At 43.2% G+C, this 72,089-nt stretch overlaps 1 protein-coding gene across 1 annotated transcript; it reads left to right on the forward strand.

The window, feature by feature from the left end:
* Positions 1-1,616: 1,616 nt before the first annotated feature.
* Positions 1,617-54,323, forward strand: LOC139564133 (uncharacterized). The gene is made up of 3 exons (XM_071383352.1): positions 1,617-1,737; positions 5,015-5,382; positions 53,766-54,323. The coding sequence occupies exons 1-3, from the start codon at positions 1,617-1,619 to the stop codon at positions 54,321-54,323; spliced, it is 1,047 nt and encodes a 348-aa protein (XP_071239453.1).
* Positions 54,324-72,089: the final 17,766 nt, after the last annotated feature.

The following is a 72,089-nucleotide window of genomic DNA, read 5'->3' on the forward strand; positions in this document are numbered from 1 at the left end:
TTGAACACAGATTATCCCGTCTTCAATTTTATCGATTATTTACGTTAAAAAAGAATTAAAGTTTTATTACAAAAGTAGTTTGAAATGTTTGGACAAAGCTTACAGGTAACTTTTGAGATATTTGGTAGTCACGTTGTGCAAGTTGGAACCGGTGTTTTTCTGGATCAAACGCGCCAAATAAATGGACATTTTGGATATATATTGACGGAATTAATCGAACAAAAGGACCATTTGTGATGTTTATGGGACATATTGGAGTGCCAACAGAAGAAGCTTGTCAAAGGTAAGGCATGAATTATATCTTTATTTCTGCGTTTTGTGTCGCGCCGGGAGGGTTGAAAAATTATGGTCTGTGATTGTTAGCTGGGGTGCTATCCTCAGATAATAGCATTGTTTGCTTTCGCCGTAAAGCATTTTTTAAATCTGACACGTTGGCTGGATTCACAACAAGTGTAGCTTTAATTTGGTATATTGAATGTGTGATTTCATGAAAGTTACATTTTTATAGTAATTTATTTGAATTTGGCGCTCTGCATTTTCACTGGATGTTGGCCAGGTGGGACGCAACCGTCCCACATATCTCAGAGAGGTTAAGAAGAAACAGAGACAGTCTGTTGCACAGCTTGGCATTCTGTTTATTCAATACAGACGTTATTAGTGTTAAATTACCAAGTATAGGAATAACAGTGTCATTATAGCTGCATTTTCAGAAATGACTAAATACACTTGTTTTGCTTTCAGAGCACATGCACAGGGGTTTGGACTGGATCAGTTTGACATCCAATCTCTCTTGTAGTCTACAAATATATAAAACAATTCCACATCGAATATAAACAATAAGACTCCTGGGGGCGTGGCTTTCAGATAGTAATGTTAAGCTACCCGTGAGAGTAAATGTCATTCCTATTCATCATGTTAAGTTTGTACACTGAAAATTTCTATTTTCCTTTAATGTTTTTGCACATTACACATTTTTATATAAAATTTATAACATTCTTTTAAAAATATTATAAAGCAAAGTGGTAACTATCTCAACATTGGGATATGCATAGGAACTCATACTCTTATATATGCCTCATAAAAGCTACAAAAAAGTACCTTAACATGTGATGACAATAGAGCTGAACAGATTAACCAGAATGACATTTACTCTCACGTGTGGCCCAAAAAAATTATCTGGAAGCCACACCCCCACTAAGCCAAGCCTACAGTCTTCAAAGAAAACAACCCTTTCTAAGTGACCCAACTGGCTGGGTCAAAATAACAGTATGGCTTGTCATACCATTACTTTTGGCATTCACAGTATTACTAATGTACAATAGTGTACACATTCACACTGTTGACTTCACAAGTGTATGAGGGAATGAGATTGATTCAATGTTATATGAATGAAGACATCGTTCAATCTGAATCAGCACAGTCAGCAATGAACTGACTAACATTGTCAGTTCATAGTCTGTTTAGATTCAGCTCAATAGGTTCAGATTCAGTTCAGATTCAGATCAGGGCCAGTTTCCGATTCAGCTCAATAAATTCAGATTCAGTTCAGAGACGGGTCCAATTCAGCTCTTCACAATCATAGACTCACAGCTCTGCCTAAATGTGACGGTTCAGTCATGCAGTCGTGCAAGCAGCCATGTCATCAGTCTGGGGGCGGTCAGTCTGTGTCGGCTGCTGCTGCTGCTGAGGGAAAGACCCCATGCCTTTCCTTCTCCTTCCACTCCTCTGCACTCACACGTTAGTCAAATCAGCCCATTACGTGCTCTGTTGGGCATGTTTAGCTTTTTATATCCATCCCCGGCGTCAACAAATCAATGAATTTGAAAAAATGGGAGGGGAAGGGATGACACACAGACTCCAAGCAGAGGGGTTCTTTTTCACAGTAGATGTGAGAGCATCAGTGTCAGTGTTTGTTTGTTTATTCATGTTTCCCACCATCAGTGTTCTGCCTAAGACAGCTAGGGCTATTACTGTAATTACCCAGTTCACTGTAGAAGCTGTCACAAGACATTGAGAAAGAGGAAGTAAACTTGTAAACTAGAACATGCTAACACTAATCCGCACGCAAACCTCGTCAAAATGGATCGCAAAATGATTTTGACGTGAATCAGAATCACGTTTATTGTTTATTTTAAGAGGAAAATATTGGCAAACATATTCTTACATGGATATACTAATTTTTAGCTAAAACATTATAGCCTGGCTGGCTGCAATTTTATGTATTTTGGGTTTGTGTTCACGTTATGGGGACATCCTGCATTACAGGGACTTACCGGATGTAGGATCTTAATTTGATCACCCTGATGCAGGAGAACTTTCCTGCAATGCAGGAAATTAAAACTTACAGTGTATTTGAGGTTTAAAAAGGCTTCTGAAGTTTGTCATTTCCAAATTTCAGACTTGATTTTCCTTCACGATCAACCCTTACAAAAATGTCCATTAATTATAATTCACGTAAGAATGATAATTTCTTGTTATTTTGCTACTGTAGCAAACTGGTTTTAATTAAGATCCTACATCTGTAGGCAAGCTTTCATACAGCGGCATTACAGCGACATACAAATAACGTCCCAAATGGCGCCATATTCCCTGGCCCTAGTCAAAAGTAGTGGCTATATAGGGTATATGGTGCCATTCTGAACACAACCTGAGTTGAGGAAGCAGGACATGGTTCAGATACAACACACACAGTCACGGATGGCCTGGCTAAGTGGTGCTACTGTTGAGCTGAAGGCTGGATCACCATAGCCATTGCCAGCAGGCTGTGAGGGGAGTGAGTGGTTGAACACTGTAATCAGTGTGAGGCACTCACAGAGAGACGCAGCGAGACACACAGGGAGCCATATAACCAGACACATAGCGAGTCATAGCGGGACACAGTGAGTTAGTCCCAAATGGCACCCTATTCCCTATATGGTACACTATGGTGTATATGGTACACTACTCTTTACCAGGGCCTGTAGGGCGTATAAGCCCCAAGGTAGTGCACTATATAGGGAATAGGGAACCATTTGCAACCCAGCCACAGAGACGTGAGGCGCCAAGATGCACATTAAAGCCAATGACCAGGCAGACAGGCCACAGGGACAAACAAAGAGAGTGTCACTCCTGGATTGGAGCACTAAAATGAGAGGCGGATCTGACAAATGACTATGTAACAATAGATGTGTGACTGTGTGTAAGGCTGGGAGCAAGAGATGGAGAGTTTTTAGATGTGTTTGTATGTGTTGCAATTATGTAGGCTCTTGCGCCTTAGCTGTAGCATAACCCCAGAGCATTTCACATCCTGTCAATCACTCAGACTGGCGCAGAGAGAGAGAGAGAGAGAGAGAGAGAGAGAGAGAGAGAGAGAGAGAGAGAGAGAGAGAGAGAGAGAGAGAGAGAGAGAGAGAGAGAGAGAGAGAGAGAGAGAGAGAGAGAGAGAGAGAGAGAGAGAGAGAGAGAGAGAGAGAGAGAGAGAGAGAGAGAGAGAGAGAGAGAGAGAGAGAGAGAGAGAGAGAAAGAGTGGCTGCTCCCTTGAGTCTGTGGGTAGGGCAGCCCCTCGGGCACAGTTGGCATGCAGCTGGGCACCCTCACTCACTCTCCAGGGCACCCTGTGTGCCAACGCTCTGCCATGCCTCAGAGAGAGGAGAGGTCGACTGGAGAAGGAGAAGTGTGTGCGTGTGTGTGTTTGCTTTGGTTTATTTTGGTTTATTTGGTTTTTTCGGATCCCCATTAGCTTTTGCCGAAGCAGCAGCTATTCTTCCTGGGGCTAACACAAAAACATAAAACATCACAAGTAACAGAACATTGATACACTGATAGACAAGAACAGTTACACAAATTTAAACTACAACGATATACAAACAATTCAACAAAATAATAATGTGTGTGTAGATTGTGTTTTAGAGTGTGTTTGTGTCATTTCACAGTCCCTTTTGTGCAATGAGATGTTTTTTAGAGGTCATTTCTCTGTTTTCTTGAGTAATTGGAGATGTAAGACAGTCCCATGCGATCATGGTTCTGTATAATACTATGCGTTGATGTGAATTTATATTGGACTTGGGGACTGTGAAAAGACCTGGGTTATTAAGGCACCTGAATGTATGGGTGTCTGAGCTGTATGTTATTTGATCATGCAGACAGTCTGGAATTTTCATCACAGAAGCAGTTAATCTCTCATCAACCCTCAACCAGGAAAGACTGGTGTGCTGCTTTGTTTTGAGCCAGCTACAGCTTAGCTAAGTCTTTCTTTGCTGCACTTGAACATATTACCGGACAGTAATCAAGATGTTACAAGACCAGAGCCTGAACAACTAGTACAGTTGATTTTTGTGTAAAAAACACAGAACATATTTTTATAACAGACATACACCTCCCCATATTCACAACAACGGTGTGACTCGTTTCAGGAAACTAGGTGTATGTCACAAGTCAGTACTTCACAGGAGAGCCATTTGAACATGCATTTTTTGGCAGAAATGTCTTCTGGAACATGTGAACTTTCAGGTGCCTTAATAACCAACTTGAATGCCATCTGGAAATACGAATAACATGGTAATAAAAAGTCCAGGCAGCAGAAAATAGACCCTAACATATATTGCTGTAGTTGGTGCTGTATATTAACTAATATACATGGGTTTATGCTCCCCCAAATAAAAACCACAAAGACTGTGGGAAAGCCCCATATGCAAGATTTTAATTTCTATGACTCACATGGTGGAGGAACATACTGCCTGTAGCCTACTGTACATGGTGGAGGAACATATTGTCTGTACCCTACTGTACATGGTGGAGGAACATGTTGCCTGTACCCTACTGTACATGGTGGATGAACAGATTGCCTGTAGCCTACTGTACATGGTGGAGGAACATATTGATCACCACATTCTTTTGGAGAGATTGGAAACCCAAATTGGTCTACACGGACATGTTCTGGCCTGGTTTAGATCTTATCTGTCGGAAAGATATCAGTTTGTCTCTGTGGATGGTTTGTCCTCTGACAAATCAACTGTAAATTTTGGTGTTCCTCAAGGTTCCGTTTTGGGACCACTATTGTTTTCACTATATATTTTACCTTTTGGGGATGTCATCCGGAAACATAATGTTAACTTTCACTGCTATGCGGATGACACACAGCTGTACATTTTGATGAAACATAGTGAAGCCCCAAAATTGCCCTCACTGGAAGCCTGTGTTTCAGACATAAGGAAGTGGATAGCTGCAAATGTTCTACTTTTAAACTCGGAAAAAACAGAGATGCTTGTTCTAGGTCCCAAGAAACAAAGAGATCTTCTGTTGAATCTGACAATTAATCTTGATGGTTGTACAATCGTCTCAAATAAAACGGACCTCGGCGTTACTCTGAACCCTGATCTCTCTTTTGACGAACATATCAAGACTGTTTCAAGGACAGCTTTTCTCCATCTACGTAACATTGCAAAAATCAGAAACTTTCTGTCCAAAAATGATGCAGAAAAATGTATCCATGCTTTTGTCACTTCTAGGTTAGACACTGCAATGCTCTACTTTCCGGCTACCCGGAAAAGGACTACATAAACTTCAGTTAGTGCTAAACACGGCTGCTAGAATCTTGACTAGAACCAAAACATTTGATCATATTATTCCAGTGCTAGCGTCTGCCTACCCATGTGAGAGACGCAGACTCTGTCTCAACCTTTAAGTCTTTATTGAAGACTCATCTCTTCAGTAGGTCCTATGATTGAGTGTAGTCTGGCCCAGGAGTGTGAAGGTGAACGGAAAAGCACTGGAGCAACGAACCGCCCTTGCTCTCTCTGCCTGGCCGGTTCCCCTCTCTCCACTGGGATTCTCTGCCTCTAACCCTATTACAGGGGCTGAGTCACTGGCTTACTGGTGCTCTTCCATGCTGTCCCTAGGAGGGGTGCGTCACTTGAGTGGGTTGAGTCACTGACGTGATCTTCCTGTCTGGGTTGGCGCCCCCCCTTGGGTTGTGCCGTGGCGGAGATCTTTGTGGCCTATACTCGGCCTTGGTAAGTCTCAGGATGGTAAGTTGGTGGTTGAAGATATCCCTCTAGTGGTATGGGGGCTGTGTTTGGCAAAGTGGGTGGGGTTATATCCTGCCTGTTCGGCCCTGTCCGGGGGTATCGTCGGATGAGGCCACAGTGTCTCCCGACCCCTCCTGTCTCAGCCTCCAGTATTTATGCTGCAGTAGTTTATGTTGTCGGGGGGCTAGGGTCAGTCTGTTATATCTGGAGTATTTCTCCTGTCTTATCCGGTGTCCTGTGTGAATTTAAGTATGCTCTCTCTAATTCTCTCTCTCTTTCTCTCCTTTCTTTCTTTCTTTCTTTCTTTCTTTCTTTCTTTCTTTCTTTCTTTCTCTCTTTCTCTCTCTCTCTCTCTTGGAGGACCTGAGCCCTAGGACCATGCTTCAGGACTACCTGGCCTGATGTCTCCCTGCTGTCCCCAGTCCACCTGGCCGTGCTGCTGCTCCAGTTTCAACTGTTCTGCCTGCGGCTATGGAACCCTGACCTGCTCACCGGACGTGCTACCTGTCCCAGACCTGCTGTTTTCAACTCTCTAGAGACAGCAGGTGCGATAGAGATACTCTGAATGATCGGGGTGCTGACCTGTTGCACCCTCGACAATCACTGTGATTATTATTATTTGACCCTGCTGGTCATCTATGAACATTTGAATATCTTGGCCATGTTCTGTTATAATCTCCACCTGGCACAGCCAAAATAGGACTGGCCACCCCTCATAGCCTGGTTCCTCTCTAGGTTTCTTCCTAGTTTTTCCTAGCCACCGTGCTTCTACACCTGCATTGCTTGCTGTTTGGGGTTTTAGGATGGGTTTCTGTACAACACTTTGAGATATCACTTGATGTAAGAAGGGCTTTATAAATCAATTTGATTTTTGATATTTGATATTGATATTGTCTGTAGCCTATTGTACATGGTGGAGGAATATATTGCCTGTAGCCTACTGTACATGGTGGACAAACATACTGCCTGTAGCCTACTGTACATGGTGGAGGAACATACTACCTGTAGCCTACTGTACATAGTGGAGGAACATATTGCCTGTAGCCTATTCATAGTAAGCTGTAAGTGGCACTTCACTTTTCATATGGAAAACGTCTGCGAGAATTTTTCTACAATATTCACAACATATTGACACAATTACAATCTTTATAGAATAAAAATCTAATTTCATCAATTACATGTGGAAGTACGTATTTGAGTGAATATTAGCAAGCCAGCAGATGAAACAGAAAGTGAATTCTCTCCTCCCTCTCTCCCCGGTTTTAGCTTGCCATCTAGCTGGCTAGGTTTAGGATATTTTCTAACCCACATCAACGACAAACTTAACTATGTTATCGACATATGGAAGTACACAAACAAAATCGAGCTCACTGATTTTTCTACCAAATTCATTCAGAAAAAGAGGTAGAGGATAGCTAGCTATGGCAAGCTAACGCTGGCAGATGCCTCTTCAACAAGAAGCAACTGTAACAACATTGATCCTAAGATTAAAAATAAAAAGAATCCCATTGAGCTAAATCCGAATGCACCCCTCCAAAAGAAAGCATGGCTCTGGGCTTTTCCGAATTGCCCCCAGATCCAGGATCGGATCCATGGGCGAAATGAGGTTTATCCTGCACTCTGCAGGCTGTGTAGAAAACTCCCCCGGAGCCACAGAATGGTTGAATTCGTTACCGCAAATAGTTAGCAATTTGGGAATGTTTTCTTGGGGTCCTCTAAGTTACTATTATATGCATTTCTGTCATTGAGAAATAAGTGGAACACTCCCTTTACGTTTGTGTGTGTGTATGTGTGTGTGTGTCTATGTGTGCCATCATGCTTGTGTACGTGTGTGTATGCTTGCTTATGTACATCTTTGTGGATGCTTGTGTGTGTGTGTTTGTGTGTGTGTGTAGTGCCGCTTCATCAAAAACAACAACCCTGCTGTACATATCTGTGTCCATGGAATCATTTCAACAGTGCCATTGTTGCTCAGCGGGACCGTTTACAGCTCACTGCTTGCATAATGATACCAATAGGGTGACTGGGAGGAGGAGGATTGTGTACCATCTCCGTCTCTCCCTTCTTTCGGGCACGCTCACCTTCTCTCTCGGTCCCACCCACCCACACTCACGCACTTTACCCACAATCACCACCTTTACACCCCTCCATCCCTTCCTGTGCCCCTTATGCCAGGCAAACTCACATCTGCCCTGGCATGACTCTGTGGGCACACTGCAGAGCCTGAGAGGAGCCCTGAGAGGAGCCCCCAGCTCCCTCCACGGCTGAGTGGTGCTGATTACACCCCTACCTCCACTCTCGCCCCATCCTCCCCCAACCCCTCAGTAGTTCAGCTCCACACATGGCACACACACACGCACGGCGCAGGCCAGGCAGCAGTGGGCACGCTCTTTTCTCCTTTTTTACAGGCCTCGGTTCATTTTACGCTTGGGCTTTTTTATTCAACCACAGGGCCGTTTGTGTCTGCCATGCTGGCTTTTACAGGGGAGAGAGACACCCTGGTCCTAGCGGTGCGGTCTGGAGGCGCAGGAAACTTGCCATACCCATAATGTGCATCCTCAATGACACCCTATTACCTATATACAGTAGTACGCTACTTTTGACCAGGACAGATAGTGCTATGGTGAAAAGTAGTGCACTACAAAATAAAAATAGGGTGCTATTTGTGATGTAGCCATACACACACATTGGTAGAGGACTGGCTAGCTAGTGAATAGGGAGGGTAATATTTGGGTAAGGCACGCACGCGATGCCTTCATTCAGTACATAGACACAGTACCAGACCTGGGTTCAAAAACGATTTGAAATCTTTCTAATACTTTTAGAGCCGGTTTCCCGGACACAGATTAGGCCTAATCCAGGCCTAACCTGAGGTTCTCCATTGAGCATGCTTTTTATTCAAACACTACATGTTTGTGTAAGTTGTGTGTTTGAAGCCGAGTGTGTGAGGATCCCTGCTGTGCAACATACCTACAGTCTCTCAAAATACATTCTTGCCATACCCAGGCAATAAAAAACCCTTACCTCCAAATCCCCTCGGCAGAGAACAGAGAAACAACAAACTATGAGTAAAGCAACACTATTAAAGAGGCAATTTGTGATTGGTACATCTATTTTTTTTAAATTCATGATATATATCCATTGATTCTTGAAGAATATCATTTATAAACGCCTCATGAGCTTAGTTCAACTGTCGTACCCCATCAGAACGCAAAATATACGCTTGTTTTACTCCCTTGTTTGTAAAAAGAAAAAATGTATGATGGTCATGGATGGTCAGTCTTTGCATCCATAGACAAAGTCTGTCTATGAATTTGAGTGGTTATATTTCTTCAGCCCTATCCCTCAGCTGTTCAATCCCAGATTGTCCCATTAAAGACAAATGAACTGTGTTACTCAATCACAACCCAAAATATAAGATTGTTTTACTCCATAATTTGTGAACAATGTAATTGTAAACAAACTTTAAAGTTTTAAAACATTGTTAAAGCTATCATATTGATCATATTGGTTAGTCCTTGCAATCATTACACTGTCTATACATTTGAAAGCGGTTCCATTTCTCCAGCCCCATCGCTCCGTTGTTAACCAAAAAGAAGTGGTGGGATGTTTTCTTGTTTTTTGTTTGAATCCTAGATTGCCCCTTTAAAGGGGCTTGCTTGTGTGCCAGATTCTTAATCGGTACACATGTAAGCCATTAAAACAACACTTTCAATTCTGCTGGATAAGCTGGAGACAGAGGGGGATAGGCAGCGAGACAGAGCAATTCAGAGACAGACCGAAACTTGAATTGAATTGAATTGAGAGAGAGAGAGAGGCAGGCCAAGTGTTTCTCTTCTGTGAGTCTATATAAACCTCAAAGTGTCATCAGAGAGGCTGGGGTGTTGTCTGGGAAGATCAGCACTCTCACACAGTATTTGAAAGCATGCGTGTGTGTGTTTGTGTGCACAGAGCACTGTCCCAACAGTGACAGTCCCCCACTGTTGGCCAGGCACTCCTCTACTTCCTCATTCTGTTTTTACATGGCTAGAAGTGCCGACTGGGTACAACTCCCAAACTACAACAGTCCTGTATGAGCTTCTGTCTTCCTCCGCCTCTATATCAATGTTTCTCTATCTGTGTTATTCTCTCACTCCCCTATCTTTCTTTCTCTCTGTCTTTGCATCTCTGGACCTCTAATTGATGTAGTTCTGTTCTGGAGCTGTTCTTGTCTATTAATGTTCTCTATTATGTCATGTTTCATGTTTTGTGTGGACCCCAGGAAGAGTAGCTGCTGCTTTAGCTAATGGGGATCCTAATCAAATACTAAAAATACTCTCTCTCTTTATCTCATCCTTTTCTTTCCCTCTGTGTCTCTCATCCTATCTCTCTTTTCATCTCATCTCTCCCTCTCTATTTATCTCTCTCTCGCTCGCTCTCTCCCTCTCTCTTTAGCTCTGTCCTCTTGAAGGGCCTGTGAACTTCTTACAGGCCTCATATCAGTGGGACGGGGGATTTGAAGTGGCAGCATGAAGGGGCCGACACTGCTCAGGGGGGAGCGGAAAGTCATTCAGACCTTCTCTGGACGCGCGCCAAAATATTCACCCTCTCCTCTTCCTCTCTGCTGCTGCTCCTTTTGATGCTACTGATGAGGGTTAAGATGTTGTACGCTTGTGTTTATTTATCCCTCCGTCAATCACTTTATGGCACACACACATACACACACACAAACAGTAAATCCTTTGAAAACCTTTTTTTCTCTCTCTTTATATATTGTCTCTGTGTGTTTGTGTGTCTTTGTGTCTGCCTGTCTGTTTGTCTGCTGTCCATCTCTTCTGCTCTCTCTCACACCTTCTCCTCCTTCTCTCTGTCCAGTGTTGGTCAGCATCTCCCACCCTCCCACTGTGCTAGTCAGTGTGGACCCAGCCAGTGTGCTGTGTGTGTGGTGCTGGGGGGGTAACAGAGCAGGGTCATCGGAGAGGCAGCAGGGTCCACTGAATAATACATTGACATGCTTCACAGATGTCCTTATTCACACTGACATTAAAGGGCTGACAGTCTCTCCCCTGCCACACTTTGTGACCCTCAACAGCACAAAACCAAAGGGACAGAGAAGCTGAGGGCTGACCGCGGTACTGCAGGCATTGTTAGCAGAAAACAGGATAGTAAATGGAAACAAGACGATCTTCATGGTCAATCTTATGTGTAAATACATATTTTTTAAGACAATCATTACACCAATAATTGCTTCTATTAACCCAGATGTATGTCCTTGAATCGATTTTTAGTTATTTATCGCACACAGAAGTTGTAAGGATAATTTAGTTGCTGACAGAAGCCTGTAGTACCCCTGTCGGCCTTCAACTTGAGGTACTTAATTTTTTTAATGTTTTATTTTTATTTCACCTTTATTTAACAAGGTAGGCCAGTTGAGAACAAGTTCTCATTTACAACTGCGAGCTGGCCAAGATAAAGCAAAGCAGTGCGACAAAAACAACAACACAGAGGTACACATGGGTTAAACAAACGTACAGCCAATAACACAATAGAAAAAGTCTATGTACAGTGTGTGCAAATGTAGTAAGATTAGGGAGGTAGGCAATAAATAGGCCATAGAGGCGAAATAATTACAATGTAGCATTAACACTGGAGTGATAGATGTGCAGATTATGATGTGCAAGTAGAGATACTGTCGTGCAAAAGAGCAAAAAAACAATATGGGGATGAGGTAGTTGGGTGTGCTATTTACAGATGGGCTGTGTACAGGTACAGTGATCGGTAAGCTGCTCTGACAGCTGATGCTTAAAGTCAATGATTTTTGCAATTCGTTCCAGTCATTGGCAGCAGAGAACTGGAAGGAAAGGCGGCCAAAGGAGGTGTTGGCTTTGGGGATCACCAGTGAAATATACCTGCTGGAGCGCGTGCTATGGGTGGGTGTTGCTATAGTGAACAGTGAGCTGAGATAAGGCAGATTTTTACCTAGCAAAGACTTAGATGACCTGGAGCCAGTGTGTTCTGCGACGAATATGTAGCGAGGGCCAGCCAACGAGAGCATACAGGTTGCAGTGGTGGGTAGTATATGGGGCTTTGGTGACAAAACGGATGGCACTGTGATAGACTTCATCCAATTTGCTGAGTAGAATGTTGGAGGCTAATTTGTAATAGCTTTGACATCGCCGAAGTCAAGGATTGGTAGGATATTCAGTTTTACGAGGGTATGTTTGGCAGCATGAGTGAAAGATGCTTTGTAGGAAGACGATTCTAGATTTAATTTTGGATTGGAGATGCTTAATGTGAGTCTGGAAGGAGAGTTTACAGTCTAACCAGACACCTAGGTATTTGTAGTTGTCCACATATTCAGAACCGTCCAGAGTAGTGATGCTAGTCGGACGGGCGGGTGGGGGCAGCAATCGGTTGAAGAGTATGCATTTAGTTTTACAAGCATTTAAAAGCAGTTGGTGACCACGGAAGGAGTGTTGTATGACATTGAAGCTCGTCTGGAGGTTTGTTAACACAGTGTCCAAAGAAGGGCCAGATGTATACAGAATGGTGTTGTCTGCGTAGAGGTGTATCAGAGAATCACCAGCAGCAAGAGCGACATCATTGATATATAGAGAGAAAAGAGTCGGCCCGAGAATTGAACCCTGTGGTGATTGACAGAGTCGAAAGCCTTAGCCAAGTCGATGAAGACGGCTGCACAGTACTGTATTTTATTGATGGCGGTTATGATATCGTTTAGGACCTTGAGCGTGGCTGAGGTGCACCCATGACCAGCTCGGCATCCAGGTTGCATAGTGGAGAAGGTAAGGTGGGATTCGAAATGGTCGGTGATCTGTTTGTTAACTTGGCTTTCGAAGATTTTAGAAAGGCAGGGCAGGATGGATATAGGTCTATAACAGTTTGGGTCTAGAGTGTCTCCCCCTTTGAAGAGGGGAATGACCGCGGCAGCTTTCCAATCTTTGGGGATCTCAGACGATACGAAAGAGAGGTTGAACAGGCTAGTAATAGGGTTGCAATAATTTTGGCGGATAATTTTAGAAAGAGAGGGTCCAGATTGTCTAGCCCGGCTGATTTGTAGGGATCAAGATTTTGCAGCTCTTTCAGAACACCAGCTGTCTGGATTTGGGTGAAGGAGAAGCGGGGGGGGGCTTGGGCAAGTTTCTGCGGGGGGTGCAGAGCTGTTGGACGGAGTAGGGGTAGCCAGGTGGAAAGCATGGCCATCCGTAGATAAATGCTTAATGAAATGATCGATTATCGTAGATTTATCTGTGGTGACAGTGTTTCCTAGCCTCAGTGCAGTAGGCAGCTGGGAGGAGGTGCTCCTATTCTCCATGGACTTTACAGTGTCCCAAAACTTTTTGGAATTAGTGCTACAGGATGCAAATTTCTGTTTGAAAAAGCTAGCCTTAGCTTTCCTAACTGACTGTGTATATTGGTTCCTGACTTCCCTAAAAAGTTACATATCGCGGGGGCTATTCGATGCTAATGGAGTATGTCATATGATGTTTTTGTGCTGGTCAAGGGCAGTCAAGGCTGGGGTGAAGCAAGGGCATATCTATACATTTTTTGAACGGGGCATGCTTATTTAATATGGGGAGGAAAGCACTTTTAAAGAGCAACCAGGCATCCTCTACTGATGGGATGAGATCAATATCCCGCTCCAGGATACCCCGGCCTGGTTGATTCGAAAGGCATGCTCGCTGAAGTGTTTTAGTAAGCGTTTGACAGTGATGAGAGGTGGTCGTTTGACCTGCGGACCTTTTACGCACGCAGGCAATGAGGCAGTGATCGCTGAGATCCTGGTTGAAGACAGCAGGGGTGTACTTAGAGGGCAAGTTGGTCAGGATGATATCTATGAGGGTGCCCATGGTTACAGATTTAGGGTTGTACCTGGTAGGTTCCTTGATAATTTGTGTGAGATTGAGGGCATCAAGCTTAGATTGTAGGACGGCCGGGGTGTTAAGCATATCCCAGTTTAGGTCACCTAACAGTACAAACTCTGAAGATAGATGGGGGGCAATCAATTCACATATGGTGTCCATGTCACGCCCTGACCTTAGAGATCCTTTTTATGTCTCTATTTTGGTTGGTCAGGGCATGAGTTGGGGTGGGCATTCTATGTCTGGTGTTCTATGTTGTCCTTGTTTTGTATTTCTATGTGTTTGGCCTGGTATGGTTCCCAATCAGAGGCAGCTGTCTATCGTTGTCTCTGATTGAGAACCATACTTAGGTAGCCTGTTCCCACCTGTGTTTGTGGGTAGTTGTTTTCTGTTTAGTGTGTGTCGTCACCTTACAGAACTGTTCGTTTGTCGTCTTTTGTTGTTTTGTTCAGTGTTCAGTTCATTTAATAAAATATGAACACTTACAACGCTGCACCTTGGTCCTCTTCTCCTTCTCCCGACGACGTTCGTTACAGTCCAGGGCACAAATGGGAGCTGAGGGGGTCTATAAAAGGTGGCAATGGTGAGAGACTTATTTCTGGAAAGGTTTTTAAAAGTAGAAGCTCGAATTGTTTGGGCACAGACCTGGATAGTATGACAGACTTCTGCAGGCTATCTCTGAAGTAGATTGCAACTCCGCCCCCTTTGGCAGTTCTATCTTGTCGGAAAATGTTGTCGTTGGGGATGGAAATTTCTGAATTTTTGGTGGCCTTCCTAAGCCAGGATTCAGACACGGCTAGGACATCAGGGTTGGCAGAGTGTGCTAAAGCAGTGAATAAAACAAACTTATGGAGGAGGCTTCTGATGTTAACATGCATGAAACCAAGGCTTTTACGGTTACAGAAGTCAACAAATGAGAGCATCTTGCAAATAGGTGTGGTGCTGGGGGCAACAGGGCCTGGGTTAACCTCTACATCACCAGAGGAACAGAGGAGGAGTAGGATAAGGGTAAGGCTAAAGGCTGTAAGAACTGGTCGTCTAGTGCGTTGGGGACAGAGAATAAAAGGAGTAGATTTCTGGGCGTGGTAGAATAGATTCAGGGCATAATGTACAGACAATGGCATGGTAGGATGTGAGTACAGTGGAGGTAAACCTAGGCATTGAGTGACGATGAGAGCGGTTGCGTCTCTGGAGGCACCAGTTAAGCCAGGTGAGGTCTCCGCATGTGTGGAGGGTACGACAAAAGAGCTATCTAAGGCATTTAGGGCGGGGCTGGGGGCTCTATAGTGAAATAAAACAATAATAACTAACCTAAACAGCAGTAGACAAGGCATATTGACATTTGGGAGAGGCATGAGTAGCCGAGTGATCAATGAGCAGCAATAGGTGAGTCAGGGGGCCGTTCGGTAGTCGCTACTACGCTAGGCGAGCTGGAGACACAGCAATTCAGAAAGCTAGCAGGCCATGGCCAGCAGATGGATCTTCGGCGACGTCGCCACAGAAAAACTGTTGAAACCACCTCGGACAAATGAGAGAGGCAGCACTGCGGCAGTCTGCAATGTCACTTCCTGGAGTAGCTCAAACTGCACATGTTATGTCGCCATGAGAAGCCATCTTAACCAATTTAATTTGGCTTCGATGCGCTATTGCATCTTCACATTGTAATGAATGGTGTCATGTGATCAATGACAGACAGAAAGAAAGCTAAGCGGGAAACTGGGACCTGTTTTCCAATACCCGACCGACCGACCGACCGACCGACCGACCGACCGACCGACCGACCGACCGACCGACCGACCGACCGACCGACCGACCGACCGACCGACCGACCGACCGACCGACCGACCGACCGACCGACCGACCGACCGACCGACCGACCGACCGACCGACCGACCGACCGACCGACCGACCGACCGACCGACCGACCGACCGACCGACCGACCGACCGACCGACCGACCGACCGACCGACCGACCGACCGACCGACCGACCGACCGACCGACCGACCGACCGACCGACCGACCGACCGACCGACCGACCGACCGACCGACCGACCGACCGACCGACCGACCGACCGACCGACCGACCGACCGACCGACCGACCGACCGACCGACCGACCGACCGACCGACCGACCGACCGACCGACCGACCGACCGACCGACCGACCGACCGACCGACCGACCGACCGACCGACCGACCGACCGACCGACCGACCGACCGACCGACCGACCGACCGACCGACCGACCGACCGACCGACCGACCGACCGACCGACCGACCGAGCCGACCGACCGACCGACCGACCGACCGACCGACCGACCGACCGACCGACCGACCGACCGACCGACCGACCGACCGACCGACCGACCGACCGACCGAAAGAAAGAAAGAAAGAAAGAAAGAAAGAAAGAAAGGCAGACACATCGGAGCCTGACGAACAGCGTCGATTATAGAGGTGTGGACCACAGCGAGACCGTGGTGAGCAACCCAGCAGCCCCACTCATAAATCCTGTCACTGCCTCCTCGCGACCCGCCATTCATCCTCTCCATTCTCTCTCTCTCTCTCTCTCTCTCTCTCTCAAACAAGGTGCAAGAGACTAAAGGTCAACACTGAGACATACAGAGCGAGAGAGAGAGAGAGACATGGAGAGAGAGAGACAGACAGAGAGAGAGAAGGAGAGAAACAGAGGGAGAGAGAGGAAGAGGAAGTGAGAGAGGGATAGGGAGGACGGAGATGAGGGGGTAGAGAGAGGGATAGGAAGGAGGGAGAAAGAGGGAGATGAGGGGGTAGAGACAGAAGACAGACAGAAATGTGAAGTGGAGAAAGAGAGCGAGGAGCAGGGTTGGGGAGTAAATTATGTTATCTGTTATAGTACATGTAAGGTATTACAAAAAATGGTAACTGTAATCCCATTACGTTACCACCCAAAATATTGTAAACAGATTACAGATACTTTTGAAAAACTAGATGACTTCGAGGAATACTTTTTAATTCAGAAAGGATGTTTGGGGAAAAATCTTTGACACTTCTGTTTTCTCAAAGACATTCAAATCAGCATTGAAAAAAGGCGCAAGTTTAAGTTTGTTCCACCTGAGCGAGTCTGACCACAAGTCAGAGACCACTATGATGACACACCAAATGTGTTTGATAGATCGTGAGAAAAGAGCAGGAATGGGCTTTTGTAGGCTACAGTCCAAGCTATGTCTTCCAATGGTGCGACTGCTGTCGGAATCCCAAGATTATCCAACTTGAATAAACGCTTGGAGGTAAGGATGACAGTAGAGGTTTAGTCTACGGCGATACGGATATCACTTATTATTGATATCTACATAGCGCATTGATGTGAATCACACTGCTGCTCTCTCATTTAGCTATTTGCGCCTTACGGATTGTGGTTGTTGTGGATGGCTGTTCACAAATCTAAATGTGTATTTGAACCCAATAGCGGTTGAATTCAAGAAGTTTAAGCTGCCTATCAATCACTGTTTTTAAAACCAGTGGACAGCCAGTGAAAAATGCGCTCTTGCAACAGCTGCACAGTGCGGATCCCAGCCTGTGGAATAAAAGTGGTGCTTATATTGCTCAATCTAATTCATGTTGTTAAAAAAAAAATCCATAGGCCTAATGGACACATGTTCAAACTCGTACACTTTTGAAAGACTTAAAGGGGCAATCTGTAGTTGCTACATCCATTTTTGGATTTATAAATCATATATAAAAATACTGTAAATATCTCCATTGATTCTTGAAGAATATAACTTATAAATGCATCATGAACTTAGTTCAACTGTCACACTCCATGAGAACCCAAAATATAAGCTTGTTTTTTCCCAATGTTTGTAAACAAGGTAAATGGAAACAAACACTGTATAGACTCATAACGTGGTTAAAACAATAATTTGGATATCATGATTGGTCAGTCCTTGCATCCATAGCTCTGTCTAATCTGAGAACGGTTGCATTTCTCCAGGCCCATCTCTCAGCTTTTAACCAAAACAGAGGCGGGGCGACAATTTTGTTATTGTTTCATGTGCGGATTTACCCTTTTTAGATAAAAAAATATGTAACATTTATTTAAGGAAGCAATTCAGTTAAGAACAAATTCTTATTTACAATGAAGGCCTACCAAAAGGCCTCCTGCCTTTGGCTGGGATTTTTTTTAAATTATAAAATAAAAATATAGGACAAAACACACATCACGATAAGAGAGACAACACAACGCTACATAAAGAGAGACCTAAGACAACAACATAACATAGCAACACAACATGACAACAACATGGTAGCAACAGCTGCAGATTGTCAAGATATCAAAGTGTCACCAACAAAAAGGTCAACAATAGGCCTATAGCAAATGCAGCATATGGCATTCATTTTTCACATGTAAATAGCACTTTTCAGTAGTGCTCAAAGCATAACATTTCATGAGCGCCGCATTTATTTTTCAACTCGAATTGAATGAGCCCAATCAGTCCTCCATGACAACAAAATCATAAACAACAGAGTAGGGCTGGCTAATAAGTCCTTAGTTTTGGGGTTATGCTCAGGTAAAACAATTTGGCTAATCTATACTTCCATATTTTCAAATCCTATTATTGAAGATCAAGGGGTATAACAATTATTGTAATGGCTGGAATTCTGATAGACTTTGTTTTTATGTAGAGATATACTGTCATTTTATCGTATTTGTATATGGAGTAGAAAGTGGTGGGTTACAAGAAACCTACATAACCAACCCATAAAGTAACATTTAACATCATATATGTATCAAATATGTAAACTTTAACATAGATTTAGCCTGCAATAGATGTTGTTCAATTGTAATCTAAAGTAATCTAAAAGTAACTGAATGCAATCAGATTACGTTACTGAGTTTGGGTAATCCAAAAGTTACGTTACTGATTACAATTTTGGACAGGTAACTAGTAACTGTAACGGATTACATTTAGAAAGCAACCTACCCAACCCTGGAGAGGAGGTGGTAGAGGAGAGGGGGTAGACATAGGTGACAGAGAGAAAAGAGGAAGAGAGAAAGAGCGGCACATGGAGAAAGACAGACAGAAAGGGGAGAGAGAAAGAAAAATATATAGGAAAAAGACAGAGATTTGAGAGACAGAGGGAAAAGGCTATATTAATATTCACAGACTCCCAGCACATCCTAAATATTTTATTACTTCCAGCTGTTTGATGTTAAGGAGGCTCACCAGAGACGCACCACACACACACAAACACACAAATAGACACGCATGCACCAACACACACACCAATTGAGTATCTTTCTTTCAGGAGTACTGTCTTATTTATTTATTTATCAATTTATTTATTTATTTATTCATTATTTGTTGGGTTGACTTCCTTTTATTCTTGAGCTCATTCCAAGGGGAGAGTGAGCATACATTCATCTCCTGATGAGAGCAGGGATTAATTCAGAACAGGCGCATCCAAACCCCTCCCTCTCTCTGTCTCTTTCTCCCTCTCTTTAGCCCTCTCTCTCTGCCTATCCCCTATTCCTCTCCTTTCCTTGTCTCCCACCTGTGCACCCCACACAACCATTCAGTCACCTCTCCACATTCTTCCCCCCTCCGATATATATATATATTACCCTGTGTTCCCGGCCTGTTAATTAGCAGATTGTTAATGAGGCTCTAAAGACAGATCTTAAGTCCCAAATGGTACTATCTTCCCTATACAGAGCCCTATAGACCCTGGGCAAATGTAATGCACTACATAGGGAGCCATTTGGGATTCAGCCAGAGACACAGAGAGTGTTGCGTGGTGCGCTGCGCTCTCAGGGCGGCAGGGAGAAGGGGAGGGTGACTTTGGACCAAATGTCTGTTTTTCTAAACAGGCTTAGCTAGCCGTCTGTTCCTCTGATGTGTGTGGTTGTGTGTCTCTGATGTAGGGTTCTTAGTGAAACATCCCCTCGGGACCATAGCTATGGTGTTCTCTCTTTTGTAGCTCCTTTTCATGTCTTCTTAAAACTCACGGTGTCCTGTCAGTTCACAAAGTTTGGCACCGATTCACAGCATGCCTAAATAAGGAACATTCATTCGTATTATTGAAATATTGAAAAGGGTCAACTTATTTTTGGGGATGCATTCATAAGAGTTATCGGTTCATTTGAGCAATGTTGTCCTTTCTGGAGAAATGAAGCGAGGTTTTTTTTTAACAGTAAGAGTAACACAGTCAAAGTTAATACCCTTTTCACTGCTGAGTTGACCCAAACCGTACCATGCTGCTTCTGATAATTTATTTTCACTGTTCTATCCAGCCACTGGATCCAGCAACTATGGTGGGTGAATAACCAGGCCACTCCAGCTAGGCTTGGCTCAGTAGTGTTAAAATAGCAAATGTAGTACTTATCTCCTCCTATATATGCTGTTCATTGGCTCTTTGAGTCCTTCCAAGCAGTTTTTCTTATGCATCCCATTTTGAGTAGTTACTACCTGCATGTTAAAGGACTTCCTGATTTGGTTCATTAGGAAATGCTAGCAGCCATGAGTGAATTCAAACATGAGTTGGTTTCAGGCTGTGGTTTGATGTGGGTGTCTTGTGTGTGTGTTCGCAGGTGGGAAGATTCAGCCTAATTATTTAGCGAATTAGCTTTAACAGGCTGGTGTGCAACAGTGACAATATTGGTTTGAATTTGGATAGCCTATCTCCCGGGCTATTTAGGGACCGTCAATAAATTACACAATGTAAATGTAACAATATTTTTATGTTGCACACCTTGTAGTTCACATTAAATGCTTTCATTATTTGTATATGAATTCATAAAATGTATAGTTGGTTTGGGGTTTTTAAGTCATTGAAATTTGGATCTATTGCTGTACCATATACTTTGCGTAATTTACCTATGGTACCCAACTAGCCCCAAAGGGATATCCAAAACTAAATTTACCGTGGCCATGACGATTAGGTTGCGTGCAGCTGCACTCCAAATTGATGATTACTTGTCTGCTGCCAACTGTGGGCATGTGGGCAGGATTGAAACAAACCTAACCTTCATTTACATTTTGATGCAGTCACGACCACAAGTCTCACAAAACTTCGTTTTAGACGAGGCTGACTTTATGACCAAAATTATCCTATTTACACTTTGTAGTCCACTTTGACAGTAGAATAAATGTTTCTTAGTCATATCGATGCCACGTAGGCTGTTTTCTAAATGAGAAGTTGGGTTTTAGGGGCAGCTGCTCTTTAAGCCTGGTAAAGCTATCAGCACTGTTGAAACAAATGCAATTATCAATCTCTTACATTAGCCTACTCCTCAGAACATATCGTGAGAAAACACTACACTACGTGGTCAAAAGTATGTGGACATCCTCATCGTCGAACATCTCATTCCAAAATCATGGGCATTAATATGGAGTTGGTCCCCCCTTTGCTGCTATAACAGCCTCCACCCTTCTGGGAAGGCTTTCCACTAGATGTTGTAACATTGCTGCGGGGACTTTCTTCCGTTCAGCCACAAGAGCATTAGTGAGGTCAGGCACTGACGTGGGCGATTAGGCCTGGCTCGCAGTCGGCATTCCAATTCATCCCAACGGTGTTCGATGGGGTTGAGGTCAGGCCAGTCAAGTTCTTCCACGCCGATCTCGACAAACCATTTCTCTATGGACCTCTTTGCACAGGGGCAGTGTCATGCTGAAACAGGAAAGGGCCTTCCCCAAACTGTTGCCACAAAGTTGGAAGCACAGAATCATCTAGAATGCCATTGTATGCTGTAGTGTTAAGATTTCCCTTCACTGGAATTAAGGGGCCTAGCCCCAGACCATTATTCCTCCACCACCAGACTTTACAGTTGGCACTATGCATTGGTGCAGGTTGCTTCCTCCTGGAATCCGCCAAACCCAGATTAGTCCGTCAGACTGCCAGATGGTGAAACGTGATTCATCACTCCAGAGAACGCTTTTCCACTGCTCCAGAGTCCAATGGCGCAAGCTTTACACCACTTTACACCACAGCTTGTGTAACCTACCACTTTACTGGCGGAGCCGCTGTTGCTCCTAGACTATCCACTTCACAATAACAGCACTTACAGTTGACGGGCAGCTCTAGCAGGGCAGAAATTTGACGAACTGACTAGTTGGAAAGGTGTGATGATGCCATGTTGAAAGTCACGGAGCTCTTCAGTAAGGCCATTCTACTGCCAATGTTTGTCTATGGAGATTGCATGGCTGTGTGCTCGATTTTTATACACCTGTCAGCAACGGGTGTGGCTGAAATAGCCAAATCCACTAATTTGAATGGGTGTCCACATATTTTTGTATATGTAGTGTATGTTGTGAAAATGTCAACTTTGCAACATCGACAAGGCAGCACGCAACATTTCTCCCTCCCCTCCCTTTCCGTTTTTGTTTGGTCTGGGTGGTGTCTTGACCACAAAAATTTTAATAATGAAACAAAACGAGTCAAACAAAGTGGCCTCGGAGGAGCTGCCTCCGATGGGATGCATCCCAAATGGGACACTAAACCATGTATAGTGCACTACTTTTGACCAGGGCCCATCTATTCCTATATTGGGAATAGAGTGCCATTTGGGACGCACCCATGCTGCCCCCAGACACCCAACCCAAACGAGAGCATGAGCTCCCTATCCCCACCCGGAGACCAGCTGCACCGCAGACCAGCTTCACCCCTTTTAACAGCACCATATTTCCCAAAATGTATCAGCCTTAGATCCGCACCCACTCCGAAGCTCCGCTAAAATCTCTGATAAATGGACAGTTTTTCACATTTCTTCACATTTTCTCCTGAGGAATATTATATATATTGGGGAGTGTGGGCTGCTGTCTGTCCACTGAGATCATTTATTGGCGGGAGAGAGACAGGCGGATCTAGCAGGTTGTTAATAATTGTGATAGACTGGACCTCACACTCTCGCTCAATCACCCTGGTCAGCCTCACACTAGGGCTAGTGCGGAGAGAGGGAGAGAGAGTGGAGAGGGACAAAAGCAGAGGGGGAGAGAGAGAGATAGACATAGAGAGGGGGAGAGAGAGAGAGGAAGGAGAGACAGAGAGACGGAGAGAAAGAAAAAATAGAAATGAGAGAGAAGGAGAGAGAAGACAGACAGAGATGGAGAAAGAGAGTGGGAGTGATGGAAGTGTGGTAATAGGAGTTAAAGAGAGAGGGACTGAGAGAGATGTGGAAGGGAAACTAATCGGTAGAGAGTGTAAAGGGAGATTGATTTTGAATTAAGATTTGATGATCAGAGAAGCTACGTGACCTCTGTGAGCGACTCTGCTTTGAACATACAGGAATGACTAAGAACAGGTGTAGAAGAGACACCGAGAGGTTCAGAGGCATTGGAAGGAATAGAGGGATGGGCGATAGAAGGATAGGGATAAAGGAGGAGAGGTTTGCCAATGCTGAAAGTCTGACAGAACACTGACACGTGAGAAAGTAGAGGAGAGAAACTAGATGGATGTGAGGGCATCCATCTCACACTGCACTGAGGGGCATACTTGTGTGTGTGTGTGTTTGTTTGTGTGCTTTTTTGTGTGTGTGTGCACTAGCTTTCTCCAGCAGGACCTCAGATCAAAACCGCAACCCCCCCCAACCCACTCTCCCTCTCTCTCCACCCCCTCTCTCATTAAAAACTGCAGGCTCTAGCTTCTAATTAAATCCCACTTGAAAAGTCTTAAAGTCAGACTCAGATTGATTCAATTTGCATTTCTGAACAGGGAACATTGCCTAAAAGGATTAATAAATTGAACGAAAAAATGCCTCTTTTTGCACCGCACAGTCCTGGCTTGTAACACAACATCCAAGAGAAATATCCCCCTCAACGAGACATAGTACGCTTTATCCAACATATGCTCCCACCCTCTGTCTCTCTCCCTGGAAGCAATGTTGGTAAGTCTGTGTGGCTCCCAGTCTGTGGAGTAGCTTGGGGTCCTTGGAGGCACATTGGAGGGGGAACACACACACACACTTTTTGAATAGTTTTGTGCATATGGAGAGAGTATCTGTGTGTGTGTGTGTATGTGTGTGGCGTGTGTGTGTCTGCCAGTATGCTCAGAGTGACAGGAAGCCACAGCGGGATCCATACTTCTCTGCTCAAGGCCGGTGGATGTGAATACGGCCTTTGGCAGGTGCAGACCTGCACTGTAGAGACGTGTGTTTGGTGCAAAAAAAATATGATTGGAGACGATTGAAATAGACGTTTTGAGACAATTTGAAATAGATTTCATGAAAAATGTGAGACGACAAAATGTCTTGCCTTCAGAAATAGAACACACACATGCCAACATACAGTACCTTGTATGAAGAAGTATAGGAGGTATAAAGGAGACATACATCCATACTACACAGTGGCCTAGTGTCTGGCTAGGAAAGCTGATCTAGCATCAGGTCCCCCTTTGTCCCTGTCATTTTATTCATGATGATCTAAAAGGCTAAACTGATCCTAGATCAGAAGTCCTATGCTCTGAGACTGTTTATGAGCACCATGTGTGGGCCATGAGAGGAGCTGGGGAGTAGCATTAGAGCTCACTGGCCACACACTGGTTTAATCAACACTGCTCCATGTCATTTCAACAACAAAAACTCCACGTCTTCCCTTCTGATGACATTGAATCCAACGTGGAAAACTGATTGGATTTTCAAAAAGTCCTCAACCTAAAGGAATATATTTATTTATTTTACCAACATTTAACCTTTTATTAATCCAATGACATGGTTAAATGTTTTGTTGATTTTACTTTTAAATAATGTTCGTTGACAACTCAAAGTTCAATCAAAACTAGACGTTGGATTGACGTTTGCGCCCAGTGGGCTGGAGAAGCCAAACCATCAGTGTTCTTTGGTAAGAAAACTGGCTTATATATAATGGCTGATGGATTTTCATAGACTATGAGTAGTTCAGTGGTGGGATTATTCAATAAACTGCAGAGGCAACTCAGACCACATGTGACATGTAGTACCTAAGATTCCAAGTAACTGTATTTGAAGTATTTCTCTGTGTGTGTGTGTGTGTGTGTGTGTGTGTGTGTGTGTGTGTGTGTGTGTGTGTGTGTGTGTGTGTGTGTGTGTGTGTGTGTGTGTGTGTGTGTGTGTGTGTGTGTGTGTGTGTGTGTGTGTGTGTGTGTGTGTGTGTGTGTGTGTGTGTGCGTGTGTGTGTGAAATGTAGACCCTAAACTACAAAGACACTCAATGGCAGTCTAATTCCTCCAGTGATATTGAACGCCACCCCGGGAGAGGATCTTAGCTCTGATATGATGAACATGTGAGCAGGGGAGGGACACACGGGACTGTATTGAGCCCCATAATTGTATTCATTATAATCTAAAAGGCGAAACTGATCCTGGATCAGCACTCCTACTGTGAGACTATTTGTCAATATGGGCCATTGTGTGCCAATCTGGGGGGAATAATCCTCCAATAGGCTTCTTTTTCTTTTTTTTTACCTGGGGATTACCGGAATTTTGCAACCCTAATTCATATGTATAGTTGAAATAAGAGTATGTACACGGTGAGGAAAGAGAGACAGTATCAGCAGTTTTTTTTAAGCAAGACAACACTGACCTCTAGTGTTCTGGACTTATAATGACATGTATTGTATTGTAAATCAACTACAACAGTTCTGCGCAATCAAACCTGCTATGGCCGCGTATCTGATTCTGGATCCTTTTACTGTTTAATATCTATCCTCTTGCCTTGTCACTTTATCCCTACCTACATGTACATGTCTACCTCAATTACCTTGTACATCGACTTGGTACTTACCCTGTGTATATACACTGAGTGTACAAAACATTAAGCACACCTTCCTAATATTGAGTTGCACACCCCCCTTTTTCCCTCAGTACAGCCTCAATTGGTCGGTGCATGGAGTCTACAAGGTGTAGAAGAGTTGAGTCCAATGCTTCCCACAGTTGTGTCATGTCGGCTGGATGTCCTTTGGGTGGTGGACCATTCTTGATACACATGGAAAACTGTGGAGCGTAGAAAACCCCAGCTACGTTGCACTTCTTAACACAAACCGGTGCGCCTGACACCTACTAGCATAACCTGTTCAAAGGCACTTAAATCTTTTGTCTTGCCCATTCACCCTCTGAATGGCACACATACACAATCCATGTCTCCATAGAGCCCCACAGTGGAGATGTCATAATACCCATAAAACCTAGCGGTCAAACAGAGAAATGGGCCAAATCATTTTTCTACCATTCATTTTTTCTCATAGGGGATTTTAGAAACACTTAACATAAGGGCTGTGTTTTCGTGTAGGCTTACCTTGAGGTGACGTTTTGATAATCATGTAAATCTCTCTCGGACAAGTTGACTTTTGTCAATATATTTGTCTCTACTTAGTCTCAGATTAGAAAAGCTAATTAGCATTAAAGTAGACCTCATGCATAACTACAAATCCCTGCAAGTCATCTCTAGCTGATACTTTTGCTAACAGGATTTGTGTCTATTTAAAACTTGCGCAAGACAGTTCACAGAATTGTACCTTTAAAGAAATGTAGCCTATTTATTCATTACTACACTTAGCTAACATGAGATATTAGACCTTTGCCTGGATTCGGCAGTCTCGTCCAAATCATCATGATATTTGTAGTTCTTTAGCAGCTAGCAGCTAGCAGCTAATTAGCATTTTTTTTGGGGGGGGGGGTAAATACAGGCAAATATATTTATAAAAGTCACCTTGACCAAGAGAGATTTACACGGTTATTAAAACGTCATGCCAGAGTAAGCCTACACGAAACACAGCCCTTATTTTAAGTGTTTCCAAATTACCTTATGGGAAAAATGAATGGTGGAAAAACGATTGGAACCATTTCCCTATTTGACCTCTAGGTTTTATGGGTATTATGACTCATAATGGTGTACTCTATTGTCTCAAGGCTTAAAAATCCTTATTTTACCTGTTTACTCCCCTTCATCAACACTGATTGTAGTGGATTTAACAAGTGACATCAGTAAGGGATCATAGCTTTCACCTGGTCAGTCTGTGTCATGGAAAGGGCAGTGTTCATAATGTTTTGTCCACTCACTGTATATAGCCAAGTTATCGTTACTCATTGTGTATTTATTCCTCTTGTTATTATTTTTCTATTATTTCTAAATTGTTCTCTCTGTTGGGAAGGGCCCGTAAGTAAACATTTCACTGTTAGTCTACACCTATTGTTAACGGAGCATGTGACAAATAATATTTGATTGGATTGGATTAGACTATTGTCACTTGTGAAATATCCACCTTTTAATATTTGCCTACCATTTAAAAAAACATGCACTCTCATCTGGGACCTAATTGAGCAATTATCTGGTGTGTGTGTGTGGGGGATGGGGGGGGGTTACCAGTCTGTGAGGACTAACTCCCTCTGGATGGGAGCCCTTTGATGCGATTGTGGCCTGACAAGCGTGAAGCAGCTCCAATCAGGCGAGTTGGTGACGGCAATTAACCCTTCTCGCCATGTGAGTCCAAACATAATTGCTTGGAGTGCAGGGGGTTCCTCAGTAAGGAGTGCCCCAGCGTAGGCTGAAATTATGTGCATTAGTAGCACTGCCAGGTGACCAATACAGGATCAAACCGGGGTTGGTACATCCGTTATTATACTTTTAAATGAATCATATATAGTCATTGATTCTTGAAGAATATAACTTCAAATGCCTCATGAGCTTAGCCAATCAGAACCCAAAATATACAATGGTTTCACTCCGTTGTTTGTAAACAATGTAATTGTAAACAAACACTGTATAGCCTCAAAACATGATTAAAACTATAACGTTGATATCATGGATGGTCAGTCCTTGACCATCCATGGCGCAACCATGGCGTAGTCTTTCAATTTGAGAGTGGTTACATTACTTCAGTGCCATCCATCAAAAACAGTGGTGGGGTACCCACTTTATTGTTGTTTGAACTGCAGATTGCCCCTTTAAAAAACATTTGAATTGCTGAGTTTTGCTCTAAATCCGTTGCTACTGTGAAGTTATTGGCATGGAATCACCAAATGGCTACTATTTCAAGTCTTTAACACTCTCTTATTACATGTATCATTTATATTTCTAGGGGAAAGTATAATTGAGAATGAAGCATCCCTCACAAGCTAATACTGTAGCCATCTCTTTCTATAGAAAAGCAGCTGGATGTTTATGTAATTGCGACAATGGCTGTCCAGGCTTTTCTGACATGCAGGTAGGGACCAACGATTCACAAAGCAAGCAGGCACAAAAATACGCTGATACCTGTCTGTCTCACACCAACATGTTATGACAGCAGTTAATTAATATGAGGGCTTAGATTCAATCAGATCAAGCGTTAACCGGCGGTAGCTGACACCTGCAGAGCTGGTGTTTTGACATGTGGTGTAACTGCATGAGAGTGAAATAGGTAAGCGGCTGCATTACCGTTCTCTAGCAGCAGTATAATCTGCTGGCATCATGATCGCAGATTTATTTTTATTTATTTATTTATTTATTATTTTTAAGTATATATTTTATTTTTTTATACCTATCCCAAATGTTAACCCTTACCGTAATAATTTGGAATGAGTGCCTAAACTTAAAGGGAAACTTCACAGATTTTCAACTTCATATTCATAGTCTCCAGCATCAACATTTGTGAAAATTGTGCGTTTTTATGTTTTGTAGTAAAAAGTGTTTCCAATGACATAATTGGTGTGCATCGTGTGATTCTGACCAATTGTGAGTAGGCATTGCCTTCTAATTGCCTACTTAATTGTCTACTAATTGGTTGATGATGTTATTGGAAACACTTCTCTTTATCTTTTTTACTACAAAACATAGAAACGCACCATTTTCACATATGTTGATGACGGTGCTGGAGATGATGAATATGAAGATGAAACATGTTGGAATATCACTTTAATGTTTAACCCTATCCAAACCTTAACCCTTTGATGTTTGGAGAAATTTCAAACATTTTCAAAATGTTTCCAATTTTATGTTTAGAGAAACGAATGATTGGCCTACTGAGTCAAGCCAAAAATGTGCGGTTCAACTAGGGTTCTTCTAAGAGCTTCAAGGTTCCTTGAAGAACCTTAAGGAAAAATGACCCCATAGGAGGTGGGGTTCATCGAGGAACCTCTTTAGTTCTGAACCAACCTCTTTAGTTCTTGGGGATTCTTGCAGGAACCTAACTGCTCAAAAATGTGGATTTGAATTTGAGACGACAGCAGGTGCAGGCACTTACAGTAAGTAAGGTTTCTCCCTTGTATGATTCTACATTTATATTGTTTAATGATGATACCATCTATCTTTTCATATTTGTGCAAATGGCTGTGTTGTTTGACACTTTCTCCCTTTTTACAATTCTTTCGAAAAGAGAAAATGGACACAATTCAATGGATATCAATCAACAATAATAAAGAATATGTTCAAGGCTATGGCTGCATTGGGTGCAGATGACTGAACTGCTCACAGTGAGCGTTTCAGTCATCTACACCCAATGCAGCTATAGCCTTTAACATATTCTTTACTCTTTGTTGACTGATATCCACTGAATTGTCTATGTCTGCAGGTATACTGATGAGGAGGCGTACACAGGTATGTACAATTAGTAGTAGTATCATCTACAGTTAATTTAAATTAATGGCTTCTCTAAAACCTTCTAGAACTCAGTCACAGCAGCCATCTTCCTCCTCCCTTACCACTGCAATGAAGAACCCAGGGGCCTCTACATTATGGACAAAGTATGTGTATAAAAAAATGTTCATTCACATTTACCACAAAAACCAATGTATGAATACTGTCTTGTGCAGGTTTTGTTAATCATCTGTATAATTTTTATAACCTCAAAAGGTTCTTTAAGGAACCATTAAATGTTTTTTTTTGTAACAGGTGTAAAATATACTTTAAGTATTTCACTGAAAATCCCTCATATTTATTTTCATATATTATTTTATGATTATTTTGAGATGTAAAACACTACTTTCAAGAGTGAACTATTTCACTGAATTCCTTTTCAAAATTGTGTTGATGTTGTGATGTCATCAACGAGAGCCATGTTTTTACTCCTCAATTTGCTCAAAGCGTGATGATGAAAGGTATGTGTTTATGTATGATCCGGTCTTTTGAATGCACATGTTAGCAAATGTTCACAAATGCACAAAAAAACAAGAAAAAATTATCGGCATTGATTTAGTGTTGTTGAACTACTGTTGGTAGGAATATATATTAGCGTGAATGGGGATAATTTTCAACTTTGCAAGGTTAGCCCAGCTACCGTTAGCTTTGGGTGCGGAAGTAGGTCTCTTTCAGGTACAGACAGCATGAGTTTTCTGACGATTTTCTCACGGGCATTACGCACTGTCTTTTTTCAGGCAAAATTGTACAGTACCAGTCAAAAGTTTGGACACACCTACTCATTCAAGGTTTTTTATTTATTTTTACTATTTTCTACATTGTAGAATAATAGTGAAGACATCAAAACTATGAAATAATATGGAATCATGTAGTAACCAAAAAAGTGTTAAACAAATCAAAATATATTTTATATTTGAAATTCTTCAAAGTAGCCACCCTTTGCCTTGATGAAAGCTTTGCACACTCATGGCATTATCTCAAACAGCTGATGAGGTAGTCACCTGGAATGCATTTCAATTAACAGGTGTGCCTTGTTAAAGGTTCATTTTGGAATTTCTTTCCTTAATACCTTTGAGCCAATCAGTTGTGTTGTGACAAGTTAGGGGGGTATACAGAAGATAGCCCTATTTGGTAAAAGACCAAGTCCATATTATGGCAAGAACAGCTCAAATAATCAAAGAGAAACAACAATCCATCATTACTTTAAGACATGAAGGTCAGTCAATGCAGAAAATGTCAAGAACTTTGAAAGTTTCTTCAAGTGCAGTCGCAAAAACCATCAAGCGCTATGATGAAACTGGCTCTCATGAGGACCGCCACAGGAAAGGAAGACCCACAGTTACCTCTGCTGCAGAGGATAAGTTCATTAGAGTTACCAGCCTCAGAAATTGCAGCCCAAATAAATGTTTCACAGAGTTCAAGTAACAGACACATCTCAACATCAACTGTTCAGACAAGACTGTGCCTTGATGGTCAAATTGCTGCAAAGAAACCACTACGTAAGGACACCAATAATAAGAAGAGGCTTGCTTGGACAAGAAACACGCGCAATGATCATTAGACCGGTGGAAATCTGTCCTTTGGTCTGATGAGTCCAAATTTGAGATTTTTGGTTCCAACCGCATGTGTCTTTATGAGACGCAGAGTAGGTAAACGGTTGATCTCCGCATGTGTGGTTCCCACTGTGAAGTATGGAGTAGGAGGTGTGATGGTGTGGGGGTGCTTTGCTGGTAACACTGTCAGTGATTTATTTAGAATTCAAGGCCCACTTAACCAGCATGGCTACCACGGCATTCTGCAGTGATATACCATCGCATCTGGTTTGCGCTTAGTGGGACTATCATTTGTTTTCCAACAGGACAATGACCCAAAACACACCTCCAGGCTGTGTAAGGGCAATTTGACCAAGAAGGAGAGTGATGGTGCTGCACCAGATGACCTGGCCTCCACAATCCTCCGACCTCAACCCAATTGAGATGGTTTGGGAGGAGTTGGACAGCAGAGTGAAGGAAAAGCAGCCAACAAGTGATCAGCATATGTGGGAACTCCTTCAAAACTGTTGGAAAAGCATTCCAGGTGAAGCTGGTTGAGATTGCCAAGAGTATGTAAAGCTGTCATCAAGGCAAAGAGTGGCTACTTTGAAGAATCTCAAATATAAAATATATTTTGATTTAACACTTTTTTTGGTTACTATATGATTCCATATATGTTATTTCATAGTTTTGATGTCTTCACTATTATTCCACAATGTAGAAAATAGTAAAAATAAAGAAAAACCCTTGAATGAGTAGGTGTGTCCAAACTTTTGACTGGTACTGTATACAGTGGGGAGAACAAGTATTTGATACACTGACGATTTTGCAGGTTTTCCTACTTACAAAGCATGTAGAGGTCTGTAATTTTTTAAATAATAGGTACACTTCAACTGTGAGAGACGGAATCTAAAACAAAAATCCAGAAAATCACATTGTATGATTTGTAAGTAATTAATTTGCATGAAGTAAGTGAAATAAATATGTTTTACTGGTAATGGGGACATACGTAAATGCCAACAAAATAACTTTTTGGTGTGTGTGTGTGTGTGTGTGTGTGTGTGTGTGTGTGTGTGTGTGTGTGTGTGTGTGTGTGTGTGTGTGTGTGTGTTTTAAATATCGGTTATCGGTATCGGGTTTTTTGGCAAGGAAAATATTGGGTATCGGTCAAAAATCTACAGTGCCTTGCAAAAGTATTCACCCACCTTGGCGTTTTTCCTATTTTGTTGCATTACAACCTGTAATTTAAATTGATTTTTTTTCTTCGTGTAATGGACATACACAAAATAGTCCAAATTGGTGAAGTGAAATGAAAAAAATAACTTAAGGAAAAGTGGTGCGTGCATATGTATTCACTCCCTTTGCTATGAATCCCCTAAATAAGATCTGGTGCAACCAATTACCTTCAGAAGTCACATAATTAATTAAATAAAGTCCACCTGTGTGCAATCTAAGTGTCACATGATCTGTCACATGATCTCAGTATATTTTTATCTGCTCTGAAAGGCCCCAGAGTCTGCAACACCACTAAGCAAGGGGCACCACCAAGCAAGCAGCACAGGGACAAAGTTGTGGAGAAGTACAGATCAGGGTTGGGTTATAAAAAAATATTTGAAACTTTGAACATCCCACGGAGAACCATTAAATCCATTATTAAAAAATAGAAAAAATGTGGCACCACAACAAACCTTCCAAGAGAGGGCCGCCCACCAAAACTCACAGACCAGGCAAAGAGGGCATTAATCAGAGAGGCAACAAAGAGACCAAAGATAACCCTGAAGGAGCTGCAAAGCTCCACAGCGGAGATTAGAGTATCTGTCCCTAGGACCACTTTAAGCCATACACTCCACAGAGCTGGGCTTTACGGAAGAGTGGCCAGAAAAAATACATTACTTAAAGAAAAAAATATGGGAAGGCATATGGGAGACTCCCCAAACATATAGAAAAAGGTACTCTGGTCAGATGAGAGTAAAATTGAGCTTTTTGGCCATCAAGGAAAATACTATGTCTGGCACAAACCCAACACCTCTCATCACCCCGAGAACACCATCCCCACGGTGAAGCATGGTGGTGGCAGCATCAGGCTGTGGGGATGTTTTTCATCGGCAGGGACTGGGAAACTGGTCAGAATTGAAGGAATGATGGATGGCGCTAAATACAGGGAAATTCTTGAGGGAAACCTGTTTCAGTCTTCCAGAGATTTGAGACTGGGACGGAGGTTCACCTTCCAGCAGAACAATGACCCTAAGCATACTGCTAAAGCAACACTCGAGTGGTTTAAGGGGAAACATTTAAATGTCTTGGAATGGCCTAGTCAAAGCCCAGACCTTAATCCAATTGAGAATCTGTGGTATGACTTAAAGATTGCTGTACACCAGCAGGAACCCATCCAACTTGAAGGAGCTGGAGCAGTTTTGCCTTGAAGAATGGGCAAAAATCCCAGTGGTTAGATGTGCCAAGCTTATAGAGACATACCCAAAGATACTTACAGCTGTAATGGCTGCAAAATGTTGCTCTACAAATTATTGACTTTGGGAGGGGTGAATAGTTATGCACACTCAAGTTTTCTGTTTTTTTTGTCTTATTTCTTGTTTGTTTCACAATAAAAAATATTTTGCATCTTCAAAGTCGTAGGCATGTTGTGTAAATCAAATGATACAAACCACCCAAAAATCTATTTTAAATCCAGGTTGTAAGGCAACAAAATAGGAAAAATGCCAAGGGGGTGAATACTTTCGCAAGGCACTGTATATGTATATATATATATATATATGTCACGCCCTGACCTTAGAGAGCCTTTTTATGTCTCTATTTGGTTTGGTCAGGGTGTGATTTGGGGTGGGCATTCTATGTTTTTGTTTTCTATGATTTTGTATTTCTATGTTTTGGCCGGGTATGGTTCTCAATCAGGGACAGCTGTCTATCGTTGTCTCTGATTGGGAACCATACTTAGGTAGCCCTTTTCCCTCCTTTCAGGGTGGGAAGTTGTCTTTGTTTGTGGCACTATAGCCTTAAGCTTCACGGTTGTTTTTTTGTATTGTTTATTGTTTTTGTCGGCATCATCCTAATAAAAAGGAATATGTACGCTCACCACGCTGCGCTTTGGTCCAGTTCTTTCGACGGCCGTGACATGATCAAATATTGAATTTGGCCTTTACTTCTATAGCCCATAAAACACATTGAATAACACATTCATAAATGGCAAAACAGGAAGTCAAAGAATATATCATAAGGAATAGAGTTTTGAAGTGTCTGTCCTATATTTAGATGAAAGCTCAGGAACAAAATATATATTTTTGGACACATATTTACCACTTTTGGTGGTAATGTGGTGGATGTGGTGGATTGAGATGCAGCCCATGCAAAACAGATATCTCTAGGTTAAACAGATGGATTTTGATGGAGATTGTTTTGTTATGTTAATTATGATGATGCAATTTGAAGAACCCCTAAAGGATCCTCCATGAACATCTTATTTTAAGTGTAGGCTACCTCCAGATTCAGTGTGCCCCTTAGCAGTATTTCAAAAACACACGTTTGTAATAGCCTACAACTATTTATATTTGCACCACAGTAGATACAGTTACACACTGTGTTTTTCTAGAGATGCATGCACAAAATGTTTAGCCATAGGCCTATACTGACCAAACTTGAGCACCATCGGGACACCATCCAATAGACTTTGATATTGTATGATAATTTGGCAGCTAATTCGAATCATTAGTTCCTATGTGCCCAATTTATTAGGAGCTACACTTAGGAATACACAATAACTTTTAATATCAATAATAGAACTGTTATGTGTGTTTTGTTCGCAGGTCTGTAGTAGCCTACCCAGCCTGTACCCCTGCAATGGTGGCTGTTGTTTATTCCTTGAATAGGCTAATAAAAAAACCATCAACAGCCTACATATTGTAATATAGAAAATAAGACATCTTGTTCTTAGCCATCCTTGCAAGAGAGATTTGTCATAGGCCTACATCCGTTCCTAGTAAGCCTCAAGTCCAAACTTGATTATTTTCTTAAAGCAGCAACAGCACTTTTTCTTATTTTCCTTGTACCAATTTTACTGGTCAGAATATTGAAGGAAGCGTTTTTTTAAGTGTATTTATTCACCAAATGTTAATTGTTGGTAATTAACCAATTCATTTGAATAGTCTACTGTCCTTTTATATCAAACAGATTCAGTTTCAATGCCCCCAGACCCAACTCATCGTTAGGTAGACTATGCCCTCCAGGGAGAGTAAGCTATTGTAAAAACCTTACATGATTATAAAGAAGTAGCAAGAACTTTCTAGATTAGAAATAAAAGATGTAAACATATTTTCAGAAAATAAACGTGTTAAACTAATCTAATCAAAATACTTTTTCTTTTTTTTTTTTTACAGTTATTGGTTAAGTTGAGCAACAATGACAAAGGAGGCCAATCTATAAGGACTTGTGTTTTATTCCATATAGAAATCACATAAAGAAAAGACTTGGCAAAATAAAGAAAGAAAAATTAATCAAATATAGAATAACTAACTGCTGGAGTACAGTTCACAAATACCGTCACTAGGTGGAGCCATTCCTTCACTGATCTTTTAGATAATATTCAAGTGCTTCTAGCCCTTTGTCATGTTAGTAGTACTATAGAGACTATAGATCAAAAGTAGAAACGAGGATATTATCATGGAGGTCATGGAGTTTTATTGATCACCTCTCTGAAAACTTTAACAAACGCAGGGAACGTTTAAATACATGTCCCATTGAAGTTATCAACACAATTGGACATGGGGCTGCAATAGAGTCATTATTGACAAGAATAAGTCTGCCTGTAGGTTTGTAGAGGCTAAGGAAAGAGTGTATAAAACAAGTACGGTACTACATATGTAACTGATATTTACAGTTGAGGTCATTCAAATTCAAATGCATACGTATCCAGTTCTGTTCTGAAGCAGCAGCAAGGTAATTGGTTCTGTTTATCTCGTATTCAGGAGCGGGGCCAGCTTTGAGTTCCCTATGATGTCCATCAGCTGGCGGCAGGCTTCCATTGTATTATGCATAGTCATAGTGTTGTAGTCGTACTTCGGTTTTAAAAATGTTCTTGCTGTTTTTTGTTTTTTCCTCTCAATCTAATATCACCCACTGTTGCATTTCCCCGTGATGTTGCATTCCCCCGTGATTTGAGATGACCAAGATAACAGTTATCTACCACACACCTGATCTAAATGTACAAAGGCCCATCTGATACGGGTCATATATAAAACCGAGTGTAAACAGTCAGACAGAAATAAACAATCATCAATTGAGTTCTTAGTCCTGCTGTATAAACATAGCCAATGACGCATCTGCTCAGAATCTGAGTCTATGTCTAAAATGTACTCCACCCATCCGGTGCACCCTATTTCACTTCTGTTCACATCTGTATCCGTGTTCTGATGTCAGCATCTGAGGGACATTCTGTAACACAATAGACACACTAACTGGGTGTGTTCGGCCAGAATTCCAGTCAAATGGAGGGGTGTGGGAGGTTGTGTTGTGCGCACACATCTTGCTTTTATCTGAGATTAGAAATGTAGTGACATTCACAGCTATAACATTAAATGGCGAACAGTATATCCACTTTACTGTATAATGTCATGCCAGCAATAACACTGGGTTTTGCATATATATATATTATTTTGTTCACCTTTATTTAACCAGGTAGGCCAGTTGAGAACAAGTTCTCATTCACAACTGCGACCTGGCCAAGACAAAGCAAAGCAATGCGACGCAAACAACAACACGGAGTTTCACATGGGATAAACAAACGTACAGTCAATAACACAATAGAAAAATCTATATACAGTGTGTGCAAATGGAGTAAGGAGGTAAGGAAATAAATAGGCCAATAGTAGCGAAGTTATAGAATACATCCTAGTAAGACGGCCCAACACGTCATAGTCCGTTATTGGGGGCACAATTAACACGAAACTGAATGAGCTCAGTCAAAAAACAAGGGGTGAAGAACATTGAAACTGAGCACATGGCATCTCCGGCTGCTTTTCTGTCTATAAACGCCATTATGCCTCTGATTGTATTGATTGGAGACGTGTTACAATGGCATCAATGCACTGACTGTCATTAGGAAACTAGAATGTGATAAAGCATCAATGAATAGCCAAATAAGTGTCCTTTAATATGCTGAACCAATAAGGCTATTAAAGAAAGAAGATGTTAAATAGGCACCTTACATTTGATAAATGGAATACTTTTGGGAATCTGTATCTAATAACTAGAAATATATCTGATTGTAAGGTTAGTAAGGTTTTTGTTTGATCCTCCTTTTTTAAATGGAATAGAATAGCCCCATTGTTCACGAGAGAACCTTGTTGTGCCATGAGTAGCCAGGTAACCAAAGAAAACAGGGTGAAGAATGAACGCACAAGTCTTTCACGGGAGCTAAGCTGTCTAGAAATAGAGGAGAAGGAAGGGTTAGAGACAGGGGATTGTGAGGTTGGTCGAGGACGGGTGGACAGAGGGTGGGGATGGTGAAACTGACTGCCAGGTAAGGATGTGAATGGGGATTTGTCGTTGTTGTCTACTAGGCAGCCTTGACTGCCAATCACGAGAAGGTACATTTTTAGAAACACACACAACACAGTCCCGTCTCGAGTGCTCTTCAAGCCACTTGCAGCTGGACACACGTTGCCACCCTTCCTCATCATGTGTCTGACTATGATGAGCATGTTGCGCTGTATGGTACTGACTTGGATGGTTGAGTATGCACACGTTGTAATTTCACAGGAAGACACCACGATATTCCAGACCTCGGGATATTTCAGACCCCAAGTTTCCGTAATTTTTTCTTTCGACAACAGATAGATTCTTAGCAAAAATGAAAATAGAAACACACCAACTAACAGAAGTCATTCAAAGAGAACAACATGAACAAGATATGGCACATTTCAGTTATCACTCATTACAACAGATACGTGAGTGCATCATTTGTATCATTATAAAGAGCTATCTTACAGTGGACTAACAAACAAGTTCCACGGTCCCCGCCACCATACCGTCTATAAGAGGATGACACGACCACATGACGGGACACACTGTGGCTATTGTGTGCGGGTGTGTCTCTGGGACGATAATGAAAAAAGTTTGAGTTAAGGTAAATGGTTTAAGACGATTATAAGGGTTCTACTATAGTGGCTAGTCTCGACACCAGCCTGACAACACTGTTAGAGGCCTCACGTACTCTGAACCCTTGCTCTCTTTCTCTCTGTATCCATCCTCCTCTTTCTTCGGCCTTGCACTGTTTGACCCCAGGCCAGAAAGACATGCTGTTGGAGAGGACAAGAGGAAGACGAAGGAGGGACACGCAGCATGGTGAGTTACACACAGACCAGACACACTCGCGATAAGATGGTCACAGGAATAGAAGGAGAGAAAGGGGGGGGTAAAGGAAACAGGCTGTTGGCAGAGAAGGAGGGATAAGGGAGTGGGCAGAGGGAGATGAGAGAAAGAAATTGGCTTTGTGGATTAAGCAGGGGTTGGAGTTGTGGGTGAAACGAAGGCGACTGACAGCTGAAGTGAAATGTAGCTGTAGTTTGGCACTGCTCGATGAGTTAGCGCGCTTAGCTGAGTCAGTCAGTATGGAGAGTGTTTGGTCTACTGTAGTATGCTGTATCACGGGGGGGATGCTATAAAGGAATCCAGTTTCGAGTTTGCATGTGGTGCATTGACCCAAAATGTGTCAATAATGAAGCAAGGGATAAATTGACATTTTCAAAAAAAAATACAGTTATTCCATGTTTAGATTTCTATCAGAGCAGATTCCATCAGTGTCATGGTGCTGTTTTATTATTTATTTTGTATTGAACCTTTATTTAACTAGGCAAGTCAGTTTAAGAACAAATTCTTATTTACAATGACGGCCTACCAAAAGGCCTCCTGCCTCCTGCCTTAAATACAATATAAATGTAGGACAAAACCCACATCACAACAAGAGAGACAACACAAGCAAACATATAGATGGATCCAGGGGAAGACTACAGTACAGTCTCCACCAGACTCTAGCCATATTGCTACTGAACTAGATATGATTAAAATGTCTTGAAATCCTCCATTGAAGTTATCAGCTCGCTATATTTTCAGGTTTATGTCAGGTGTCATGTAGTCCTTATAGACAGTGCATTCAGAAAGTTTTCAGACCCCTTGACTTTTTCCACATTTTGTTACATTTTAGAATAAGCATGTAATGTATGAAATCATTTCCCCCCCCTCATCAATCTACACACAATACCCCATAATGAAAAAGCAAAAACAAGTTTTTATAAATGTTTTTTTTTTACATAAGTATTCAGACCCTTTCCTCAGTACTTTGTTGAAGCACCTTTGTCAGTGATTGCAGCTTTGAGTCTTCTTGGGTATGACGCTACAAGCTTGGCACACCTGTACAGTATTTGGGGAGTTTCTCCCATTCATCTTTGCCGATCCTCTCAAGCTCTGTCAGGTTAGATGGGGAGCGTCACTGTACATTTATTTTCAACTCTCCAGAGATGTTTGATCGGGTTCAAGTCTGGGCTCTGGCTGGGCCAATCAAGGACATTCAGACAATTATCCCGATGCCACTCCTGCGTTGTCTTGGATGTGTGCTTAGGGTCGTTGTCCTGTTGGAAGGTGAACCTTCGCCCCAGCCCTCTGGAGTAGGTTTTCATCAAGGAGCTCTCCGTACTTTGCCCCGTTCATCTTTCCCTCGATCCAGACTAGTCTCCCAGTCCTTTCCACTGAAAAACATCCACCCAGCATGATGCTGCCACCACCATGCTTCACCGTAGGGATGGTGCCAGGTTTCCTCCAGATGTGATGCTTGGCATTCAGGCCAAAGAGTTCAATCTTGGGAATCTTGTTTCTCATGGTCTGAGAGTCTTTAGGGGGCTTTTGTCAAACTCCAAGTGGGCTGTCATGTGCCTTTTACTGAGGAGTGGCTTCTGTCTGACCATTCTACTCTTGCTCAGTTTACGACGGGCGGCCAGCTCCAGGAAGAGTCGTGGTGGTTCCAAACTTCTTCCATTTAAGAATGATGGAGGCCACTGTGTTCTTGGAGACCTTTCAATTCAACAGAAATGTTTGGTACCCTTCCCCAGATCTGTGCCTCGACACAATCCTGTCTTGGAGCTCTACAACGGTTCCTTTGACCTCATGGCTTTGTTTTGGCTCTGACACGCACTGTCAACTGTGTGACCTTATATAAACAGGTGTGTGTGCCTTTCCAAATCATGTCCAATCAATTGAATTTACCACAGATGGACTCCAATGAAGTTGTAGAAACATCTCAAGGATGATCAATGGAAACAGGATGCATCTGGCCTCAATTTCGAGTCTCATAGCAAAGGGTCTGAATACTTATGTAAATAAGCTATTTCTGTTATTTATTTTTAATACATTTGCAAACATTTCTAAACACCTGTTTTTGCTTTGTCATTTTGGGGTATTGTGTGTAGATTGATGAGGAAAATGTTTTATATAATCCATTTTGGAATAAGGTTGTAACATAACAAAATGTGGAAAAAGTTAAGGGGTCTGAATATATATATTATATATATATATTTCAATATTCTGAAATCCATGTATTTATTCATATTAAATACAGTATTTGTATTTCTTGACTGTCTGACCCATACATATCTAAGTCAATGGAGGCTGCTGATGGGAGGACGGATCATAATAATGTCTGGAACGGAGTCAGCAGAGTGCATGGTGGAATCTCTGACTCACAGTGTGGCCTGGCTGAGTGTCACCAGTATCTTGAAGTGGTCACTTGACATTCAATGCTCACATAATGCAGCTCACAGCTCACAGAATGCAGCTCACAGCTCACATAATGCAGCTCACAGCTCACAGAATGCAGCTCACAGCTCACATAATGCAGCTCACAGCTCACATAATGCAGCTCACAGCTCACATAATGCAGCTCACAGCTCACAGAATGCAATACACCATGCAGAGGAAAAAATACCTCTTCTGTGAGGAAGACGTTGGAAAGTTTGTTGTTGTCATTTCTACGGTAAGGCTTCAGACATCAAGCTAGCTACTCCAGTTATATAAAGTATCTAAATATGCACAATATTGACTGAAAAACTGGTGCATCAAAAATGGAGGAAATCCTAATTTAACAAGGGAACATATTGGAGACTCTTCTCTTTCATGAAGTCGCACTTTACCTAGAAACAGACACCAAAATATAGAGCAGACAGGACAGACATTCCCATATCATCAGACGGACTAAACTGACTAATTCATTGTGTCACGACTTCTACCGAAGTCGATGCCTCTCCTTGTCCGGGCGGTGCTCGGCGGTCGACGTCACCGGTCTTCTAGCCATCATTGATCTATGTTTCATTTTCCATTGGTTTTGTCTTGTCTTCCTACACACCTGGTTCCAATCCCATTCATTATATGTTGTGTATTTAACCCTCTGTTTCCCCTCATGTCCTTGTCAGAGATCGTTTATTGTTATGCTCGTGTTTTATGGATTGGTGTGCGACGGGTTCTTGTACCCATGTTTATTTGTATTATGGACTTTGGTTTTGGAGTTTTTGTTTTAAGTTATTAAACTACTCCATTTATACCAAGTTTGATTCTCCTGCGCCTTACTTCCCTGCCACCTACATACACACGTCATGACACATTGATTGGTGTCTATAGTGGTTCAATGTGTACAATTCCACATGGAACAGAGCTGGGCTACCAGTTGTAGAAATAGGAATATGATGAAACCGCCTGATCTAACACTAATTTAAGGTCAATTCTTCATTTTCACCCTGATGGTTGAGGTTAATATTATTTAAAACAAGATTTTTTATTGTCACATACACCAGATAGGTGCAGTGAAATGTGTTGTTTTACAGGGTCAGCCATAGTAGTACAGTGCCCCTGGAGTACATTTGGGTTAAGTGCCTTGCTCAAGGGCAAATCGGCAGATTTTTCACCTTGTCGGCTGGGATATTCGAACCAGCAACCTTTCGGTTACGGACCCGACACTCTAACCGCTAGTAACAGAAAGGTGGAGTAAGCTGATCCTAGATCTGTGAACAACTTCTAGCCAGAGTGTGATTGTAACTGAGTAACTGAGTGAGGACAGGATCTTGTGTGACATTTTAATGCTTCCCCTGGGTTGTAGAGATGCCAGCTGCTTTAAGAATTACTGTTAATATTTAATGATGATAGGGGATCTGGTTACTGTACCTACTGCTGAGATTCACTCACTTAGTCCCTCAGGGAATTTGTGACTATGTGACCAAATGAAACACATAATAAAAAATGCAGGGGACTGCAAATTTGACCAATCACTGCAGAATTACAGCAGAAAATCGAACCAGTAAACTTGTCTATGGCAACTCGCGTGTCTATGGCAACCCACGTGTAACGCCCCTCATCTACCACCAAGCAAGTCTTTTGTTTATTACGTTTCTTTTCTGAGTAGGCGTAGTTGGCACTCGATTTCCAATTTAGTGGCCTGGCGGTAAACGCCAAAAACAGAACAACAGCGAACCGCGCATGGTGGAAAACAAATCGCGAAGGATGAACTTATTTGATGAACAAGCATTACAGCTGCCATTTACATCAGAAACAAATGGGAGTGTCACTATTCTTCATTCTCAGATTTGTCTGTAGTATTTTAGTTAGGGACGACATTCGTCGCCTCTACTTGATTACTATCGGCAAACTCTGCCTTCGCTGCTTACGTAGTTTGTCATCCCCGGAGGGAACATTGGTTCTGCCATCAAGGCAGAGCTGCCCTCTGAACAAGATTGAATAAGGAAAACTCCACTGATTGAAATTGCATCTCAGACAGTTTGAATCAAACAGGGACACACATAATCAGACATATTCGATCCTTGACCGGCTCACCCTTCTCCATATCCAATTATCAACACTACACAGTGCATTTTCTGTCACTTCCATCCTGATTCTCACATTTACTGTGCCTTTTTTCATATTCCTCCACCCTGAGTTCTCTCAGGTCTCATCAATTCCATGTCCTTCCCTTCCTCTCCACCCCTTTCTTCTCTCTTTTCCAATTTCCTCTCCACCTTCCGCCATGTTTTGGGTGTCAAGAAACAATATTAGTGATTTTCTACACTAACAGCCCAGCAACATGCAGGGTCTCACCCTCCAATCATGTCTTGCCAAGTCCCCGCTCTCCACCAATCAAAATGTGCCGAATCCCATCTCTTTTCCAATCCCAAGCTGAGGCCTGCACTGCAGATGCAGAGAGTGGACACGGTGACAATGTTCCGTTCATCACCTTGTTAGGCAGGTAAAGAATGTTCTGTCTGCTCAGACATCTTTCCTCCTACTACAGTATGGTTATAGAGGGGGATAAAGGGTGATGGGATCTTACACATGATCTTACGTTGGCTGAGGCGGCACTAGCAATGGGTAGGAACACCTATCGGAGATTATGACAGCGACAGAGATATGTGGGCTTATTTGTCAAATGTTCATGACATGGTCTTAGTTATCATTCCTCATTGAACAGAGCTCTATTCTATTCATATATCTCATGTGTTATTAATATCAGTCAGCATGATGATGGGGAGGGCAGGCAGGTAATGACATGTGGTTTTCTTTGTCAAATGGTGATGATGCTATTATTGTACAAAGGTTTAGGCAGGGATTCAATCTGAGCACGCTAGTCCTCAATGCAGCTTTTAAAGGCAATGTTACCACGTCCGCAGAGATAGCATTCAAGGTAAACGCTGCAGATGTAGGCTCAATTGGAAATTACCTTTAAATGTCCCGGCCTTAGTATTTAAATACACTAAAGGGTATTCCAATAGATCACTCAATCAAACAATAAACCCAGGACTGAATTCTATTTCCAAAACCAAGCCTGGGGTGACAAGGTCTAAGCGCTTCACCATTCAATAGGAAGTAGAGTATATAAAGAAAAATGTCTGGGACCCACCATAGAAACCTAATAATTCACTAGAGTGGATTTGGCATCCTAGCAACATTTTTTTTTAAATCTGCCATATTGGTCAGGAAAATGTTCATTCTAGGAATTGATCAAATATGGTAAAACATTGGATCCACCCACATCCACCCTAGCCTGAGGGCCAGTCATTCAGATTCTGCTTGAGCTGTTTAGTCGCAGGGTCTCCCGCTGTACTTCTTACCTATACAAAGGAGAATATCCTTTACAACAATGCACTGTTTCTCCAGGTCCAAAGGGGTGCAAGCCTTTAGTTGAATCAGGTGTGTTAGTGCTAGGGCAAAAAGGAAAATGTGCACACCTTTGGACCCAGGACCGATATTGGGAAACATTGCGTGAATGTATGACAACAACAGAGTAGTTGATTTAAGTAGAAACAGATCTGGCAACACAAGCTATCCCCCAAAAGGGAGAAGTCATGACCGAATCCACATCTGGCCAAACCCACCTGGCCTGTTTGTTCCTATGACTGAGGATTTGACTAAAGTAGAAACAGATCTGGCAACCAAAGCAAAACATTTTTTTAAACTATTCCAGTAAGTGATGAGATGTGATCAATCACCTCTCAGTATAATCTCTCAGGGCAAATGATTAGTGATTTATTGGCATGATTTGATAGTGTGTTGCAGCATTGGTTAATTAATCACGTTTTCTATGGGTTCTAGCTACCCAGGAGAGGTGTGTGTGTGTGTGTGTGTGTGTGTGTGTGTGTGTGTGTGTGTGTGTGTGTGTGTGTGTGTGTGTGTGTGTGTGTGTGTGTGTGTGTGTGTGTGTGTGTGTGTGTGTGTGTGTGTGTGTGTGTGTGTATGCGAGTGTGTGTGTGTGCGGTCAGTTTGTAGCATCTGCAAAGAAGGCCATTCAAATACATTCATTTGTAAACTCCTAAGCAGAAGATCAAAGGGTTATGCTCGAACGTTTGAAGCAATGGCTTAGAAAACACTACACTCATTTGAACTATAAAGTGTGGCCTGCATGTCCTTCATCTGATGAAGGTTCAAATAAAATGTGCAATTTTAATGTACATCTTCATCATTTCTTTATACTTTAGCTCCTGCTAAACCAAAAATCTGAGCAGAACATTTAAAAATGTTTTTTTTTGGTTGGTAATAGCAACAGCTGTAAATACACCATTTTATAGCAGTTTGATTAGACCTTAGTCTGGACACTCTGCTCTGATTGGAGCATGAAAAAGAGCTGCTTCCTGGATGCATCAGTGTTTGGTTACGTCATAAAGCAGAACCAGAGAGAACCCGGCTGTGTGAGTGTGTCTGCATGCGTCCAGATGTTCACTCAGTTCAGGCCAGGACTGCGTGTCAGATACAACCCTCTCCAGGACCACTAATCCATTGACCATGCTAGTAGCACAGTGTGAACACATTAATCATCCTATGTGTGTATATATGATCATCACATGTGGTCCCTGCTACTGCTAACATGTATCAGTAAAAGTCCTCAACAAATGTGTATATGTGTGGTCATTAGTAATTAGGACTGTGCTGTTTCATTTTCAAACATTTGAGCTTTGAGCTGAACTTTACATTTACCAGAGAAAGTAGAAAACCCACCGTAGTTTGATTCTATTATCACCACTAATGTGACATATTTTTTCAAATCATATTCTACTTTGGGTTGATGTTGGATGTATGGGTGTGGCTACTAGGTTAGCTTAGCACTCAGCATCACCTCAGTTCACTCACAGCATGTCCTCCATCTATCACCTTGTTGCAGTTGTTTTAGAGACACAAATTCCCTCTGACACATTTACATACACGCTACACTGAGTGTACAAAACATTAGGAACACCTTCCTAATATTGAGTTGCACCGCCGTTTGCCCTCAGAACAGCCTCAGTTCGTCGGGGCGTGCACTCTACAAGGTGTCAAAAGCATTCCAAAGGGATGCCGGCCCATTTTGACTCCAATGCTTCGCACAGTTGTGTCAAGTTGGCTGGATGTCCTTTGGGTGGTGGACCATTCTTGATACACGCAGAAAACTGTCGAGCTTAAAAAACCCAGCAGCGTTGCCGTTCTTGACACACTCAAACCGGTGCGACTGGCATCTACTACCATAACCTGTTTCCTCCCTTTCATCTACACCGATTGAAATGGATTTAACAGGTGACATCAATAAGGGATCATAGCTTTCAGCTAGATTCACCTGGTCAGTCTATGACATGGAAAGATCATGTGTTCTTAATGTTTTGTACATACTGTATTGTTTCAGTTTTTCACTTTCAGTTTATTTGTAGAAAATGTGAAGACATATCTGAATTACATTACTTATAATTACATTTAGACTTTTACGCAGGTTAAAAACAGTACAGAAAATACATGAATAAATATATTTTAAAAAGGCAAACATCTAGCTTGATTTGTAGGATACTATCAAGAGTTTAATGGTTCTAGGGTTTGTATTAGTCACATTCTACAAAAACATGAATTTTGATTCCCCATTACAAGAACATTTAAGACAGGAATTGGAAAACCTTATTTATTATATATCCAATTTAAAAACTATTTCAATTGATCAACTTCAGTGTTAACGTCCAAATTGTTGATGCGGTATCTGCTGTAATTTTTCTGCTGTTGTACAGTCTGATTGCAGTCTGCAGGAAGAACTGTTGGAGTAGGTTTGTCCTAGCAGGTGGAGCTGTTTCGCACTACAGTGTCCATTATCTCAGTGGATCCATCATGTCACACACACACACACACACACACACACACACACACACATTGCACATTAGTAACACATTAATACATGTGTAGAGAGGGACAGAGGAATTTGAAAACCCCTGACTTTACCCAGGGGCAAGGCTTTACTCAAGGGTAAGGCTGATACTGTGTGTGTGTGTGTGTGTGTGTGTGCGTGTGCGTGTGCGTGCGTATGTGTTTGTGATATCCTGTCTTCTGGCATGTGTTGGCATGTGTAACCTTCAGTGAGTATCCTTCCTCTAAGCATTATGGGATGGGGAATTCAGAAGCTCATGGCACGCACGGCTGTCGGTCGCTGGAAACTGCCATCCCTCCCATCCCTCTTTTATCCCTGTTCTTATCACATTACATCTCCCTTCACACAAACACAGTCAATATGAGAGAGAGAGAAAATATGTTGTGTGTGTGTGTGTGTGTGTGTGTGTGTGTGTGTGTGTGTGTGTGTGTGTGTGTGTGTGTGTGTGTGTGTGTGTGTGTGTGTGTGTGTGTGTGTGTGTGTGTGTGTGTGTGTGTGTGTGTGTGTGTGTGTGTGTGTGTGTGTGTGTGTGTGTGTGTGTGTGTGTGTGTGTGTGAGAGACACAAATAGCTGAGCAGATAAAAGACGAGTGCAATTGACGAACTCCTTCTACAAATAGACTCCATGAGTTTACTCACAGGAAGAGCTTGAGGGGTGGAGGGTGAGTAGACAGAGGAAGGGAACAGGAGAGAGTGGAGAGGAGCCTGTGGAGGAGAGGGGAGGGAGCATCAAAAGTGCCGCAAAGTTGCCACACAGGTCTTTTTTCAGTCCGGCACAAGTAGTCATTTCTACCTCGTCAACACTTCTCCCCCACCCCAGGTGTTTCTATGCATATTCATGCTGAAGAAAGCTATGGTACATATCTGTATTATCTGATGAATTCCAAGTACTAATCAAAACGATCCTACGGCTACTTGTAATACAGAGGTCACAGGCTTCCAGTCTATATTTGTACAGCTGGTAAATCAGATGCAGAAGCTGGAGCATTGCAGCGCCAATTATTACCCACTCATTCTCAGAGAGGGAACAGTGTGTGTGTGTGTGCATGTCCGTGTGTTTGTGTGCTTGCGTGTATGTGTGTGCTTGAGTGTGCGTGTACTTGCGCGTGTGTGCTTGTGTGTGTGTGTGTGTGTGTGTGATTGTGTGTGTGTGTGTGTGTGTGTGTGTGTGTGTGTGTGTGTGTGTGTGTGTGTGTGTGTGTGTGTGTGTGTGTGTGTGTGTGTGTGTGTGTGTGTGTGTGTGTGTGTGTGTGTGTGTGTGTGGTGTGCAGCACACATCAGCCTCTTTCTGTCACAACTGCCCTGGAAAAGCGCACATAAACACACCCTCATGGGACGTGGCAGACAGTCAGACACCCAACGGTACATAGGCAGTTACATATGGCAGAGGAGTGTGTCTGACAGTCGAGGCTGGCAGTGGAGTGGTGCAGTAGAATGAGGTGCAGCAGCAGACTGACTGTGAGACTCTGAGTATGGTAGCTCGATGGGGTGACCAGGTGCAGCGATAATGATGATATAGCAGAGGGGAAAGGAAGGGAAGAGAGACCTTAGCGTAGCGCTAGGCTTGCACTCTGTCATACTGACTCATTTGGCACAGCAGCAACAGCAGAACTACAGGCCTCTCCCTCACTCTCCCATCAGCCCCTCTCACACAGCAGGCGCACATACTCACTCGGTCACACTGGACAGAATGGGGCAAGGGAGATACACAGCCGTAGCGTAGTTGCATCGGCACTGATGCTACGGTACCGGTGCTACTGCTGACGTACGTGGGGTTTTGTGCCCTAGGAACCAGAGGTGGGACCAAGTCATTTTTTTACAAGTCACAAGTAAGTCTCAAGTCTTAGCACTCAAGTCTCAAGTCAAGTCTCAAGTCTTAGCACTCAAGTCCCAAGTCAAGTCTCAAGTCAAGACCGTCAAGTCTCAAGTCCTAAACTTTGAGTTTCGAGTCCTAAACAAGTCATAATGTGCTCTTTACCAAATGTAATACCATTTCATATTTTTAACAAGAGTAATAGTTAGTATATTACATTTATGCAAATCATGAATGCTTTTAAAAATACCTACTTTCCAAATAAACATTATGTTTCCATGGAAATACATGGGTAGCCATGAGAAAGACCCCCCCCCCCAATAGTGGTCGACTGTCGAGGATCGCTATGGGGCGCACACACGCACACACACACACACTCTTTGTGTGGTTACAGTAGGCTAACGTATGTCAATGGTTTAAGGAACAGCAGTAACATCAGGCAGGACTTAGGCTACCAACTGCCTAGCCAGTTGTAGCTCAATCTTGCAATGATCACGTTCCCGCACTGACTGACTGTGTGGAGGCTCATTGATTTAACGTTACGTTAGCCTACATGCTACACTAGTAAAGTTATAAATTATATAGCTGTCGGCTATATTAGCCACGACTTACCGTTCTTTGTGCAGCTTCAAATGTCAAACAAAGTTGGAAAATTGTTGCGCCTGTAATTTTCTTCCCGCATGTTTTACAAGTTGCAATCCGTTTTTTGTTGATACAGCGTCATCTAATAATTTTGGGTATCATCTTTCCAAGGGCTCCATCTGAATTCACCCGCCGACGTTCCTCTGCACTGCCACGCACAACTTTTTCTCAGCTGGCACAATTTGATTGGCCGCTGTCCGATTCAAACTGTAATCCGTTAAATGAAGAGTTGATGCGCTGCACACCTTTTTTTAATAGCATCATTTTTAATATTTGGGCTTGGGGAGGGTATCAAGTCAGATCGAGTCAAAAGGCTCATGTCCAAGTCAAGTCACGAGTCATTGGTGTTAAAGTCAAAGTCTAGTTGCAAGTCATCATATTTGTGACTCGAGTCTGACTCGAGTCCACAGCTCTGCTAGGAACACAGTCTGGTGTAAATGAGACAGAATTAGAGAGAACCTGGGATTAAAATTCCTTAATTCAGAGTTTGTATGTAATACAGTAGGACCTAGTTAATCATAGAGAGATAAATAAAAGAGACATAGGGAGCACAGGAGGTTGGAGGCACCTTAATTGGGGAGGACGGGCTTGTGTTTATGGCTGGAGCGGAAGAAGTAGAATGGTATCAAACCATGGTTTTCATGTGTTTGATGTCATTCCCTTAGCTCCGTTCCAGCCATTTTCATGAGCCGTCCTCCCCTCAGCAGCCTTGTGATAGTGAGAGGTAGAGTGGAGCTGGAGCTGCTGGAGTCTGTTTAAAGGTCATGAACAGTCAAAATCATGTTTTTCATTACATTTGATGATATTTGGGTTAAACCAGATCAAAGTATGATGACCAAGGTATGAGTAATGACTATTGCTTTTAAACTGATAAAGTTGAATTCATAAAAGTTATTGGTCCCCTCCCCCATGTCAAACACTTGGATTAGGGAGGTGGGATTATTACATTTACATTTACATTTAAGTCATTTAGCAGATGCTCTTATCCAGAGCGACTTACAAATTGGTGCATTCACCTTATGATATCCAGTGGAACAACCACTTTACAATAGTGCATCTAACTCTTTTAAAGGGGGGGGGGGGGTAGAAGGATTACTTTATCCTATCCTAGGTATTCCTTAAAGAGGTGGGGTTTCAGGTGTCTCCGGAAGGTGGTGATTGACTCCGCTGACCTGGCGTCGTGAGGGAGTTTGTTCCACCATTGGGGTGCCAGAGCAGCGAACAGTTTTGACTGGGCTGAGCGGGAACTGTACTTCCTCAGAGGTAGGGAGGCGAGCAGGCCAGAGGTGGATGAACGCAGTGCCCTTGTTTGGGTGTAGGGCCTGATCAGAGCCTGAAGGTACGGAGGTGCCGTTCCCCTCACAGCTCCGTAGGCAAGCACCATGGTCTTGTAGCGGATGCGAGCTTCAACTGGAAGCCAGTGGAGAGAGCGGAGGAGCGGGGTGACGTGAGAGAACTTGGGAAGGTTGAACACCAGACGGGCTGCGGCGTTCTGGATGAGTTGTAGGGGTTTAATGGCACAGGCAGGGAGCCCAGCCAACAGCGAGTTGCAGTAATCCAGACGGGAGATGACAAGTGCCTGGATTAGGACCTGCGCCGCTTCCTGTGTGAGGCAGGGTCGTACTCTGCGAATGTTGTAGAGCATGAACCTACAGGAACGGGTCACCGCCTTGATGTTAGTTGAGAACGACAGGGTGTTGTCCAGGATCACGCCAAGGTTCTTAGCGCTCTGGGAAGAGGACACAATGGAGTTGTCAACCGTGATGGCGAGATCATGGAACGGGCAGTCCTTCCCCGGGAGGAAGAGCAGCTCCGTCTTGCCGAGGTTCAGCTTGAGGTGGTGATCCGTCATCCACACTGATATGTCTGCCAGACATGCAGAGATGCGATTCGCCACCTGGTTATCAGAAGGGGGAAAGGAGAAGATTAATTGTGTGTCGTCTGCATAGCAATGATAGGAGAGACCATGTGAGGATATGACAGAGCCAAGTGACTTGGTGTATAGCGAGAATAGGAGAGGGCCTAGAACAGAGCCCTGGGGGACACCAGTGGTGAGAGCACGTGGTGCGGAGACAGATTCTCGCCACGCCACCTGGTAGGAGCGACCTGTCAGGTAGGACGCAATCCAAGCGTGGGCCGCGCCGGAGATGCCCAACTCGGAGAGGGTGGAGAGGAGGATCTGATGGTTCACAGTCTCAAAGGCAGCCGATAGGTCTAGAAGGATGAGAGCAGAGGAGAGAGAGTTAGCTTTAGCAGTGCGGAGCGCCTCCGTGACACAGAGAAGAGCAGTCTCAGTTGAATGACTAGTCTTGAAACCTGACTGATTTGGATCAAGAAGGTCATTCTGAGAGAGATAGCAGGAGAGCTGGCCAAGGACGGCACGTTCAAGAGTTTTGGAGAGAAAAGAAAGAAGGGATACTGGTCTGTAGTTGTTGACATCGGAGGGATCGAGTGTAGGTTTTTTCAGAAGGGGTGCAACTCTCGCTCTCTTGAAGACGGAAGGGACGTAGCCAGCGGTCAAGGATGAGTTGATGAGCGAGGTGAGGTAAGGGAGAAGGTCTCCGGAAATGGTCTGGAGAAGAGAGGAGGGGATAGGGTCAAGCGGGCAGGTTGTTGGGCGGCCGGCCGTCACAAGACGCGAGATTTCATCTGGAGAGAGAGGGGAGAAAGAGGTCAAAGCACAGGGTAGGGCAGTGTGAGCAGAACCAGCGGTGTCGTTTGACTTAGCAAACGAGGATCGGATGTCGTCGACCTTCTTTTCAAAATGGTTGACGAAGTCATCCGCAGAGAGGGAGGAGGGGGGGGGGGGGGGAGGAGGATTCAGGAGGGAGGAGAAGGTGGCAAAGAGCTTCCTAGGGTTAGAGGCAGATGCTTGGAATTTAGAGTGGTAGAAAGTGGCTTTAGCAGCAGAGACAGAAGAGGAGAATGTAGAGAGGAGGGAGTGAAAGGAGGCGAGTTTTCCTCCATTTCCGCTCGGCTGCCCGGAGCCCTGTTCTGTGAGCTCGCAATGAGTCGTCCAGCCATGGAGCAGGAGGGGAGGGCCGAGCCGGCCTGGAGGATAGGGGACATAGAGAGTCAAAGGATGCAGAAAGGGGAGGAGAGGAGGGTTGAGGAGGCAGAATCAGGAGATAGGTTGGAGAAGGTTTGAGCAGAGGGAAGAGATGATAGGATGGAAGAGGAGAGAGTAGCGGGGGAGAGAGAGCGAAGGTTGGGACGGCGCGATACCATCCGAGTGGGGGCAGTGTGGGAAGTGTTGGATGAGAGCGAGAGGGAAAAGGATACAAGGTAGTGGTCGGAGACTTGGAGGGGAGTTGCAATGAGATTAGTGGAAGAACAGCATCTAGTAAAGATGAGGTCAAGCGTATTGCCTGCCTTGTGAGTAGGGGGGGAAGGTGAGAGGGTGAGGTCAAAAGAGGAGAGGAGTGGAAAGAAGGAGGCAGAGAGGAATGAGTCAAAGGTAGACGTGGGGAGGTTAAAGTCACCCAGAACTGTGAGAGGTGAGCCATCCTCAGGAAAGGAACTTATCAAGGCGTCAAGCTCATTGATGAACTCTCCAAGGGAACCTGGAGGGCGATAAATGATAAGGATGTTAAGCTTGAAAGGGCTGGTAACTGTGACAGCATGGAATTCAAAGGAGGCGATAGACAGATGGGTCAGGGGAGAAAGAGAGAATGTCCACTTGGGAGAGATGAGGATCCCAGTGCCACCACCCCGCTGACCAGAAGCTCTCGGGGTGTGCGAGAACATGTGGGCAGACGAGGAGAGAGCAGTAGGAGTAGCAGTGTTATCTGTGGTAATCCATGTTTCCGTCAGTAGAAGTCGAGGGACTGGAGGGAAGCATAGGCTGAGATGAACTCTGCCTTGTTGGCCGCAGATCGGCAGTTCCAGAGGCTGCCGGAGACCTGGAACTCCACGTGGGTCGTGCGCGCTGGGACCACCAGGTTAGAGTGGCAGCGGCCACGCGGTGTGAAGCGTTTGTATGGTCTGTGCAGAGAGGAGAGAAGAGGGATAGACAGACACATAGTTGACAGGCTACAGGAGAGGCTACGCTAATGCAAAGGAGATTGGAATGACAAGTGGACTACACGTCTCGAATGTTCAGAAAGTTAAGCTTACGTAGGGATAGGATTACATCACCCTAACTCTCATTTTAATACACCAATTGTAACATGAGATTCTCTTACCTAATTTAAATGAGTACCGCCTTGTAACCAACATCGGAGAAGGTGTGTTTGCGGAGGGGCGTGGTTTATATAGCTAGATAGCTACTCTACTGGTGCAAAAATATGACTGTAGGGTGTCAGCAAGTATAATTACAAGATCACACTATTCATCTATTGCAAAAATACTTATGTCTCCCCCTTCATCTACAGTTGAAGTCGGAAGTTTACATACACCTTAGCCAAATACATTTAAAATCAGTTTTTCACAATTCCTGACATTTAATCCAAGTAAAAATTCCCTGTTTTAGGTCAGTTAGGATCACCACTTTATTTTAAGAATGTGAAATGTCAGAATAATTGTAACGGCTGATTTCCTCCTCTTCGTCTGAAGACTAACTAAAGGCAAAACAAAGGAAAATAAAGGTCAGAACGTGACAATAATAGTAGAGAGAATGATTTATTTCAGTTTTTATTTCTTTCATCACATTCCACATTCAAGACTGTTTCAAGGACAGCTTTTTTCCATCTACGTAACATTGCAAAAATCAGAAACTTTCTGTCCAAAAATGATGCAGAAAAATGTATCCATGCTTTTGTTACTTCTAGGTTAGACTACTGCAATGCTCTACTTTCCGACTACCCGGATAAAGCACTAAATAAACTTCAGTTGGTGCTAAATATAGCTGCTAGAATCCTGACTAGAACCAAACAATTTGATCATATTACTCCAGTGCTAGCCTCCCTACCCTGGCTTCCTATTAAGGCAAGTGCTGATTTCAAGGTTTTACTGCTAACCTACAAAACATTACATGGGCTTGCTCCTACCTATCTTTCCAATTTGGTCCTGCCGTACATACCTACACGTACGCTACGGTCACAAGACGCAGGCCTCCTAATTGTCCCTAGAATTTCTAAGCAAACAGCTGGAGGCAGGGCTTTCTCCAATAGAGCTCCATTTTTATGGAATGGTCTGCCTACCCATGTGAGAGACGCAGACTCGGTCTCAACCTTTAAGTCTTTACTGAAGACTCATCTCTTCAGTAGGTCATATGATTGAGTGTAGTCTGGCCCAGGAGTGTGAACGGAAAGGTTCTGGAGAAACGAACCGTTCCCCTCTCTCCACTGGGATTCTCTGCCTCTAACCCTATTACAGGGGCTGAGTCACTGGCTTACTGGTGCTCTTCCATGCCGTCCCTAGGAGGGGTGCGTCACTCCTTGGGTTGTGCCGTGGCGGAGATCTTTGTGGGCTATACTCGGCCTTGTCTCAGGATGGTAAGTTGGTGGTTGAAGATATCCCTCTAGTGGTGTGGGGGCTGTGCTTTGGCAAAGTGGGTGGGGTTATATCCTGCCTGTTTGGCCCTGTCCGGGGGTATCATCGGATGGGGCCACAGTGTCTCCTAACCCCTCCTGTCTCAGCCTCCAGTATTATGCTGCAGTAGTTTATGTGTCGGGGGGCTAGGGTCAGTCTGTTATATCTGGAGTACTTCTCCTGTCTTATCTGGTGTCCTGTGTGAATTTAAGTATGCTCTCTCTAATTCTCTCTTTCTCTCTTTCTTTCTCTCTCTCGGAGGACCTGAGCCCTAGGACCATGCCTCAGGACTACCTGGCATGATGACTCCTTGCTGTCCCCAGTCCACCTGGCCGTGCTGCTGCTCCAGTTTCAACTGTTCTGCTTGCGGCCATGGAACCCTGACCTGTTCACCGGACGTGCTACCTGTCCCAGACCTGCTGTTTTCAACTCTCTAGAGACAGCAGGAGCGGTAGAGATACTCTTAATGATCGGCTATGAAAAGCCAACTGACATTTACTCCTGAGGTGCTGACTTGTTGCACCCTCAACAACTACTGTGATTATTATTATTTGACCATGCTGGTCATTTATGGACATTTGAACATCTTGGCCATGTTCTGTTGTAATCTCCACCCGGCACAGCCAGAAGAGGACTTGCCACCCCTCATAGCCTGGTTCCTCTATAGGTTTCTTCCTAGGTTTTGGCCTTTCTAGGGAGTTTTTCCTAGCCACCGTGCTTCTACACCTGCATTGCTTGCTGTTTGGAGTTTTAGGCTGGGTTTCTGTACAGCACTTTGAGATATCAGCTGATGTAAGAAGGGCTATACAAATACATTTGATTTGATTTGATTCCCAGTCAGTCAGAAGTTTACATACACTCAATTAGTATTTGGTAGCATTGCCTTTAAATTGTTTAATTTGGGTCAAACGTTTCGGCTAGCCTTCCACAAGCTTCCCACAATAAGTTGGGTGAATTATGGCCCATTCCTCCTGACAGAGCTGGTGTAACTGAGTCCGGTTTGTAGGCCTCCTTGCTTGCACCCGCTTTTTCAGTTCTGCACACAAATTTTGGGATTGACGTCAGGGCTTTGTGATGGCACTCCAATACCTTGACTTTGTTGTCCTTAAGCCATTTTACCACAACTTTGGAAGTATGCTTGGGGTCATTGTCCATTTGGAAGTCCCATTTGCGACCAAGCTTTAAATTCCTGACTGATGTCTTGAGATGTTGCTTTAATATATCCACATAATTTTCCTGCCTCATGATGCCATCTATTTTGTGAAGTGCACCAGTCCCTCCTGCAGCAAAGCACCCTCACAACATGATGCTGTCACCCCCGTGCTTCACGGTTGGGATGGTATTCTTCGGCTTGCAAGCCTCCCCTTTTTCCTCCAAACATAACCATGGTCATTATGGCCAAACAGTTTTATTTTTGTTTCATCAGACCAGAGGACATTTCTCCAACAAGTATGATCTTTGTCCCCATGTGCAGTTGCAAACTGTAGTCTGGCCTTTTTATGGCGGTTTTGGAGCAGTGGCTGTTCAGGTTATGTCGATATAGGACTAATTTTACTGTGGATATAGATACTTTTGTACCTGTTTCCTCCAGCATCTTCACAAGGTCCTTTGACGTTGTTCTGGGATTGATTTGCACTTTTCTCAACAAAGTACGTTCATCTCTAGGAGACAGAACGTGTTTTCTTCCTGAGCGGTATGACGACTGTGTGGTCCCATGGTGTTTATACTTGCGTACTATTGTTTGTACAGATGAAAGTGGTACCTTCAGGCATTTGGAAATTGCTCCCAAGGATGAACCAGACTTGTGGAGGTCTACAATTTCTTTCTGAGGTCTTGGCTGATTTCTTTTGATTTTCCCATGATGTCAAGCAAAGAGGCACTGAGTTTGAAGGTAGGCCTTGAAATACATCCACAGGTACACCTCCAATTGACTCAAATGATGTCAATTAGCCTATTAGAAGCTTCTAAAGCCATGACATCCTTTTCTGGAATTTTCCAAGCTGTTTAAATCTGTCTGTAAACAATTGTTGGAAAAATGACTTGTGTCGTGCACAAAGTAGATGTCCTAACCGAGTTGTCAAAACTATACTTTGTTAACAAGAAATGTGTGGAGTGGTTGAAAAATTTGTTTTAATAACTCCAACCTACAGTAAGTGTATGTAAACTTCCGACTTCAACCGTATGTCTGGTGTTAGCTAGGTACTGGCTAGCTAGGTCTTCGGCCAGGATGGAACACAAGGGGGGGTAAAGGTCGTTAATGTCAACACATCTGTCAGTGCTGCCGTGAACCGCATCACAAGAGACATGCCGAACAGGAGACGTATAAAAAAAATACATCATTTATGCAATTTCAATGTTGTTTGAGTTGCTTTGTATATCACCAAATTTGCTTGAGATGATGTTACTGCAACACTGCTAAATACATCCAAGTTTCTTGACATAGGCGTTTCAAAGAGCTTATCAGTCAAGGTGAGCTGGTACATTTAAGCTACTGTACCCACCCACTCAGTCTGTCTTTTCAAACGTCCTGGTAAATGTGTACAGTTTTCTGTGTATGATGAATTATGGTGATGATGATGATTTTATGTTTTCATGTGACTGTTGTTTTCTGTAAAATGTCCATCCTTGGATGGAAAATAAAATGTGGTTCTATTCTATAGCTTATTCTCCAGCACAGTTCAAAACGTTTGATTCTGAAAGCACTTCATGATGAAACATGACACCATTTTTTATGAAATACTGTATGTATTTTTAGATGGCATGATTAAATCAGGTAGAGATATTGCCGCACACAATTATTATAATTATTTCACATTGTGCACTATTCACTTTTCCAGATGAGGATTATGGTTGAAGGAACCTGTAAGAGAAGTGGTTATGTTCTTTTCATGTAGAGAAATATCAATGGTCTGTGTTTTAGAGCGTTTACCACGTCAAGGGGATCCCCGGGTGTAACAGTCCTGACCTGTTTTATGTTGTTTTTATGTGTTTATGGTCAGGGCATGTGTTTTGGGTGGGCAGTCTATGTTATTCGTTTCTATGTTGGTTTTGGTTTGCCTGGTATGGCTCTTGATTAGAGGCAGGTGGTTTGCGTTTTTCTCTAATCAAGAGTCATATTTAGGTAGGGCATTCTCACTGTTTGTTTGTGGGTGATTGTCTCCTGTGTCCGTATGTCTGTTCGTACCACATGGGACTGTAGCGTTTGTTTGTTTCGTTTCGATGTCGTCTGTTTTCCTGTACGTAAGTTTATGTTTAGTTATGTAAGTTTATGTTCAGGTTGCGTCAACGTCGTTTTCTTATTTTGTAGTTTGGGAAGTGTTTTGTTTCGTTTCGTGTGCCATCGTAATTTATAATAAAGATGGCTTATTTCCCTGAGCCTGCGTTTTGGTCTGAAGATCCTTCTCTCCTCACCTCTTCCGAGGATGAGGAGAGCGTCACCCGTTACACCGGGGACTGGAAATGCAATACGATCTCACCATCCTCTACGAAAATATAGGACACTATGGAGTGTACACTTTGTTGGTAAGAAATTGCAATACTATCTCGCCATTGTTAAGTATTCACGAACTTTCAGCTTTGATTCAAATTGACTTTGCAGTAACTATGGTGATATCATTGAGGCATATCAGCAGTAACCTTTTGCGACCTTTTGTCCTGACTCATGCTATTATTTCAGTTCGCCAGGGCTGCACTTCATGAACAAATTATTTAAAAAATGACCTTTACCGCTGAATGTGAGGGAAAGCAACTCACTCATCTTCAGATAATGTTTTTATCATTTATCTGCAGATAATCGATGTCTGGAGCTCATAAAGCAGCAGTAACAGTATGCAGATCGGGGAGCCGAATGAACGGCTCTTTCACAGATGCGATTCGGTTCCAGACGTTCACCAAAAAGAGCCATTCAAAACGATCCGTTTGTTCGCGAACGACCCATGCCAATGCACATGTTATTAACAGGGTGTGCTGTGATTTTAATATGTAAGCCGTTGTACTCATTTACCGGCTGTTTACAACAACTTCTTCAACATTCACGTACCTTTACACTATAGCTCTCAGGAATTGTTGCAGAGGTGTCAGCTACTCAATAATATACACTGATGTTATATTCCACATTTACATCTGGATCTCCTATGTTAGGTCAAGTGTCATGGCTGTTATGACCATTATCATCAGAAGCGCCTATTAAAAGGCAGTTCTCATGTTTGCCTTCTGTGTAAAGTTACAGCTTTGTTATATAATCATATATTTATGGGCATGTTTGCAAATGAACAGGTAACACTTTACAATAAAGCTACATTAACAAACATGTATTAATGCAGTAGTTCACGTGTATTTAAAAAAAATGATTTAACCTTTATTTAACTAGGCAAGTCAGTTAAGAACAAATTCTTATTTACAATGACAGCCTACCAGGGAACAGTGGGTTAACTGCCTTGTTCAGGGGCAGAGCAACAGATTTTTGCCTTGTCAGCTCGGGGATTCGATCCAGCAACTTTTCAGTTAGTGGCCCAACGGTCTAACCACTAGGGTATAAACCATTTAGCAATGCATTTAAAAAGCATGAACCATTTTAATATATTAGCTACAGTATTAATAACAGGGCCGGCACTAGCGTTTTGGAACACTAAGCAAGATTTGGTTGCAGTTTTAAAGCAAGTTTTCTGCAGTTCTACACATTTTACCGTGGGAGGAAATAGATCTTTGCAAAAATGCTACTCATTTTGAAATGGGGCAGAGAGACATTTTTATAGTTTTAAACTCAATTTCCTGCAATGCTACACATTTTGCCAAGACTTCTACCATGTTAATGATATCTGAGTGAGAGTGACTAACAAAATCAAAGGGGGCCCCCTGGAGGTCAGGGCCCCTGGTCACGTGCTCTGCGTGCCCGGTCGGTATTCGGCCATGATTACTACAAGTTTAAAAATTGCTAGCTGACATGGCTAATTGAGTGACTGTCATTGACTGACAAAATAAGAGAAACTGCTGAGGCACAACCACATTTCGAACCTGCACCTTGTGTATTCTACTATTATAACTCTCAACAGTTGAAACCCTGACTGCGTTTTTGGGTCGGGGGCCCCCTAGTCTAAACGACCGCTTACACTATGTTGCTTAGGCCTGGAGTTGGCCCTGATTAATAAAGACACTATTAAACTATAAATAGTACTATTTGTTCATATGAATAAAAGGGTGAAATAGTATTAATATTTAACCTGAAATCAATAATGAAATGAACATGAAGCAGGTTCTAGCAATAGGTAACTCTTCCTCATGTCATGAAGCAACTCGTTGACGCCCCCACGCACACCCGTGAGCACATACAGTACTTGACCTGGTCATTACTGACTCCACCCTCATCAACAACATGTGTCTGAATGCAAGGTTGTCGTACTGGACTTGACATTCCTTCCCCCTCTAACCAAGTCCAAGTGTCACATGAGTTTCCAGAAATGGAAGAACATCGACGCTGCCAACATGTCAGAGGACATCTTGAACCTGTCTCCTCCAGCTTTTTTTGTCAGTGGATGAGATTAAACTGTGGATTTTTACAACCAATCCCTGAGCAGTGTGCTTGACCTCCATGCCCCCATAAAAACACGCTCCATGGTTTACTCTAGCGGGGTCTCAGAAACTCGGGCCTCACTGTCCACAAACTGGCCTTCCAGAGCATCAAAGGGCCTATTCCAAAGCACTGAAAGAGACACGGTTGACGTTCTACTCCAACCTCATTAATAAAAATCCTGGAAACTCAAAGCACCTGTTTTCTACCATAAACCATCATTTCAAACCACAGTCCCAGTCCCCCATCGAGACGACAGAAGAGCAGTGTAACAACGTAATATCCTTTTTTCCCACCAACATCACCTCAGCCTCTCTCCTGCTTCTTTGAAGTCACCCAGAGATGTATTGAGAAAACTATCTTCATAATGAAAACCTCCTCCTGTACCTTGGAACGCTATTCCAACCGCCCTGCTCAAATCATGCACCTCTGCACTCAGCCCTCTAATAACCCAGTCCCTCCAATCTGGCAGTGTCCCACCTGCATTTAAGACCTCAGTCATCAGCCCCCTTCTAAAGAAGCCCACCCTGGACCCAGAAGTGCTGGCAATTTACAGGTCAATATCCATCCTTCCCTTCCTCTCCAAGGTGTTGGAAAAGTGGTTGCTGAACAGCTCCAGGACCATCTTAATCAGAACAACTTATTTGAGAAGTTACAGTCAGGTTTCCGGCAGGCCCACAGCACTGAAACGGCCCTATTCGGGGTCACCAACGACCTGCTGATGGCGGCTGATGTAGGATGTCTCCTGATCCTCCTGGAACGCCTCTGGGACACCACTGGGCTGCCTGGAGCAGCTCTGAGCTGGTTTCAATCCTACCTCTCAGACAGGACTGAGTATGTGTCGCTAGGTGGGTCCACCACGTCACCTGCAGTGTCCCACAAGGATCTGTTCTTGGACCCATTCTGTTTCGTCCTGTACATGCGCCCCCTCGGTCGTGTCATTCCACTGCTATGCTGATGACACCCAGCTGTATGTAGAAACTGACCCAGGTCCCTCTGATGCATGTGTCCGTCTGAACGCCTGCCTTAAGGAGATAAGGGCATGGATGAAGCAAAACTTACTTAAACTGAACAGCAGCAAAACCGAAGCCCTACTTGTTGACACCCCCAGCCCCCCCCCCCCCCCCCCCCCACCAGGTCTGGCACTCACCAATAACACACCTCACCATTGAAGGACAGAACATCCTTCTCTCCCCCTCAGTTTCCAATCTGGGTGTAAAGCTCCATTCCTCCCTGACCTTTGACAGCCACATCAAACAACTGTGTAAAGCGTCATTCTGTCACCTCAAGAACATTGCCCAACTCCGTCCCACCCCCCTCACTCAGTCTGACGGCGAGAAGCTGGTCCATGCCTTTATCTCCACAAGGCTGGACTTCTGCAACGCACTCTACTGGTGGTGACTAAATGTCCTCTGTACAGTTACTTTGTGACTCAAACAGTCTTTTCTTAACTGAAAGGACATATATGCCTTGCAGCCTTTGACTGCATTTGAAAGTCTGACTAGACCACATGTAAGGGAACAAATAATATCTCCCAGCTTTGTCCTTGGGACATGCAGAATTGCATGTTTTAAATGATGCCGGTTAAACTTGCCCTTTGACCCATTCAGAAATGTATTTATCTTCATCATTGTCAGCTTACCTCTGATGTTGAAGAGCTGTTCAGATTTTGCAGCAGCGCACAGCAGGTCAGTCAGTTGCACTCTAAATGTTTCCTTTTGGCGGGTACAAGGAGGGAATTGCACATATTGTGCATGTTGACGATCTCACAAGGTAGACGATGGCCTGATTGGTTGATGGACTTGTTGGTCCAGGGACAACATAATACAGACTACGCAGGAACGTGTCCTACTTGGTAGAATGATGATGTGCTATGAGCGTTAGCCTTAGCCAGTTGAATGTATGCGAACAGCTAACTGGCTAACAGGCTAGGCTACTACATCCCTACTAGTGACACGGGTGAGGTATGCAGGAGAGGTATGTAGCAAGTGGAACCTCTAAAATATATCTTAAGATCATAAGGAATGCTGCAATTGAGAGAATCTAAAACTCCCTTTTGATTTGAGAACTGACTTATCATTTTCGCTCTGATCATTTTTGTTCACTGTCAAAACTCAAAGCCATTATAAGAATAATACTTTATTATCTTTATTACCTGCCCTTCATCCTCCCTTCATTTCCTATCTCTACCTTGATTTTCACCCTCGCTTCCTGTCTCAAATCCCTCTCTCTTCTTATCCCCCTCTCTGCATCCCTTTCAGAGAATGTCTTATGCAATGGGAGAGTGGTGTGTTGTAAATGTAATCTGTACTAGATGACGCTCCTGTTAGTCATCGTGAGAGAGAGAGAGAAGACAGAAAGAAAGGAGGGAAGGAGGGAGGGAGGAGAAAGAGAGTGAGAACTAGTTGAACTCTAAATCCTCTTAGTGTCTCGAACTGTCTCTACCATTCATCTCTCTCTCTCTCTCTCTCTCTCTCTCTCTCTCTCTCTCTCTCTCTCTCTCTCTCTCTCTCTCTCTCTCTCTCTCTCTCTCTCTCTCTCTCTCTCTCTCTCTCTCTCTCTCTCTTGCTCTCTCTCTATCTCTATCCCTTTCTCTGAACAAGGTGTGTATTTGCATATGATCACGACTGAAGGATTACCCAACATCTATTACCTCGCTGGATACCCTGTTGTATTATAGTGACCTATGTAGTAGCAATGGACACTGTAGCCTAAGGATTCTCTCTCTTTCTCGCTTCCTCTCTCCTTCTTTTGAAATCTCACTATGCCCTTTCTCTCAGCTCTCGCTCTCTCCTCCCCCTCTCTTTCACCCCCCTCTTTCTCTCTCCATCCCCCAGGTCCTTATATGCACTCTCTTTTGATCATCTACTCTCTCCCCCCTTCTTCCTTTTTCTATTCCCCCATATTTCTTACTCTCTTCCTCTTCCTCTTTCTCTCCCCCTCACTTTGTTTCTCTCTCTATACCCTCTCCATTTTTCAGCCCTCCTGCAAGGTCATTCACAAGGACAGCCTGCTCCCAGCATCTCCACTTTGATTGGCTGCTGGGACTTAAAGGGACAGCTCCCCGCTGAGCACATGGCCTGTCTTGAGCTCGCCTACGGTTAGGCACATCACTCCCAAGGCTGCTTATTGTACATGGCTCAGCCCACGAATGCACACACAGTACATAAATGCACGCACGCACGCACACACTCACACAGCCCTGTCAATCAAATCAAGTCTAAGGCTCCTAATCATACATGACATACCATCACACACCTAGGACAATTGTCAGCAAAACACATATACGACACACTCAATGCATGATAGTGTTAAGGACACACTACAAACACTCAAAACAGACACCAAACACTGTCTTTACAATAACGAGCAGTAACACATCATCAGCTCAACAGACCTAGCATCAGAAAGCAAACTGCTCCATATCAATTATGGCAGATCCCGCACAAAATGGCTCCCAAATAGCCAGACCCAAATTCTGTTGTCATTTGCAGAGTCATTAGCAGAAAACATGGGAGTGAAACACTGTTGATAGAGAAATGGAGAATCCAAATGGAATCCAGAATGTTGAGTTGGCTTAAATGGATCAGAGGTTTAGCCAGCTCATTCCTCTTGAGTTGAGATCAAAAGTTCCCTTTGTTGAGTAATCTTGCTTAATATACATTTTTCCCTTATTCACGGTGTAGATATTAGCTAACACCACATACCGTAATTGGATCCAATTGACCTTAAATCAAATCAAATGTATTTATAAAGCTCTTTTTACATCAGCAGATGTCACAGAGTGATTATATAGAAAACCCAACCTAAAACCCCAAAGAGCAAGCAGTGCAGATGTAGAAACATGGTGGCTAGGGAAAAACTCCCTCGAAAGGCAGTAACCTGGGAAGAAACTTAGAGAGGAACCAGGCTCTGAGGGGTAGCCAGTCCTCTTCTGGCTGTGCCCGCTTATAGATGGATTAGCTGACAACTTCACGAAAGCGACGTGAGCTCTTCAATGGGGCAGAAGTCAGCGTGTTGATTCTGGATGGCCAGATAGCAATCAACAATTACAAAAAGCTACCATGTGGGGAATTGTAGGTTGCTCGTTTCAGCTAGTTTTATCTTGTTCTTGTTTTGCCTGCGTCACGTCTATGCTACTATGACAGAAATTCACTAGCTAGTTAACCAACAACTATATTGATGTATTGGGCCAATTTATTTATGTTTTCAAAAAACATTGGAGACGGAATATAGCTTACATGTTGTAAGCATGTCTGTTTCTTTCTGTTTTGCCCCATAGTTGCGGACAGGTCGGTTTTGTTGCTAAACAACCAACCCATCTATAAGGTTGGCAGGTTTTCCGGAATGACTTGGCCTGGGAGACATTAAAGTGGTTTTGTGTGCTAGCAGTTGTAATCGACTTTGATTAGTAGTCTGAAAGCAAGATCTTTCACAATAGATAGGCTATAGGGATTCTATGAAAAACTGTTGCAGTAAAAATGGGGAACTCAATGTTCTAGTAAATACAGTTGAAGTCTGAAGTTCACATACACCTTAGCCAAATACATTTAAACTCCGTTTTTCACAATTCCTGACATTTAATCCTAGTAAAAATTCCCTGTCTTAGGTCAGTTAGGATCACCACTTTATTTTAAGAATGAGAAATGTCAGAATAATAGTAGAGTGATTTATTTCATCTTTTATTTTTCATCACATTTCCAGTGGGTCAGAAGTTTACATACACTCAATTAGTATTTGGTAGCATTGCCTTTAACTTGTTTAACTTTGGTCAAACGTTTCAAGTAGCCTTCCACAAACTTCCCACAATAAGTTGGGTGAATTTTGGCTCATTCCTCCTGACAGATCTGGTGTAACTGAGTCAGGTTTGTAGGCCTCCTTGCTCGCACACACTTTTTAAGTTCTGCCCACAAATGTTCTATAGGATTTTTATTTTTATTTTTTATTTATCCGTTATTTTACCAGGTAAGTTGACTGAGAACACGTTCTCATTTGCAGCAACGACCTGGGGAATAGTTACAGGGGAGAGGAGGGGGATGAATGAGCCAATTGTAAACTGGGGATTATTAGGTGACCGTGATGGTTGAGGGCCAGATTGGGAATTTAGCCAGGACACCGGGGTTAACACCCCTACTCTTACGATAAGTGCCATGGGATCTTTAATGACCTCAGAGAGTCAGGACACACGTTTAACGTCCCATCCGAAAGACGGCACCCTACACAGAGCAGTGTCCCCAATCACTGCCCTGGGGCATTGGGATCTTTGTTTAGACCAGATGAAAGAGTGCCTCCTACTGGCCCTCCAACACCACTTCCAGCAGCATCTGGTCTCCCATCCAGGGCCTGACCAGAACCAACCCTGCTTAGCTTCAGAAGCAAGCCAGCAGTGGTATGATTGAGGTCAGGGCTTTGTGATAGCCACTCCCATACCTTGACTTTGTTGTCCTGAAGCCATTTTGCCACAACTTTGGAAGTATGCTTGGGGTCATAATCCATTTGGAAGACCCATTTGCGACCAAGCTTTAACTTCCTGACTGATGTCTTGAGATGTTGCTTCAATATATCCACATAACTTCCCTTTTTCCTCATGATGCCATCTATTTTGTGAAGTGCACCAGTCCCTCCTGCAACAAAGCACCCCCGTGCGTCACGGTTGGGATGGTATTCTTCGGCTTGCAAGCCTCCCCCTTTTTCCTCAAAACATAACCATGGTCATTATGGCCAAACAGTTCCATTTTTGTTTCATCAGACCAGAGGACATTTCTCCAACAAGTATGATCTTGTCCCCATGTGCAGTTGCAAACCATAGTCTGGCTTTTTTATGGCAGTTGGAGCAGTGGCTTCTTCCTTGCTGAGCGGCATTTCAGGTTATGTTGATATAGGACTCGTTTTACTGTGGATATAGATACTTTTGTACCCGTTTTCTCCAGCATCTTCACAAGGTTCTTTGCTGTTGTTCTGGGATTGATTTGCACCAAAGTACATTCATCTCTAGGAGACAGAACGCGTCTCCATCCTGAGCGGTATGACGGTTGCGTGGTCCCATGGTGTTTATACTTGCATACTATTGGTTGTACAGATGAACGTGGTACCTTCAAGCGTTTGGAAATGGCTCCCAAGGATGAGCCAGACTTGTGGAGGTCTACAATTTATTTTCTGAGGTCTTGACTGATTTCTTTTGATTTTCCCATGATGTCAAGCAAAGAGGCACTGAGTTTGAAGGTAGGCCTTAAAATACATCCACAGGTACACCTCCAATTGACTCAAATTATGACAATTAGCCTATCAGAAGCTTCTAAATCCATGACATTATTTTCTGGAATTTTCCAAGCTGTTTAAAGGCACAGTCAACTTAGTGTATGTAAACTTCTGACCCACTGGAATTGTGATACAATGAATTATAAGTTAAATAATCTGTCTGTAAACAATTGTTGGAAAAATTACTTGTGTCATGCACAAAGTAGATGTCCTAACCGACTTGCCAAAACTATAGTTTGTTAACAAGAAATTTGTGGAGTGGTTGAAAAACGAATTTTAATGACTCCAACCTAAGTGTATGTAAACTTCCGACTTCAACTGTATTAATATAAGTTTCTGGTATGTAACATGTAATACTTTTTTATATGACATACTGACAATGCAGTAGAAGTATACTTTTTTAATATAAAGAGATACTATAGAATCTTAAAAAAAGATTCAAATTGATGAATTGTATGAAATTGATACATTTGTCTTCAGTGTCTCAGTAGCGTCTCGAAGCTCATGTTTGAAACACGAATGCCACTGCACCAAAAGCAAACTAACATTATTTAACACTGTTCAACAGTGAATATATATATATATACATACAGTGCATTGAGCAAATATTCAGACCCCTTCCCTTTTTCCACATTTTGTTACTTAACAGTCTTATTCTAAAATAGATTGTTAACAAAAATGAATCCTCATCAATCTACACACGATACCCCATAATGATAAAGTGAAAACCGTTTTTTACAAATATTTACAAATGTATTAAAAATAAAAAACAAACCTTTTTTACATAAGTATTCAGACCCTTCGCTATGAGACTCGATCATCCATGATCATCCTTGAGATGTTTCTACAACTTGATTGGTCCACCTGTGGTAAATTCAATTGTTTGTACATGATTTGGAAAGGCACACACCTGTCTATATATGGTCCCACAATTGACAGTGTATGTCAGAGCAAAAACCAAGCCATGAGGTCGAAGGAATTGTCCATGGAGCTCTGAGACAGGATTGTGTCGAGGCACAGATCTGGGGTTGGGTGCCAAAAACGTTCTGCAGCAATGAAGGTACCCAAGAACACAGTGGACTCCATCATTCTTAAATGGAAGAAGTTTGGAACCACCAAGTTTCTTCCTAGAGCTGAGCAATCGGGGGAGAAGGGCCATGGTCAGGGAGGTCACTCTGACAGAGCTCCAGAGTTTACCTTTATGGTAGAGTGGCCAGACGGAAGCCACTCCTCAGTAAAAGGCACATTACAGCCTGCTTGGAGTTTGCCAAAAGGCACCTAAAGGAATAGTTCAATCTTGGTCTCATCAGACCATGAGAAACAAGATTCTCTGGTCTGATGAAACCAAGATTGAACTACTTGGCCTGAATGCCAAGCTTCACGCCTGGAGGAAACCTGGCACCATCCCTAAGGTGAAGCATGGTGATGGCAGCATCATGCTGTGGGGATGTTTTTCAGCAGCAGGGACAGGGAGACTAGTCAGGATCGAGAGAAAGATGAACGGAGCCATGTACAGAGAGGTCCTTTATGAAACCTGCTCCAGAGCGCTCAGGACCTCAGACTGTGGCGAAGGTTCACCTTCCAACAGGACAATGCACCTAAGCACACAGCCAAGACAACACGGGAGTGGCTTTGGGACAAGTCTCTGAATGTCCTTGAGTGGCTCAGCCAGAGCCCGGACTTGAACCCGATTGACATCTCTGGAGAGACCTGAAAATAGTTGTGCAGCGACACCCCCCCTGCAGAGAAGAATGGGAGAAACTCCCCAAATACAGGTGTGCCAAGCTTGTAGCGTCATACCCAAGAAGACTCGAGGCTGTAATCGCTGCCCAAGGTGCTTCAACAAAGTACTGAATAAAGGGTCTGAATACTAATGTAAATGTGATATTTCAGTTTAGTATTTTCTAAATAAAAAAAAAAACAGTTTTGGTTTGTCATTATGGGGTATTGTGTGTAGATTGATGATGGAAAATAACAATGTAATCAATTTTAGAATAAGGCTGTAACGTAACAAAATGTGGGAAAAGTCAAGGGGTCTGAATACCTACCGAATGCACTGTGCTAGTCAAGTCACACCAAAGTCAGTTAAGTGTCAGTATTGCAGAGATTGGAGTAGAGAGACAGGGAGTGGAGGCTAGCCGGGATGAGTGAGTACAGCCAAGTTGTGCTCCTTTTGCTGCAGTGGTGGTTCTGAAAGGACAGCTACAGGAGAGAGGAGGAGGGAGAGGGGGAGGGGAAGAGACAGGAGAGAAGAGAGGGAGGTGGGGAAAATGTCTGGGACCAGATGTAGAGTTTAGCAGCAGGGGGGAGAGAGGGGGGTTAATATTTGGCTCTGAATTTGTCTAAATCTGTCTTTTGAAGACCGACTAGTAGGCTACTGTTGCATGTGTTTGGCGCCATGCTCACCCTGTGAGTCTTTTAGCTCATTATTAATCCGATCGACACCTTAGATCTTACCCTTAACTCCTCCTGAAATCCCCCCGTCCCCCATCCCCCGTCCCCCACTCCTTCCGTCTCACAAGCGGTCATCCCTCTGTCTTTTCCCTCACATGTTCGACACTCATCCTCCACCACTCCTCCTCTTTCCTCGTCCCCTTTTTTTGGGGCCTTTGCCCTCTCTTGTGATACTTTCGTTCCCCGGCAACATTAGCCCTAATTCAACTGTCCCATGTCACACTTTCCATGTTACTTCATCCCGTGTATAATTCTTCGTGGAGTCTTTTGTGCTCCTCCTCTCCATCTCTTAATAATAATAATAAAAATGGTCAAAAGTATGTGTACATCCTTTCCTACAAACAGTTCCTTCATACAAGCTCTTTACATCCCAAAAAAGAAAAGCAGAAGAACATTTATTCTATTGGCCCACCCCTGTATCTCTGTCATCCCCTTCTCTCATTCATTCCATCATTTGACACAGTCCTTTGTACCGTATGATCTCACTCCCTTCCTCTTTTTGTTAATCTCTCTCTGTCTCTCTCTTCCACTGTTCCTCCCCTCCCCCTGTTCTGGACACTGTGAGTGGAACATAGATTATGTCAGACATTTATAAAACCGGATTAACAAGGATCACCTTCACACACAGAGACAAACACACACACACACTCTCTCTCTTTCTCTCATCCTCACACTCTACCTCCCACATGCTCCATGACACTCACACATCCTCCTTGCCGGCTTCACACATAGAACATAAACACACACCCTGTCCCTGACCCTCACACACACCGAATCCTATATTGACCCTCACACACATGCTCCATGACACTCACAAATGCTCCATGACAGCATCTGCATCACACATTTCCACCCATCCTGCCTGTCGCATACCGACACTCTCTCTCTACCTCCCTCGCTCTCTCTCTTTCTCTCATTCAGCCTGACTTAAACCATTGAACAAATGAACACATCTCTATAACCCTTCTTTAAAACCTACGATTCATGCCCTATATTCCCACACATACTTCAGCCTCTCTCACACATGCAATCACACAGCTACTACATTAAACAATGCAAGACTAACATTAGGGGGTATGTAGAGATACAGTAGGATGACATTTGCATAACCTTTCCTTAAGACACAAACACATGCACATCACGACCACACATCACAACCACTTATCACGACCACCCATCACAACCACTCCTAAGACTAAGCTACTTTTAGTAACAGTTTAACAATCAGACACTGCCATTCAGGGCCGGCTCTAGCCTTTTGGGGGCCCTAAGTGGGATTTGGATGTGGAGCCCTCCCCCGCCAAGTGGGGAATAAAAAAATTGTGGCCCCCGTCTTGCCAGCGGAGAAACACTGTACGTTTTAACGTTCATTTCGTGCAATTCTACACATTTTGCCATGGGGCAGAGAAAAGCTTTTGCAATTTTATAACAGATTCCATACAATTCTACTTATTTTGCCATGGGTCAGAGAGACATTTTAGCAGTTTTAAGTCTAATTTCTACTTATTTTGCCATGGGGTGTAGTGACATTTTTTTGTGGTTTTAAAGCTAATTTCCTGCAATTCTACACATTTTGCCATGACTTATGCCATGTTTATGATATCTGTGTGAGAGTGACTAACAAAATCAATGAGGACCCACATGGAGGTCAGGGCCCCTGGGCACATGCCCTGCCAGCCCAGTTGGTATTCGGACATGATTACTACAAGTTTAGATAACTGCCTAAACCATTTTACCAATCTAAAAATTGTTAGCTAACATGGCTAATTGAGTGACTGTCAGTGACTGAGAAAACAAGAGGAAACTGCTGATGCAGAAACACATTTCTAATTTACACCTTGTGTATTCTACCAGTTTAACTAACAGTAAGTTGAGATCCTGACTGAGTTCCTAAAAAAAAAAGAGGGGAAAAATCTGCTTATGTCACTTATGCCTGACATAAGAGTTGAGGAGAAATAGGATGACACTACATTATTTACACATCAAAGGCTTGCACATTATCCAGCATCAGAGAATGAAATGATGGTGGGTTCCATTTAATCTCTCTCTCTCTCTCTGTGTGTCTCACTATATTCTGTTCTCCATCTTGTTCAATCCTTCAATTTCTCTGACTCAGCAGTATGAGTCGGAGACAAGGTCACCTGACTACTGTTGCTATGGAGACTGAGAATTTGGGGATTTTTTTCCCCCTCCTCCTCCCTCTACTGCAGGGCAGCGAGAGGGGGGGGGGGGGTGGAGAGAGTGGGGGGAATGAGAGACACGGAAGCAGGGTGGCAGAGGTTAAAGAAGGATACTGCTGTCAGCCATTTTGTTTGAAAGGAGCTTGAATAACTTTATTAGTAGCCATACATGCGATGACACGGTGCTATATTGCTGTATGGAATTGTAATGCACTGTACATCTCTTACCATCCCTAGATTACACTGCCTGGGGAGCAAAAGTGCTTTCATAGAGAAAGATATACAATTACTTTGATAATAATAATAATTATTATTTATTTATTTTAATCATTTGAAACAGTGACGGTAACAGAGGTAATAAGGTAATAGTAAACAATGTGAGACTACATTGCTCTACACTGATAAGGCCTATTTCATGTCATCTATGTGCACCACCTGATTCAGAAGGGCTGGGTTAAAATCGGAAGACACATTTTGGTTGAACGCATTCAGTTGTGCAACTGACTAGGTATCCCCTTTCCCTTTCCCTCATTTCAGCCGGATCTGTGGAAATCACGGGGATATTTTATTGCCTCAATAGCAGAGCTAGTCAAGGCACTGAAGGCAGTATCACCACAAGGACATACAGTACATCGCATTCTGAAATGGCATAGCTACAAAGGTTATTCCACTGGTAGTTAATCTGACACTGGGCCTGTGTCATGTAAAGTGCGTCCCTCATCTAAAGATCAGTGAGAATGAATTGGAAAACCACCTTGTTAAGACGTATAACCTTCATTTAACCCTTGTCAAACTTTTATTTCTTGTGGTTAATTTTCTCTCTGGTCATCCTTTCGGCCATCTTGTGAGGGGCAGTGGAGGCAGCAGTGCTATGCATCACACTTGGAAGGTGAACCATGACTCTGTGCTTTCCCTTGCAAATCAGCCGTGAGGACAGTGTACTGCAGCATTCATTCTCCACTTTAATACATTTAAGGGGTAAAACAACACACGGAAAATCCGTGACCTGCAATGGCAACTCACTTCTACACGTAGGCCAGCTGTCTCTTTCTGTCT

Source organism: Salvelinus alpinus, chromosome 35 (genome assembly GCF_045679555.1).
Source record: "Salvelinus alpinus chromosome 35, SLU_Salpinus.1, whole genome shotgun sequence".
NCBI lineage: Eukaryota > Metazoa > Chordata > Actinopteri > Salmoniformes > Salmonidae > Salvelinus > Salvelinus alpinus.

Coding starts and splice junctions, on each gene's coding strand:
- LOC139564133 (XM_071383352.1), top strand. CDS start 1,617: ATGCAGTCGTGCAAGCAGCCATGTCATCAGTCTGGGGGCGGTCAGTCT. Junction 1,738..5,014: donor CCACTCCTCTGCACTCACAC/GTTAGTCAAATC, acceptor GTGTTCCTCAAG/GTTCCGTTTTGGGACCACTA. Junction 5,383..53,765: donor TTGACGAACATATCAAGACT/GTTTCAAGGACA, acceptor TCCACATTCAAG/ACTGTTTCAAGGACAGCTTT.